General features: G+C 34.9%; 1 protein-coding gene across 1 annotated transcript; it reads right to left on the bottom strand.

Moving 5' to 3' along the window:
* Positions 1 to 18,571: 18,571 nt before the first annotated feature.
* Arhgap5 (Rho GTPase activating protein 5) lies at positions 18,572 to 67,872 on the bottom strand. The gene is made up of 6 exons (XM_028757477.1): positions 63,984 to 67,872; positions 44,651 to 44,798; positions 32,683 to 32,760; positions 30,240 to 30,371; positions 28,151 to 28,256; positions 18,572 to 21,232 (listed from the first exon to the last, which is right to left on the bottom strand). Exons 1-6 carry the CDS (start codon positions 67,701 to 67,703, stop codon positions 20,905 to 20,907), a joined length of 4,512 nt encoding a protein of 1,503 aa, XP_028613310.1. The 5' UTR covers positions 67,704 to 67,872; the 3' UTR covers positions 18,572 to 20,904.
* Positions 67,873 to 72,089: the final 4,217 nt, after the last annotated feature.

The raw sequence follows: 72,089 nt of genomic DNA, 5'->3' as shown, positions 1-72,089 counted from the left end.
CTTATTTTTCTTCCCAGACCCATTATCTGAGATACTGCCCGGGTTAGAGCTACTGTGAGGCCCTCTTCCCCTGAGTTTTGTGGGGTTGGGTACAGCGCTGCTGCCTGGGATCTGCTCTGTGTGGATCCTTTTCCATTCACATAAACGCTTCATATTTTACTGTATACTTCATTCACGTTTTCAGTAACCTCTCTACTCGTTTTCCTGGTTGGAAGTCTGAAGTTAGAAGCTGAGTACTATCTGTCCTTTAGTTCCCTGAAAATCTTCACATACAGTAGGCACTTAATAAATACTACATTGAAATGAAAAAATATAGAGTATATTAAAAAGCTTTATAAGAAATTTTAAAAAGACATATTATCAAACAATTACTTCTGACTCACCTTTTCCTACCAACCTTACTCTCTTTGCCATGTGTTTATGATAAATGTGAATATTTATGGAGGTATGTATTAAAAAACTGTGAGGAGTCCCCTCCTGATGCTCTAGAAAACAACTCTTTTTAATATGAGTATGGTTTATCTGTGTAAAGAAGCCAAAGGCAGCAGCAAGGTAATATTTTATTATTAACATACAAAATAGGCATCCAGCTGCCCTACTGAGGAACAGAGAGTCTGTACCTTGGATTAAGTATTCGCTTGCCTTCAATCACATACATGCTTCTGTCCACCCAATTCCTGGGGACATCTGCTCTAGGCTCTTTGTTCAGTAAGGGTAGGAGTACACTGGGCCCACCTGTCTCTCTCTTGCAGACCTGTGGCTGTCTATCATCTGCTAGCTTGGATTTGCAGGAAGTCAGATAAGGAAGAATAGCTTTGGTGACCACATGCCACGGATAAGATTAGAAGCTTCTGCAGACAAGAATACACGAGTTTGCTCTTAAAACTAACAACGTTAGCCAACCGACCAAATTGGGTTTTGTTAAGCATTTTACTGATGACAGCGTTTTTTTTGTGACTGTCAGCCCTCAAGGTGCTCCTCCTCCACAGGAATCTGGATCAGAGGCTTTTCTCTGACCTTTCACATAACCCCAGGCAAACCCTTTCTTTCATAGCTTCACAAGACCGATCTGAAACCGTCTCTTCAATGTGCTGCCTCTTAAATTCTGAAGACCTTGAGAACCTGGTCTTCATTTAAAAAAAAAAATTCTAACACATTACCCAGAATAAAGTTAACACTGAAATAAAATTATGTATTTGAATAAAGAAATTAATTATAGACTCTGCCCATCATATTCCTAATTAAACAAGGCTCTGTATCTGGAGGTGAACTATGAATACACAAATCTAAATTTGTGGTGAAAGTCTAACTGTACAATTAAATTGGGCATCTCGGAAGCAAAAGACTCAATTTTGTTTTTAGTAATATGAGAATAAGATGCCCCAAGAAATTCTATCGGTGCAAAGAACTGAGAATGGGAGAGAAGGGCAGGGAGACGGAGAGAGAGAAAGGGAGAACACTATTCTAAAATCTCTGTAAATAAACATCTGGAAGATGGCAAGAAAATCACTTCCACAGAGATAATGCGCACTGGGTATGATGGTAGCGTGTGACAGTCTTTGGAAATATAGACCCGTTGGCTTTAACTGACAAGCATATAAGAATTAGGAGGGAAAACCTGGACTTGTGTAAGATGGGAAATCCAAGTGATATAACACGTTAGCATAAGTTGGGATTCTAAAGGTACTAATCTTAGGGGCAACTCCTACCACACACAGTAGCATGCTGGTCTCAGTCTTTGTTTGTTTGTTTGTTTGTTTGTTTGTTTGTTTTGTTTTTTGAGACAGGGTTTCTCTGGGTAGCCCTGGCTATCCTGGAACTCACTCTGTAGACCAGGCTGGCCTCAAACTCAGAAATCCACCTGCCTCTGCCTCCCAAGTGCTGGGACTAAAGGCGTGCGCCACCACTGCCCAACCAGTCTCAGTCTTATTTAGAATGAAGTTGGGAAATTTTTCTCACAAGATGGTGTGTACAGAAAATGTCCACCATAGCATTCTTCCCTCTGGATATTTATAGCCTGAAGACTTCTCTCCTACAGAGACTGCTTCTATCAAGATTAGCTAAGCCTGCCTCCGTGATCCAGCTTGTATACAATAAACTGTATGTTCAGCTGTATGTAACAACCCCAACTTTTTGTTCAACTCTGTATAGTAAGTACACAGAGCTTCCCGGGTGCTACTGAAGTTTCTTCATCAGAGACGCTGGTCTACCTGACCTTAACTCTTCTGTCTTTTCCTCAGTCCCTTGCTGCCCTAGCCAGGTCCAATCCTTGGAGCTGAGCAAGAATTCAACATGACTGCTTAAAAAATCAAGAAAAAAAAAAAAACAAACAAACCAAGGACATACTCAAGGAGTGAAGGAGACAGTAGAAAATAATGACCAAAAAATTAGAATCAGCGCTAATATAGAAACAAAAAAATGTAACTAAAATTAAAAATCCAAAGACCAAACTAAGTATCAGATCAGGCTTAAAAAAAGACTTGCTAAAATGAAAAGTAAAATAATAGAAAACACATATTACAGCACAAAGTTACTAAAACCTAGATGGACACAGCAAGACAGAACAAGTGAAGACGTCCACAATGTACTTTTCCAAAATGTAGATATGTTTCTCTGCTAAGATTGTCACAACAAAACACCAAAGGCTTTGTGTCTTTTCACAGAAATTTATTTTTCTTTGTTCTGCAAATTAGACATAGCCAAGATTAAGGTTCTGCCTAAGACTGGTTCCAGATGAAGTGTCTCCTCCTGGATTGTAGACAGCGGTCTTCTGTCTGTGTCTTCAGACAGCCTTTCCTCTCTGCATGTGTAGAGTGGTAGGTGCAGAGACAGTACTCTGGTCTCTTGTGAGGACACCAGTTGTACTGAATGATGTCCCATATGTCCTCATTTGACCTTAATTAACTACCAAAGGTCTCCATCACCAAATATAGTTACACTGGGATTAGGGCTTTAACACACGAATGTGGGAGGGACACAATTCTGTTCATAACAATAGGCAAGACTAACCAAGTAAGACAGAATATTTAAGGACATAGCAAAAGAGAACACATTTTTGATTAACTTTAAAATCCAAGGTAATATAAATGAAAAGAAATACAAGCTTAACTCGAGGTCGGATAAAGGGACAGATTCTTGACAAAAGAACCACTATTAGACTGATAGCCAACTTCACAGACTTAAGTAAAAGACAATGAAATTCTTTCTTAAGTCAACTTAAATCTTAAATCAATAAAAGTATTAAAGAATTGAAGCCTCAAAAAAAAAATAATTGAAGCCTCAAGACATACTAATAGTACTGTAATGAATATTACCAAACACAGGATGCAGGACTCAGAAACCTTACATTCCTTCTGAATTCTGATGGCAATATACCTGGCAATATATGAGTTCTCTAGTAACTGGATCACAGCACATTTTAGAGGAGTGATGCCAGAGAATATGATCTCTAAAACTTTAACTAAATTACTAAGCATATAAAAATAAAAACTTTTCTGTGCCAAAATATATTAGAACATTTCTTACAAGACATAAAAACTAATATTTCAAAATGATTTAAAGCACTATCAAATTTTATGAAATACTGTAACATGTTACAGAAAGACATCATTTGGTGTGTTTTTTTTTCCTTTTGCTTTTTTGTTTTGATTTGTTTGTTTGCTTGTTTTTGTTTTAGACAGTTTCTCACTGTTGTCCAGCCTAGCTTTGAATGGGGTTCAAAAACAATGTTTCTGTCTCAGTCTTCAGAGAAGCTGGAATTAAATCTGCCTCCCGACCCAGCAGGAAATTCACCACTGTAAATGAGAGACAGGTGGGTATGGGAATAATATCCTGAAATCCCAGCAATATGACTCAGAAGGGTTCAGGGTATAGCTACGTAGGAAAACTTAGTCTCAAAGGGAGAGAAGAAGAAAAAAGTCAACAAAATTGGTCAACACCCTGAAAAACAAACAGCAAAAAGAAATCATTATTTAGAATATAAAGAACGGTATCACAGAGTCACAATTAAAAGGATGATAAAAGCATTGAAAAACTTTGTCAATAAACATAAAAACGTAGAAATAAAAGGAACAATCTCATAGGAAAATATTAGCAATTGTAGCAGATTAATGTGTTGCTAGTATGGGGTAAACTGGAAATTCATTAAGAATTTTCAGCCACACCAAAGATTACGGTATCTCCTTCTTTACCTCAGAAATGTGTTTGAATCACTTCCTGATCAGTCCCAAGTTTCACACTGAGTCTGTAAGGGTGTGGTAGAACATAGAATACCAGCTGAGGCTAAGCGTGACGGAAAGAACTATTGGCCCCTGCCTGGTGGAAGGCTGTACACACCATGGAGTTATATTGGAGCCTTGGGAGAGCACTTCCACTGCTCATTTTATTTGTGCAACCCCAGAAGCTCAGAATTGCAGCCTTGACTCTGGAGCTGGACATGTTCCAGCTTGATCAGAACTGGGGGAGCGTCAGCTTGCAGGCTTACTGCTGCTTGCCCAGTGCAGTAGGAATTCATAATATTATGAGCCTTTTCGCAGGACTCACAGTTCTCATTACCTCTTTGCAATCGACACGTCAAATAACAGAAGTAGAAGAGATGGTGGAGGGACATGGAACTTGAAGTCAGAGAAACAAAGATCCCATCCTGTGGGTGGGTAAGATAAGATTGCTCATAGATGTAGTAAGCTCAGCTCAAAAAGTCATTGTCCTATATAATAAAAACTAAGTTCCCATCTCTGTCCCTTTTCCTTGATGGTGGAGACATGTGGTCAAGTGAATTCAACTCATTCATTATAAAAGTGATTCTCGTAGGATCTGATTTAGGAAGTTCCAAGCATCATATGCTTAATAATTTTTTTTTAAACCAAAATTGTTCATTTTTAAGGCATTTGGTGGTGGCTGTCTTATCTGAGGAGCTTTAAGAACACTGTCGTTAGTGTTAGTATAAAAGAGAACATCCTGCTTTTTAACCGGGTATGGGGAAGATGAAGATGGAAGACATTGTGGGCATCAGCAGAGTGACTGGCCAGGTCCCAAGTAGCTGTCCTACTAGCAGTGTCATATTCCTGTAGACACACGTCCTATTCCTGTATACACATGTCCTATTCATGTATACACATACATGCACACTCTTATGAACTGACTGGCTTTATACCTACTTAGTGGGGGAAATGTAGTTTAAGCAACTACCTATGTCTCTGTTAGTGTGTGTGTGGCATTCGAGAACTGAGTCGCAATAATAGAGAACTTCTTAGTCTTGATCATATAAAGATGAAAGCTGCTGCTTTATGTGACTTGGTGTGAGAGTCCCTTCAGTTGTTCTATAACTTGGATGCCTGTACTACACACCTTCACGTACATCACCCCATATAGTAAAGGCTTATCAGTCAGTGGTCCAGTTTGTAAGCTGCTTTTGAAGGACTCAGAAGATGCTATGTAAGAAAAAAATACTTACCAAAGCGACACATGACAGCCTCCTTATCCTCTGATGCACTTCCCAACATTCTACAAACCCTGAGTAATGATGCTCCATGGGAACACTGCGATCATTTTCAATTTACAAGGTGAGAGATTCGATAATCTGGTGACGTCATTGGTTAAAATAGTCAAACCTCTGGAATTAGGTCAAACAGAGAGGATTTATACAATTTCTTCTCTCTCCATAATATGATCCCCACACTTCTCTTTTCTGTGTAGCCTTGGTCCTCACAATGGGACAATGGGGATTTCTTTGCTCTATTATTTTATTCTTAGCCTTAATACTCTGAGGGTACTTGAGCCATGCTCATGAACCTCAGCCCCACAGCTGCCCTTTGTTGAGGTTTATATCCTCCTCTGTCAGCACACAAGTCACAACGCTCTCCAAGTACGCATCACAAGGGGTTTTTCTGTGTTTACTGTGGGCATTAGTATTTGCCCAACTCATCTCAGGTTCCACAGCTGAGAACTACCCTTCTCTTATCTAGGTTGGATGTTTATCCACTAGAATGACCCGCTATTCTAATTTTCCATGGACTGAAAAGCTTCTTGGGTTACAAAACTTTCAATGCTAAAATCAAAAGCCCAGAATAAATCAAGAAAAGGTTGCTGTATTTTCCTTTAGGTTTCTACATGAATTTGTGTTATCGTTTCAGAACTTCTTGTGCCTCGTTCTGATGTAAAAGGCAATAGAAAATATTAATGACCTACTTTATTACCTAAATATGTGTATAGGAAATCATATTTTCTGGGAAAAAAAACCCTCAGGTTCAGATATACAAAATTTGGTCTTAATGGAAGACTGGAAATTCAGAGTAAGAAAATAAGCCTGACTCCATCGACTAACCTTTTTAAGTGAAAGTCACACTATATTAACTTGTATATAGCTTCCATCTCTGCCTCAGTAACCACTGTGCTCACAACTTCATCATGCCTCTTGGATGACTGGTAAGTTGGACAGTGACAACTACATCACACACCCTGTCTATTTGCCTTATGTTGATGCTTTATGTGGATATTACTAAATAACAATAAAAATTATACTGTAGATTCATTCTCATATGGTCATCTCTATGCTTCCAACTAGACCTCCTGATGCTCTAGTCTATTTCCTTGAGGTCCCTGGCTAGCTAGCCAGGCTATTTACTACTTCACTTAAGTTGGTGGATATTGTCACCTCCAGCTCCACAAGTGTTAACCGAGAGTTACATTTCTATGAGCATTCTCCCTTACCACCTAAAATTTTTTTATTAATTCTTTAAGAATTTCATACAATTTTTTTTATCATATTTACCTCCCCCTCCCCAAACGACCCTTTTCAGCCTCACCTCCCTACCTACCCAATTTAGAGTTTTCTTCTTCCCCATTCTCCATGAAGTCCAGTTTTCATTGCCCAGCTAGTCTTCGGAGGTGGGTATACCTTGCAGTGTGGTCAACCTACCAGGGAACACATCATTAAAGAAAACAGATTCCTCCTCTCTTAGCAGATATCAGATAGCTCCTCAGCAAGTGGTGGGACTCCATGCCCACATTCCACCTCCATGCTAGTGTTCCTCTGTCTTGAACTTATTCAGGTCTTGTGAATGTTTTTTCATGCAGCCTTAAAAATCTATGAGTTGGGGAAGGATATAATAGCTATGTTCCATTTAGGGCTAAGCACTCCAGAATTTCTTATTCTGTACATGTTGACCAGTTGATGATGGTCTCTGCTAACTACTATCTACTGCAAGAGAAGATTCTGTAATGAAGGTTTAAAGATGGACTGATCTCTGGGTAGAGCAATAAGTGAATACAAATAGTTTTAAATAGATATTTAACAGATTAATAGTAGTATGCTCTTCCCTAGGTCCTATGACCTATCTAGCTACCGGTTATTGGTCCTGTTAACGTTGCCACATACGGGTTTCATCTCATGGAGCAGGCCTTTGATCCAGTCAGAAAGTGGTTGATTACTCTCATAACATTCATACCATTATTGAACTATTTGTTACTGTATTTTTTTAAGATTATGATACAATTATAATAAAATCTTCTTTCCCTTTCCTACTCAAACTCTCCCATATACCTCTTCTTGCTCTTTCAATTTTATGGCCTGCTTTTCTTTGATCATTGTTGCATACATATATGTATGTGTATATATATATATAATATTTAATAATTCCTAAATATAACCTGTTCAATTCATATAATATTACTTGTATGTTTTCAGGGTTGGCTATTTGCTATTGGATAACCAGTTGGAGTGCTCTTTCCTGGGGAAGACTATTTCTCCTGCTCTCAGCATTCCTTAGCTGCCTGTAGGTTTTTTTTTTAATATTTATTTATTTATTTATTTATTCATTCATGAATAGGGTTGAGGATTCATGGGTTTTCTCCCACTCACTTTGGCATGTCTATTGGTGTTGTCCTTGTTCAGCTCATATTTAGGCTGTCATGTTGGTGAGACTTTATGGATGTAGTTTCTGATATTACTAGGAGACACAACCTCACAGCAAACTCCGTGATCCTTTGGATCTTACAATCTTTCTACTCGCTCTTCTGCAATATTCCTGGAGTCTTAGGTGTGGGAGCTGCTTTGTAAGTGTATCCATTGGGGTTCCACAACTCTGCATTTTAATTGGTTGTGATCTCCTGTAACAGTCTTCATGTTACAAAAAGCAGTTTCCTGATGAGGGAAGAGGACTACGTCCATCTGTGGGTGTAGCTATTCCTCAGGCAGGAGGTCAGTTAGAGCTCAGGGGCCTGTGGGCCCAACACCTGAAATGTATTGTGTCTTTAGTACCTTCCACCTCTAGGAAGAAATGTAAATAGTTAACAGTATGATTCCTTATGACTTTTTTTCAGACATCTTTATTGTTATTTTACCCTCTTCCCTCCTTCTTATCTCCAATCCTCCTCAGTTAGACCCTCCTCTTTCCTATTCCCCAGTCAGCTAATTTGTACCCCGCCATTCCCATCTCTATTGTTTCCCACCCCCTATTCTGGCAATGGTCCCTTTTTACTTTCCTGGTTTCTGCCATTACTCCAAGAAATGTCCTTACACCTGAAGATTTGGAGCTAGGATCTGCTAATGAGGAAAACCATGGGACCTTTTGTCATTCTGGGTCTGATTAACTTCACTCTAGTTCCATATACTTAGCTGTTAACTTCTGATTTCATTTTTCTTTACAGATGAATAGTATTCCATACTGTATATGTACAACACTTTCATTCTCCGTTTGTCAGTTGAAGGACATTGAGGCCTTTTCCAATCCCTAGCTATTGTGACTAGAGCAGCAATGAACACAGCTGAATAAGTATCTCTAAGAATGCTGAGTCCTTCGGCATGTGCCAAGGAGTAGTATAGTTGAGTCATATGGTAGCTTTATTTTTAGTTTTTTAAAAAATTACACACACTTATTACCATAGTGGCTGTACCAGTTTGTCATCCTACCAGCAGTGAAGAAGGATTCCTTTTCTCCCACATACCATCCAGTATTTGTTTTTAGTTGTTCTGCTGATCTTTGCCATTCTGATTTGGGTAAGATGAAACTTCAGAATCGTTTTGGTTTATAGTTCCCTAATTGGTATGAACAAATGAACATTCTTTTGAGATATCTCTTAGCCATTTTTCTTTTCTTCTCTCGAGAACTCTATGTTCAGGTCCTAAACCCATTTTTCAAAAGGGTCACTTTTTTTTTTTAAGCTTAACTTTTTGAGTTCTTTATATATTATGGAAATTAATCTTCTGCCACATGTATAGCTGTCAAAGATTCTCTCCCATTCTTTGGGCTTCCTCTTGACTCAGCTGTTTCTTTAGCTGTACAGAAACTTTTTAGTTTTATGAAGCCCCACTTGTCTATTGTCCTTAATTCCTGAGTAAATGAACCCTTTTTCTGGAAGTTCTTTCCTACACCTCTATCACGTAGAGTTCTGCCTACCTTTTTTCTGGCAGTTTCAGGTTTCACATTCAAGTCTGTAATCCTTTTGTGCAAGGTGATAGACATGGGTCCAATTCCACTTTATGTGTTTTGGCATCTTTGTTAAATATTAAATGGCTGAAGTTACATGTACTCATGTTTGGTCTTTGATTTGTTCCATTGGTCTATCTGTCTGTTTTTGTGCCAATATCATATTGTTTTTATTACTATGGTTTTGTAAAATACCTTTAGAACTTCCTCTTAAAAATATCTTAGATGTCCTTCTTGTACTGTACCTTTTGATCAGAACTGTTTGGGCATTCTGGGGTCTTTTGTGATTTCTTATGAATTTTAGTGTAGTTTTTTCCCTATTTCTGTGAAGAATAAGATGGGAATTTTGATTGGGATTGCATTGAATCTGTAAATAGCTTTTGATTAAGTGGTAACTTTCACATATTACCACAATATCAATCTATGAGCATGAGATACATTTCCATTTTCTAATGTCTTTGTATATCACTTTCTTCAGAGGTTTAAAAGTTTCATTGTAGAGGTCCCTCACATCCTTGGTTAGGCTTATTCCTGTAGATATTTTATTTCCTTTGATGCTATTATGAATGGGAATATGTTTATGCTCTCCTTTATATGTTTGCTGTTGCTTTATAGATAAGCTATTGATTTCTGCAAGTTCATTCTGTATCCTGCTACATTACAGAATTTATTGTGTCTAGTTTTCTGGTAGAATTTTGGAGAACTCTAATGTGTAGTAGTCATCTACATATAGGGATATTTGACTTCTTTTCCTACTTGTATCCCTCCATTTCCTTCTCTTGCCTTATTGCTCTAGCTAGTACTTCAAGCACAATATTGAAAAGGAGTGGCCAGAGAGAACATTCCTGTTCTGTTTCTGACTTCAGTGAGATTGCTTCAAGCTTTTCACTACTTCAGATTATGTTAATTGTGGGTTTCTCATACATACCTTTCATTATATTGACGTATGTTCCTTCTTTCCTTACATCTTTCTAGGACTTTTATCATGAAGATGTGTTGGATTTTGTTAAAGGCGTTTTGGGCATCTATTGAGATGATATGATTTTTGCCTTTAAGCCCATTTATGTGGCTTATTACATATATTACCTTGTATATGTTGAACCATCCCTGAAATCTAAGGATGAAGTCAACTTAGTCATGGTGGATAATCTTTTTTATATACATCTGTATGTGATTTGAAAAAATTTTATTGAGCATTTTTAAGTCTATGTTCATCAGGGATATTGGCTGGTAGGGTTTTTGTTGTTGTTATATCTTTACCTAGTTTTGGTATTAGAAAGATTCTGGCTTTGTAGAAGAAGTTTGGAAGGTTATCTTTTTCTTTCTCTTTCCTCTTTCTTCTTGAGGATTGTCTGTGTATCTTCCTTGGAAGTCTGGTAGAATTCCATTGAGTCCATCCAGTCTTGAAATTTTCTTAGCATTGTTATTACTATTATTATTATTACTATAATTACTATTACTATTGCAATCTCATTTGTTATGGGTCTGTTTAGAATTTTTACTTCTCAGTTTAACTTTGGTAAGAGGAATTTAGAAATTCATCCAATTTCTTATTGTTTCCTCAGTTTAATGGAGTACAGATTTTTTAAAAAAATTCTCTTATGATATTCTGAATTTCTTTGGTGTGTGTTGTAGTTTCCCTGCTCATTATGATTCTGTGTATTTTGGGTACCCTCTTTCTTTTGGTTAGTTGAGCCAAAGATCTCTTGAATTTGTTTATCTTCTCAAAGAACCAGCTCTTAGATGTGTTGATTCTTTGTATTGCTTCTATTTCATTATTTTCTGCTCTGAGTATGTCTTGCCTTTGATTAAACTTGGATTTGGATTGTTCTTGTTTTTCTAAAGTTTTGAATTGCATCATTAAGTTATTTGTGCTCTTTTTGGTTTTTTAATGTAGGCTCACAGAGCTATAAATTTTTCTACTGTGACTGCTTTCCATGTGTCCCAGCATTTTTATTTTATTTTCATCTAATTCTAAGACTTTTTTTATTTCTTGATTTCTTCTTTGAAACATACATTATTCAGTAATGAGTTGTTTAATCTCTAGACATTTGTTTGCTTTCAATTTTACTGCATCGTGGTTAGATAGGATGCATGGAGTAGATTTCTACCTTTCTGAATCTGTAAAAAAAAACTGTGTCACAGTATGTGGTATATTTTAGAAAAGTGTTTGTGTGTTGCTGTATTCTTTGGTGTTTGGATGAAATATTCAGGAGATACATTTATTCGATTTGACATAGTATGTCAATTCTGATGTTTCTGTTCAGATGACCTATTGGGAAAAGCAGGGTAATGAAAGCACTATTAATGTCTTTAAATCTAGATTTTTAAAAATAAAATTGAGCACCCGAGTTTTGAGCACATTTGATGAGGATAATAAAATTTGCTTGGGTAACTGTTCCCTTGATTAGATAAATGTCCCTCCTTTAGTTTTTGTCCAATATTGAGATAATGCTTGCTTGCTCTCTGGTTCCATTTATTGGAGTAATTTTGTCTATCCTTTTACTCTAAGATGGTACCTATCTTTAAACCTATGTTTTTCTTATAGACAACAGATAAGTGTTTCTTGATCCATTCAGGCAACCTGTGTTTTGGTTAGTGATGAAGCCATTAATATCTATTGTTGAAATGTGTGTTGATAGGTGGACAGTGTTGTTGATTTCTGGTGTTGTGTTTAGTGATACGTTAATAATTATGGTTTCTTCTTTCCAGTGTTTCTGCTATACTCATTCCTCTCTTAAGCTTGAAATATTGCTTACTGTATTTTCCTTAAGTTTAGTTTGTTGGATATGTTTAGGTTCTTTATATCATACAGTTTTTCTTTCTCCTTCAATTATGGGAGACAGGTCCCATCAAGAAATGTCATTCTGATGTTTTCCTTTGTGACATTTTTCTCTTGTAGCTTTCAATACACTTTCTTTGTTATCTGTATTTAACATTTTGACTATCCTGTGCTGTGGAGATTTCTTTTCTTTTTGAATTGTCTAGTTGATGTTTCATGTGCTTCTTGTATCTGTTTTGGGCATCTTTCTTTAATTTGAAGGAAGTTTTCGATTTCCTCAATAAAGGTCTGGTCTTTGCCACTGACTTAGGATTCTTCTTCCTAGACTCTAGAGGAGGTAGATCTGGTTGTGAGAGGTTGGATGCAGTGTAGAAGGGACATGTGTAGTGGTAGGTAGGGCAGATCATGACAGAAGCCCAGAGGCTGGCTTGGGATCTAGGACAACCCAGTCTGGGCAGGGACACTCTGAGTGTGAGATCAGAGCTAGAATCTGGCAAGTTGAGAAGCTTTTAAAGACCATCTTTTTGTTTGTCTGTTCTTTATAAGATCACTCAGGTGCAACTACAAGAGAAATGACAGACACTCAGGAAGACAAAGTTCACAGTACTGACAGATCTTATGGACAAGAGACACAGCCGCACAGGGAAAAACATCAGGATGGCCAAGAGGCAAAAAACAGGAGCGAGGGGAAAGCATTAGGCTAATGCTTTTATTGGTGTTTAAGGAAACACAAGACAAAGTACAGTTTAGGATTAGCTACTTTGTGCAGTTTTGGAGGTCTCTAAGCTACTTTTCTGGTAACCGGGACCTGGAGTGATCATGGCATAGATATACTGTCTATTAGACTGATATATTCAAACAGAGGCAATATGCTTCCAGATTAGTTTGGATATTAAAGACATGCTTCTAGTTTATAAATCACTTTTTAAAATTTCCATTTGATTATACAGGACCTTTCACACAACCATAGGTATAAAGTTGAGGGATGTAAAATGTACGACCAGGGCAGGTAAACAACACAAGTGATATGTGTGTGATGCTGAATTCTGCTCAGGTGCAAACCCAGATGGATTGTCCTTATTTTACAATGGATTGCTGATAGGCCTGGCTATCTGCACTGAAGTCTACAAAACTCATCTTATTGGCAGTTTGACATGCATGGTTGTCGGGTATTCCCATGTCTAGAAACATGTAGCTTTATTTCAGAAGCTAAAAGCATGTTCCTAAGGGACATTTCATAAATTCATTACATCTTCCCTGCTACTTCTCTCTACTATGGTCACCTAAATAGTACAACTCAAGAGGTGTTTGAACATGCACTTATGACTTCTTAAGAGTTTTCCATGACTGTTTTGGGTCTGGCAGTCTCCTCTTTGTGAAAGTAGGTTATATCAGAATTCAAAGTAGATGTAGACTAGCTTCAAACCATGGTTAATTTTGTTCTGTAAAGAGCACTAGAAGTCTAAAGCAATTTTGGATCTCTGCTCATGGTGTAGATAAGAGTGCTAATGGCATTAACTCTGGTAAAGGCCAGGGATGTTGTTAGAGAGCTTACAATACACAAGATAGTTCTCCATACAAATAACCATCTGGTCCAAATGCCAACAATGCCAAAGCTGAGAGGCCCTTGTCTACAATGTTTGGTAGACACAAAACATTCAATTCAAGCACATTTCAAAAGACCTGTTCTTCCTTAGGTCACTGTAATTTATAACTGCATTATTCTGCTGAATTGAACCTTGTAAGATTGAATGTCCTGCATAACCTGTGACGTTTTTGGGGTTTTTTCTCTTTCTTCCTTTTCCATTTGCCTGAAAACAGTATGGCAACACCAACTGATATTTTTATACCTATATAAAATTTTAAAAAATACTTTTTACATCTACTGACACAATCACATACTTTCCCTTTATTCTGCATTGTAGTTTTTTTCCAAAATTAACTCTTAATTATAAATTTCATTACATACAAATGGTTATTTGCATTTAAATTCGTGAGCAAGATTGCCTACACCTATATTCTTGTTGAATTTTGTTGGCAAGTTTATGTGGGCCTGATCAATCTAGTAAAGGCTTTATTCTTTAAAGATTTAGTAAAACTCACCTGCAAAGCCATATGGATACATGTAAACTTGGAATTTCAAGTACAATTTAATGTGGCTCCTTTTTTCCCAATTAAAAGTTCTTTTATTTATTTCAGGTCAGGTAAAACAGTAGTCTGAACCTCTTAAAAATACATTCTGATACAGAAAACCTATTTAATCCACAAGGGATGTGAATTGTATGTATGTGGGTGTGTGTATGATGGCATGTAGATGGAGGCCAGATGATACTTATGGTAGTTTTCTCCTTGTACAAAATGAGTTCTATGGTCCAACTCGTTATTAGACTTGGCAACAAGCTACTTTATTAGCAGAGCCTACTCATTGACCAAAAGATGGTTGTATTTGAAGCACCACTTCTGTTGGACATTAAATTCTAAATAATTTTGCTGTTATGTTTTAGTCCTCGGATTTTGAGCAACCAAACATGTTTATCTAGTTCTAGTTTAGTTTCCAGTCAACTGGTGCTTTATGTTCACAGAAGATGCTTGCAATCACATAGAATAAAAAGACTTAGAACAAAAATGTAGAGCCATACACAATGTGAATTCCAAGAACCATGATCACTGAAGATTACTTTGGAGACTGGTTTTAAGAGGTTTGATTTATAGTTACCATCATTTTCCTTCAGTATCTAACAGTTTTTCAACATGGAGTTCTGGGTAAATGCTTTCTCATGGTCAATTCATTCATTTTGCAAGAGTGAATTCTCTGATCTGCCATCAAGTTTATTTTGTTATGACCAGAGAATAAAGTTGTGAAGAAGATATATCCTCTTCTGGCAACTTTCCCTCTATATGCAATATAATTTCTCTACTGATTGGAAATACCAAAGCACAACTTGTTTTCTATGAGTACACTTATAGTCTTCTCCATTCTGAACTCTGCAAAGTCCAGTAAAATTCCAAATGGTTATTTGCATTTAAATTCTGAATGTTCTGCTGGATTGTCTCTTCCATGTAATTTCTCAAGAATCTAAGTACTGTCTGTCTAGTGAGTGAGGCACACATGCTGGAGACAACTCATTAATTGCCACATATCTTTGCAATCTAATGATTCTCAAAAAATCTGCTAAAGTGTAATATTTACTGTTTTAATGATTAGCAAATATTATATAATGACCATCTTTAAGTCACCCATCAGAATATAAATAAGAACCTTCAAATATAGTTCTTGTTTATTTCCTACAACTGAAAAAGACAATTTCCATTGGAAAAAAATGGTTAAGTATCACTGTCACTAGGAAAATTTTACTTCACTCTGTATTATGAATAATCAGTTATTACATACAGATACAGAAATAGACTGGAGGCTTTAATTTTACTAACAATCTATGCTAGTGACCAGTCAACTAACTTCTACTGGCCTAAGAATTTAGTTAGAATACTCAAATTCATTTCTATTTTGTTAATGGCTACTTACAAACTAGAGGAGTAAAAATAAGTAGTGCCACAGTGATCAATTGGCCTGGAAACTTTAATATATTTATTATCTGACTTCCTAAAGGAGAAAAATTGTTAATTCCTGATCTATACCATAAAAATAGTAATTTTAATGTAACCCAACAGTTATTTTGTAACTGAAGTACTAGATAAAACAATTTGCATTTTAAACTACACTCCTAGAAAGCCTCACAATGTTCTAACCAAAAAAAAAAAAAAAAAAAAAAAAATTCTGTAGGCATGTATACTGCCAACAAATGGCAAATCTAGAAGAGAAATTTTAAGACATAACATGGGAAAATACAGCTAGCTTTCTGTTTTTCTGTTGTTTTATATCTGGACAAAATGAAATAACAAGAATCAGGAGAAAAAGAGCTTCAAACATAAAACTGACAAAATATTTTAGATTTAGACAATACTGACCAAAGCATTCACAAATCAAGTACACAAGAAAATGATCTAGTGAGGTACAGATAATTAAAAAGACTTGGTGAATCAGTTGGTAAATCTGTATTGCTTATATGGAAATAAAACAATATAAATTTGAAAACATGATACTACTATGATACTACCATTACTAAGTTACTCACAGCGACTTCACTATTTCAAGAAAACTGAACATAAAATCTGCACTATGATGATTGACAACTTTCGTTTTTCAACCACAAATTCTTTGACAGCTACTTATAGATGTATCTATGAAATATATGTGTGTGTGTGAGTATGTGTGTGCATACACACACATACTCACACACACACTTGCAAACCCTAACACTTCTAACAACTGGTAAGAACTGTCCATGTTGTAACTCTAAATATAAAAAATGTTAATGTTTACTGTTATTCACTGGCTTCCTAAAATCAATCTGGCTACTTCTAAAATTTCCATAAAAACTAATTTTACACCATTCAACTAAGATGCGAATATGAAATCCTGTGGTTCCTCCTTTCTCCATCCTTCAGGAAAAGGTAATAATTGTGTCTATGATATAATCATGTATATAGGATGATGATGAGAGTTAACTAAATAGTTAAGATTTCTCCAAGTTCATTAAAATTAGATTTTTAACAGTTTTATAAAAACTAGGGTTCCTGTATCACAGCAAATCACTGAATGTAAGAATGTGTGTTCAAACCAGACAGATGCTATAATTAAAAATGTTTTGGTGTACTTTGAAGAATTAAAATATTATTTTCAGGTATTTGGTAACTGGAAAAGCCTAAGAATTCAAATAGAAGATACACATAAATATTTCACTAAAAGAAAACTCACCAGACCCACAGATGACAGCATATAGTCAAAAAGTGGGCTTATCTTATTTTCAAGCCATGAAGAAAAAGCAGAAACATTATTTTCCAATACTAATTTAGCTCTGCTGTAACTAGGTTTTAAAACATTTCCAGTAGTTTGAAAGAATCTCTCTCAAAATCCAAATTCATGTACACTTGTTTAATTTGAACATTTTATTTTGTTATTCTAACTACTTTTAAAACCTTTTTAAAAGGTAGGTTCTAATGTGTTGCAGACTGTAGTTACTATGTAGTCAAGGATGATTCTGAACTTTTGATTTTTCTGCCTCTATCTCCTATGTGCTAGGATTATAGATAGGTGCCACCAGGCTTGGTTTATGTAGTACTGAGTGAGGGCTGAATCCAGGGCTTCATGCAAGCTAGGCAAACACTCTACCAATTGAGCTACACACCTTCAGTAGCCTCCTATTTTTAAAAGCTTATATTCACATATACTCATAATGAGGTTTTCATTTCCTTTCATTGTATAAGAAAAGTTCAATAATAAAACCATCCAGTAAAATCTTATATTAATATAAAACTTTTAAAGTGTTCCTATTTTACCTAAAATTAGCTAATTTTTACAAGCAAAATGGTGAATATAGGCAACTTTAATTTAAAATTGCACTGCTTCTTAATGTTTTATGCAAAGCATTCAGTATATCAGGAGCTTTACTGATACTTAATGGCAGCAGCATCTGGATAAAGCATAAAATTATATTAACTATTAAAAGAAACAAACTACTTACTTTTGACATTTTAAAATCACGGACAAACAGCAGCATATTATTACTCTATAATAAACTAAAAATAATCATGGAAGCTAAAGCCTAAGATTTCATTTCAAATGTTTATAGAAAGTTGATTTTAGTACCTCAAAAACAAAAAACAAACAAAAAACACCAAACTAAACCAAACCAAACCAAACCAAACCAAACCAACCGACCGACCAAAAATTTTTTAATATTTACATATGGTATAGAAAAAAAAGGTCTGCTTTTGTGGGTAAGATTGCCGTTACATTACACTGTGAATGTTAAGGGGCTTGGGAAGTACTACTAAATATATCACTTTAAACACATATATTGTGCCTGGAATTTTGTTCGTAAGATATCTGTATACCTTGACAAGTGCCTAACAAATAGAATTTGACTCCTAAAATCATCTACTAAAAGCCCAAAACAGAGACCCCTCTATACTTCTTTATATTATCTGAACACTGTTGAGCCTGATAATGGAATAAGCACTGAACTTTAAATGAAACAATGGCAACGTGTATAGATGGAATTTTTTAATATTGTGAATGTCAGTGCTGACCCATTATTTTAAGACTATCTACTATTCTTTAAACCCATTCAGTCTCATGTACGACATGTGTATATGTGTGTGTTCCTAAACAGTGCAATGTTCCAGTAACTTACAAGCAACAAATGATTTAATTATGTTATTCTCTTCTTAGAATTACTGTTCTAGTATTTAAAAACATACCTATACCCTTGGCCAAAAACAAACACAAGTCAGTGTAACAGACTGAGCTTTAAACCATACTTTAATTTTTAATATCTGTAACCTAGTAGTAAAATGAACCAGATGTAGAATATTTAGGTGATTCACTATGTAGTGTGTCAAATCAATGATAGAATGCATAGAAAAGTAAGATCAGTTTTGGAAGAGGTGTAAGGTGGTTAATGTGGAAACTTATAAATGCTAATTTTAATAACAAAAATAGTTTTAAATGTAAATGAATGTTAAATTAACACATTATAAAAGATAATAGCTTAAATAAACTGGGACTCACATATTACAATAGTAAAGTTAGGACAGAATGAACCAAAGATATGAACAGTTCTGAAAATTTTCTTGTAAGCCTACTTTCAATAGAAATAGTCAGGCTTTTATCCTGTACATAGTTGATGCTTTGTCTATACCATTTATAGTAGAAAAATAAATTCTTTAGCAACCTAGAAACAGTTTATAAAACTCTTAAAGTTTAATTTTCTTTGCCAGACATGCCAATGTTAAACTGACAGCTATAAATTAAAGCTATATAGACAATAGGTATAAGTAATATAGAACAAGTTAAGAATACTACATTTACCGGATATTTTTTTTAAAAATTACTGTACTTTCTTAAATTCCTGTGTGCTTTGCAATAGGAATAATAGGGACTTTGTTCTCTTAGAAAAGATAATAACACAAGATAATTTATAATATACATGTACTTCAATAGTAGCCTGGTTCATGTTGACATCTTGGTTGAAACTGGAAGTACAATACCTAAGATATAACAATTGCGAAAGAATATTTTAAGACAAAATGGAGCAAATCAAACTCTTAGGAGCCTTGAATCTCAAAATCATCAATTTACTATAATACAAATAAGGAAACCTTAAAATTGAAATATAAAGATTACAACATTGACCAAAGAATTTCTTTACTACACAAAATATGACCCAGCAGTAAAAAGCAAACCACTTTTCCTTATCCAGTAAAACAAATGGTATGGTTTTGATAATAAAATAATTTTGAATATAGCCCAACTAAATTTATCTCTCACTCGGCCAGAAAGTTTTATCATAATTTAGTGTTCTGGTTGTATCTTCACTAACAAAATATTTAACCCCTAAAGCAGCAGTCATTTATAGCAACTCTGGTACCAACAGCAAAGGGGAGGGGGGTGGGAAACTGGTTTAAAAAAATGGTGCAAAAGCCATTCTGGATTGTAGAACAACACATCACAAAAAGAATATGAGTCCAAGTTTTTGATTTTATATATACATACTCCAAGGAGTCTGTCAGTACCCAAAGTATTTTTATTGCTGTATTAGCAATGGAATTTTTTGGGATATATTCTCAAGGGCCACATAAAAATAGATTCAAGGAACAGATTAAATTGAAATCCTAGATTAAATGTTTGGTTTAAAGAACTTTCTACAACAAACTTCATGTTTATGTATGAAAAGTTATATAACCTTATATGAAAATGTCATGAAGCATTTTTCTACACTATACTAAATGTATTCCCCAAGAGGGAAAAATTAAAATATCTAAAATATATTAGATTAAGATTACAAGACCATCAAGATCTTTTGAACATGCATCTGTTTACAGAATTAACCGTGTATACAAAATGTATTTTTCATCATAGATCATAAAGAAATGAGTTGGTGACGACGATTCTTTTCTTTACATCACGTTATCAACTCACTTGAACCACAAGTGTGCCCTTGGTATGTGAGTAAAAGAAACAGGTTCATTCACTCCTCATCAAATCATCCACAGATTTACTTAGAAGATGAAGAAGGTGCAGAAATGTGAAATATGTTACATGTATTTTTTTTTCTTTCTTTCAAACATCCCAAGCGTGGCATATTAACCTGAAATTAAAAAATACTTAACTGGGCTTTAGTTATCTATACAGACTGCTGGAATCAGGTCCCCAAATTAGCAATCAAATAACAAAACCAGCCATAAAGCAGGCTGAAAGCATTAAACATTTCATATATGAGTTTTTAAATCATTTAATTTCTATAGAAAAATTGTATTCACAATATAATGTGACAGAAATTGCCACAGGAATGATATACTGATTGCAATAAGGTTGCATGCAGCAGCAGCTTTGCATTTTTATAACTATTTTTTTTTTTTGTTTATAAAAATTAAACCTCTCCAGTCATGCTTACCACATGTTTTTAGATTCATAATGTAACTGAATAGGGAATACCATATAGTTCAAAGAGAAAATGTCTCATCATTTTGATGTGGATTATCTGTATGAAACATGAAATATACTACTAACCCCTGAAACATGCATGTCTAGATTTGTTTTTGTCCAATTTCAGGCCATCTGCAATCACATTCTATCTATATAATACCAAGAGGATCTGTCTGCAATTGTGGTTGAATTAGCTGAGGTTGCAATGGTGGTGGCAGCTGAAGTGGTACCATTGATTCCACCAACTGTCCTGGATTTGAAGTTGGTGGAGGAGCCACAGTGTTCGCAGTTTCTACAATTTCTCCATTGTAAAAGAAAAACTGGCACTGTTGAATAAATGTTTCAACGACAGATTGATGGATTTTAGTGGTAGACAGAAACTCCCGATTTTCAAAATCAGGTCTCATCAAAGTTGGCCAAAAACAGATGGATAAGTTGTCTGCTGTCATTAGGTTGATTTTATTTTGTTGACTAACCCTGAAATTATAAAACGGAGAAAAAAAGAAAAAAAAATCAGAAATCATTGCAATTACAGATTCTCAAAGCTAGTTTTCCTTTCATGCTAATTTTATCTTCCAATTAAATTTTTTCTTAGCATTCTATATTCAACTATATTCTAAAACAAGAGAGCAATCAATACATATTTCTTGTGAGAATGCTAGACAGTTGCTTGCACCCCAAGTCTTAAAGCTTTACAAATAGAGGTCTTTTCAATTAAAAAAAATCCTTTCCCTCTAGGTTCAGAAGGCCAAGTGGCACATATCATGTGCATCTAAGTTGTTAGATACCGTGGGAGATGAAGACATCAATCAGGGTATGTCATCTCTTTTAAACCAACTTTGGAAAACCTATCCAGTCAAGAATATTTTTAACTTTCAAGAAAGTTAGCTCCTAGCAGACTAAGAACAATCTTTTAAAACAGTAACCATTTTGTACACTATTAAAATTAATATTTTTTCTGTAAGACAATACTCAATAAATTCTACTTTAAAATTTCTCATGATTCAATATCAATTGACAAACCTTCATAGAGTTTAAATGATTTTTACCCAGTCCTTTAAATATGTGAGCAAGCACTATCACTGTCTTGAGTAAGCAAGACACATGAGAAGCTAACCTTAAGATGTAAACTATGGCTGGGCAGTGGTGGCGCACGCCTTTAATCCCAGCCCTTGGGAGGCAGAGACAGGAGGATTTCTGAGTTTGAGGCCAGCCTGGTCTACAGAGTGAGTTCCAGGACAGCCAGAACTACACAGAAAAACCCTGTCTTGAAAAACCAAAAAAAAAAAAAAAAAAAAAAGATGTAAACTATGAATTACTGCATTCAGATAAATAGGAAAGAAATAGTTCAAACTGGGCCTAGTAGTATACATCTGTAATCCAAAGGTATCAGGAGGCTGAAGCAATAGAATAGTGGATTCCAGGCCTGACTGAGGTACAAAAGAAAAGGCAGAAAAAAACTGTCCAGATAGCATAGCAGGAAAATCTTTAAGACTAAAGCAAAGCAAAACAAAACAAAACAAAAAACAAAAACAAAAAACACAAGCCATAGGAAACTCCTAGACACAGGAATCACTTATCTAAAGTAAAATGTAGCAGCCAAACATTGTGTTCTAATTAAAAGAGATTCAACTGAAACAGAATAAAGTCAACCATTTCTTAATAAGTAGCAGGCAGTTAGTATGTACAGTGTGGTATTTCTATGTAGCAGTCAAGTGCTAGGCTCTGGGATTACCTACAAAGTTATGGATACAGTATGCTAACTGAAGATACTGTATCAGAAATTTGGTTAACTAGGGAAAGCTTCATGGACAAGGTAAAAGTTTAAAGTTAAGTCAAAGGAAGAATGTGGGAAGAATGGTAGTAAGGTAGGGAAAGGGAGTTAGAACAGTGGCTATAGCATTTATTAGAACCTTCTGGAGAGCTTGTTAAATATAAACTGCTGGTGACTATCTGATGTTTGTGATTTATTATGTCTGTGCTAAGGCTGAATAACATAGATTCCACATAAATTCTTAGATGGCCATAGTTTTGGGTACCATACTCTCAAAGTACTGGCAGCATGTTAAGATGTGCCATAAACGGAGACTCCTGGATCCCTGCTATTATTAATAGTTGCTAATAACTGCTGTTATGAGAAAAGGGAAGGAAGTGTAACCACTTAGTACAACTAGTGTTAATCATTTTAGAGTCTATTCTACAGAGATAAAGGACTATTTTTAAATACTGAAAAATCTTTGGGGCTAGAGAGATGGCTCAGCAGTTAAAAATACTTGTTGCTCTTATAGAGAACCCAAGTTCAGATCCCATCACCCACACTGTGATCAGTAACTATCTGAAACTCTAGATCTAGGGCAACTGATGCCCACGTATGACCAGAAACACAGGTGGTGCACAGATGTATAGGCAAAACATACAAAATAAAAACATCTAAAAATCTTTATGCAAAAATGTTTTAGAAAGATCATCTTGGCATCAGAATCAAGGGAGGGTAAAAATAAAAGTTGGCAACAATTGTTAACACTAATAGTTCCTGAATGAGAAATAGTAAATAAAGTTGTAGTAAGGGAAAGACAATGGAAACATAATTAGGAAAAAATGGACTTGACACTCACTGGATATGAAAAGTGGAAGAATATGATCAAAGAATCATTCCACATTATAAGTACAATCTTGTCAATCTGTCAGAAACGTATTTCTTTCTCCTAGAAATCTAGCCTCATGAAGGCTTTGACTATTTTGTTCACTGTTTATATGTCCTCAGTACTTGTGAGACTATGCGGCACTTAAAAAAAAAAAAAAGGCTTTACCAAGTTACAGTCTAGCTCCTAGCTAACTCCAGCTGTCAAAGTGACTTCAGGATACTGTCTCCAACAGATCAGCCTGTGGGCATGTCTGTGTGCTAGTTTCTTCCCTAAAGATTCATGTGCAAGGCAAAGAGTGCTGGGCTGTATAAAAACCATTAGCTGAGCAGGAGTTAGAGAGCCAGCCAGCAACAGCATTCCTCTGCAGTCTGCTTCAGCGCCTGGCTTGCATTTATCTTCAATGATGTGGGAAACATAAGCCAAAAACCCCTTTCTTTCACTAAGTTGCATTTGGCTATGGTATTTATCACAATAATTCAAAAGAAAACTAGAACTGTACAGTAAAGTTTCCTTTAAAACTGAAGTTTAAATAGCTTATGCTCTATTTTCCAATAAAGGCTGCAAATCACATAGTGCATTTTTATTAAAGAATGGCCTCCTAGCAAAAAAAAAAAAAGTATGTATAGTGAAAAAAGATTTGTATATTCTGAAACAAACTTTTGTATGATTATACAGACTAAAGCTACTCAATGAGTCATAATGAGACCAGTACTATCTAGTATAACCTGGCATTGTTCCTCCATCTTTTTACTTTTCCCATTCTTATTTTTTCCAGTTCAAATAAGCCTCCTCTTTGTATTCTTCATGCATCAAATATGCTTTTGGCTGTGCTGTTTATTTTTGAACATAGCCAAAGAGAGTTCCAGAATACAATACCTAAGATAACTTTGAAGGGGGCCAGTATTATGACTCTTTGTATATACTCTGCTCTGTCATCTTTTCATAATCCTTTAAATCAAGTCCTTTTTTTTTTGGTTTTTCGAGACAAGGTTTCTCTGTGCATCTCTGGCTGTCCTGGAACTCACTCTGTAGACCAGGCTGGCCTCGAACTCAGAAATCCGCCTGCCTCTGCCTCCCAAGTTCTGGGATTAAAGGTGTGCACCACCACTGCCTGGCTTCAAGTCCAATTTTTAATTCAGCCTGATATATTCACAAAATATCACTGGTCTCTATATTAAGGTTTAAAGCTTTTATATACCGTGTTAACAAAATACCAACCATTACTATATTATTATTAAGTTGACTTTTTTTAAAAAGGGGACTTAGAAGAAGGGTTATGAAGATAGCATAATTTTATATATCACCACTGATAGCAATAATAAAGCTTTAAAAGAGCAGATTAAAATGAACTTCACTTGGGTCTTACGATTATTGCAGTCTATTTTCGTGTGGTAGGGATCATACTCAGGGCTTCCCAGAATTTAGGCAAATGCTATCCCACTGAGCCACATAACTCTGCAGAATTCTTTAAGTTGCCACTATAAAATCAACTCAAACAAATCAGTAGCCTTCCTCTACATGAAAGATAAACAGACTGAAAAAGAAATTAGGGAAATGACACCCTTCACAATAGTTGCAAATAACATAAAATACCTTGGTGTGAATCTAACCAAGCAAGTGAAAGACCTGTATGACAAGAACTTCAAGTCTCTGAAGAAAGAAATTGAAGAAGATCTCAGAAGATGGAAAGATCTCCCATGCTCATGGATTGGCAGGATTAATATAATAAAAATGGCCATCTTGCCAAAAGCAATCTACAGATTCAATGCAATCCCCATTAAAATCCCAACTCAATTCTTCACAGAGTTAGAAAAGGAAATTCTCAAATTCATATGGAATAACAAAAAACCCAGGATAGCGAAAACTATTCTCAACAATAAAAGAACTTCTGGAGGAATTACCATCCCTGACCTCAAGCTGTACTACAGAGCAATAGTGATAAAAACTACCTGGTATTGGTACAGAGACAGGCAGGAAGATCAATGGAATAGAATTGAAGACCCAGAAATGAACCCACACTCCTATGGTCACTTGATCTTTGACAAAGGAGCTAAAACTGTCCAGTGGAAAAAGGACAGCATTTTCAACAAATGGTGCTGGTTCAACTGGAAGACAACATGTAGAAGAATGAAAATTGATCCATTCTTATCCCCTTGTACAAAGCTCAAGTCTAAGTGGATAAAGGACCTCCACATAAAACCAGATACACTGAAACTAATAGAAGAGAAGGTGGGGAAAAGCCTCGAATACTTGGGCACAGGGGAAAAGTTCCTGAACAGAACTCCAATGGCATATGCTCTAAGATCGAGAATTGACAAATGGGACTTCATAAAATTGCAAAGTTTCTGTAAGGCAAAGGACACTGTCAATAGGACAAAACGACAACCAACAAATTGGGAAAAGATCTTTACCAATCCTTCATCTGATAGAGGGCTAATATCCAATATATACAAAGAACTCAAGAAAGTAGACTCCAGACAACCAAATTACCCTATTAAAAAATGGGGTATAGAGCTTAACAAAGAATTTTCAACGGAAGAAACTCGAATGGCCGAGAAGCATCTAAAGAAATGTTCAGCATCCTTAGTCGTCAGGGAAATGCAAATCAAAACAACCCTGAGATTCCATCTCACACCAGTCAGAATGGCTAAGATTAAAAACTCAGGTGATAGTAGATGCTGGCGAGGGTGTGGAGAAAGAGGAACACTCCTCCATTGTTGGTGGGACTGCAAGATGGTGCAACCACTTTGGAAATCAGTCTGGCGGTTCCTCAAAATTGGACATAACATTACCCGAGGATCCAGCTATACCACTCCTAGGCATATACCCAGAAGATGCTCGAACATATAACAAGGACATATGCTCAACTATGTTCATAGCAGCCTTATTTATAATAGCCAGGAGCTGGAAAGAACCCAGATGTCCTTCAACTGAGGAATGGATTCAAAAAATGTGGTATATTTACACAATGGAGTATTACTCAGCTATTAAAAACAATGAATTCGAGAGGTTCCTAGGTAAATGGATAGAACTAGAAATTATCATCCTGAGTGAGGTAAGCCAATCACAAAAGAACACACATGGTATTCACTCACTGATTATTGGATATTAGCCTAGAACCTTGAAATGCCCAAGATGCAACTCACAGGCCACATGAAGCCCATAAAGAAGGAAGACCAAGTGAGGGTGATTCGGTCCTTCTTAGAAGGAGCAACAAAATACTCAAGGGAGCAAATATGGAGACAAAGTGAGGGACAGAAACTGAAGGAGGGGCCGTCTCAAGACCACTCCACCTGAGTATCTATCCCATGTGCAATCACCAAAGGTAGATGCTGATGTGGAAGACAGGAAGTGCATGCTGATAAGAGCCTGATATGGATATCTCCTCAGAGGCCTTCAAGAGTCAGACATATTCAGAGGCAGATGCTCACAACTAGCCATTGAACTGATCATGGGGTTCTCAATAGAGGAGTTAGAGTGAAGACTGAAGGAGCTGAAAGGGTTTGTGGCACCATGAGGAGAGCAACAATACCAACCAACCACAGCTCCCAGGGTCTAAACCACCAGCCTGGGAGCACTTAGGGGGGGATCCAGGGCTTCAGCTGAATATGTAAAAGTGGAGGGCCCTGCTGGGCATAGGTGGAAGAAGAGAACCTTGACCTCATGAAGGCTGGATGCCCCAGGGGGTGGGAATTTTGAGGGTGGGGAGGTGGGAGTGTGGGGGGGGGTAGATAGAGGTTACATCCACAGAGAAGAAGGAGGAGGGGCGAGGGGATTGGGGGTTCCGAGGGGGTGGTGGGGGATGGGGTAAGGGGACAACATAGGAAATGTAAATAAATCATCCAATAAAAAAAAAAAAAAAGAAAAAAAAAAGAAAATGTAAAAAAAAAAAAAGTTGCCACTATAGATATTTTTTGAATAAACGTTTTGTAAAAGTTTATTTTTACTTATATTTGTGCAAATAAAAATATAAACAAATAATAATTTAAAACCCCACCCAAAACAAAACCAAAAACACCTATCCAGTCTTCAGAACAACTTGATGAAGTACTATCTTTCTCGTTTTTATAACTCAGCAATGGGTAATTTGTTTAAGGTTATGATTATAACAACATTGCAAATACTTATTTGACTACATTGTCTGAGCTAGTCTTAGTTAATATACTACAGTGCCTTTCAATATAAATTCCAACTGTAATACATTTATAGAGTTATGAATACAGGAATTAGTATCCTGTTTTGGATAATAGGACAGTTTGTGATAAAATTTCCCCATATGAAATACACAAAATATATAACACAGTATAGTAGACAAGGTGAAGTGAACCACGTAAGAGTTTTATTCTATTTACAATTTCCCTCTTTTAACCCCAATTTCTCTCCAAATAGGTTGATTTAAGTTTATTTGGCTACTGTCGTTTTCCAGCTAAAATTCTAAGACTCTACACAAGAGAAGTTCTAAAGAAAAATTGTGAAAAAAAATTACATTGTTGGGTTGAGTATATAGGACAGTGATAGAGTTCTTGCCTAGCATATGGTACGCCCTGGGTTTAATACTTAGTACAATAACTAAACAAGCACAGAAACAAACACTGATCCTATGTGCAAAATAGTAACCATATAGATATGAATTAGATCATGTAGACAGCCATTACAAAGAACCCAAACAGAACCTTGTGCTGAGTCTGTATTCCCTTATAAAAGTTACAGGTTTGAAACACAAAGTCTTATTTATTTTATTTGCAAGTACCTGTTTAGATGTGTTATCACATATCTGAATACATCATAGTTTACAGGATGAAATTTCTTAACAATTTCTTTCAAGGCATGAAGGCGTTCTGTTTTATCTGGGATTTCTGTAAGAGAAGTTTTTGGGTAAAATTAATGAACTTAACAAATATCTGATACTAATATTCAATTAATATATACTACAAAAATTAAGACTGTTATATATATATATATATACATGAATGAATTTATTTAAAGTTACCTATTTACTTATAAGGATGTTAATCTCTTTAATATTCCTGCTACAGATGGTAAGAATTTCAGGCTTTATGGGTACAACTACTGAGTCCTACAGTTGAACAACAAAAGTAGTCAGTTACAGACAACATGTAATAAATGAATAATGGGCACCTTCAAAGAAATTGTGAAACATAAATTGTTTTTATTTTAATATGTCATCAAGTTTTAAGACTTCCAAAGCCAGTGACAGGCACAATATAGCCTTGAAGCCATAGTTATCCAGTTTACTTACTTGTAATCTCCTCTACCAAAATATTTCCTTACATACACATTTAATATAGTTATTTTTCAAGTTTATGCAATTATAAAACAGGACAACTAGAATACAGTCCTGCAACAAATGGGAGATAAGAGATTTATTTTCTGTTCTCTCACCTTCACATTGTGGTAGAATTATCGAGTAGTAAAAATTCTCATTTGTCACATTTTACTTCTAAGCTAAGCCTTTCCAAGGCTAGTGTTTATGACCAAGAAGTAACATCTGGGAATATGAATATTGTAACAATATATTGCAAATTTTAAAAAATTGTTGCTTTCTAAAAAGAGATTTTATTTTTAAGATTTTTATTTTCTATAATTTTTGTGTATGTCTTTGTAGGGAGGGGTATGTTACTCAAGTGCAGGTCCCCTAGAAGTAAAGAAGGTGTTGGACCACCTGGAGCCAGTTGGTAGTGAGCTACCTTGAATAGGAGCTGGAAAACAAACTCAGGTCTTCACAAGAGCAGGAAGTGCTGCTCTCAACTGCTGAGCCATCTCTCTATCCCTCTTTTAAAATTTATTTTTCCTTTCTACACTTCACTAGTTTATGTGTGTAGAAGTGGAAAAGGGGAAAGGCATGTCCACCATGCATGTAATAAAGGTCACAAGACAACCTGATGAAGTTATTTCTCTCCTTTCACCATGTGTCTTTGGGGCTTGAACTCAGGACTGTCAGGCTTGGTGGCAAGCACCTTTACCTACAAAGACACCTTGCTGGCTCAGAACTATATTTTAATTAAAAACCAAACAACTGAGAACTTCTAAAATAAAAGTAATCTCATTTAAAAGAATTTGAAGACCTCTTAAAAGGAAAAAACCTAGAAATTGCATTAATTTTAGCCTCCAATGCAAATTAAGCACTAGGTTTCTTGATGCCCAAATGGACTTAGATTCCATTTTCCAGATAAATAATATGTGCATTTTGGAAATATTGAGTGACTGATGTTAAACTAGGAATATACTTTGAATCAAGTACGTCATCTTTGTGACATACCTGCCCAACCCTAAATTACTTAGCAAGTTAAAAAATTCTCATCTTTTAGGGACATTTAAATTATCTAGCAAGCACGCATGAAGACCTACGTTCAGATTCTACCACCCATGTAAAAAGCTGGGTCATGAATAGCTTCTTGTAACCCAAGGACTGTGAGGGTAAGAGGAAGAGACTGCAGGATCCTGGCGCTTACTGGCTGCAAATCTAGCTTCACCGCGGGAGTGGGAGTAGGAGGGAGAGGGAGAACAGACCTGTCTTGGAACAAGGTGGACAGTAATAAAACAGGAAACCCAACAGCCTCTTCTGATCTCAGTGCACACTTCCCCTGCCCCTCATTATCTGTGAGAGTAGCTAAAACCAAAATCCCTACGGTCATTTATGGGGACCCTGATTCTATCTAAATTTGGTGGATACCTTTAGACATAGTTTCTAATAAAGTGAATTTTTAACTATAAATTCTAGTGCATAGATGATTCTGGCAAACAATATTCAAAAACCACCATCATCACTCTTCCTCACTCCTGCACCCTACTCCTGGCAAAAAAAAGTTTATGCTTACTTGCTGCTTCCAATAGCTCTGGGTGGAGTGAGTATGGAATCAAAGGATCGGGCAGATCAGCAAAGAAAGCTTTGAGAGCTCCAGCTACAGCATTTACTGTCACTTCCATTGATGCTAGATTGATATTATGATCTGTAAGAAAAATCAAAACTTAGTTGAGAGAATGAAATTTTAACTTACTACTGGTTAATGGTAAACTGAATGGGTACTTTTCTGCCAAAAGACATTTCTCATTAATTATCTTTCCTCACAAGCCAGCAATCTACACAGATCAGGAAGAGACAACCCTATGTTCTAGAAAGCATTTTTATCAACAAACTGTATTTTACATACCAGCATATAGTGCATTAAAGAATTTTAATATACTGCTTTTCTAATTTCCTGCTTATACACAGACTATTTAAAAGACCATAAAAAATAGACAAACAATACAAATTATGTATCTCAATTCTATTTGGATGTTTAAACTCTACATTGTAATGTTTTAAATAAACAGGTTAAATAATTACCTTATCAGTAAAGGGTTGATTTAAAGAACAAGAAAGGAACATACTAAAGGTGTATCATAAGGTTTATTTGATATTAACAAGTCACTTAAGTATAAAAATATAGATCAGAAAAAATTATTCCCATGCATGCTTCATTTGAGCTTTGTTTATGATCACTTAAAGAAAACATGACCGATTTACACATCTTACTGGTCAATCATTATCTAATTAGCCTCCTACTTATTCTTTCATCTCCACTGTGTGATGAAAAAAGAATGAGATCTAGAAAGATTAACCTGCCTGAGGCAGACAGTAAGTGGCAAGATTAAATTGAACTCAAGAGCCCCAACTATTAGAGGACTTGTACCAACTGGACATTATAAAATACAGTTTCTCTAATACTTCTTAAAAAATAGAGAATATTTTTGGCAACATAGCATACTTTTTATACACATGTATACACCACTCAGTGAGTGACGTTTTGTCATTTTAACAAACATAATTGTTCTACCTCATCACAATATTCAACATTTATAGACACATGGGTGGTTCCCCTCCCTTTAAAATTATAAATAGTGCAACAAATGCCTTTAACAGGCTCATGCAAAGGCTTTTGGAATGCAAATGCAAATTCCTTGAAGTACAATTTCCAAAACAAAGGAATCTGAATTTTAACATAAAAAAATACCACTCAAAACGTACCCACAACAGGAATACAAAATGTGTTTGCCTACATTAACAACAATCTTTGTCACTGATAATAAATACAATCTTAAAATAAAAATTTGTCAATGTTAGGATCTTAGTATATTTTCAAATATATACTAATAGTTTAATCTGTTTGGTTAAGTCCATACTTTCTTGAAGATTTTGTTTTTATATTCTCACTAAGAATTTTTACATTTTTAGGCAGCCTTGATTGATATTCATTTATGCTTCCAAGGTTTCTTACCAAATTTAGGTCTTTTCCAGTCAAAGACTATAAAAATATTCACTTACTTTCCCCTAGTAATTTTTATTTTTTATCTTTATCTTTGATCACACATGGAGTTCCTTACTAGTCAGGAACTCACTTATGAATTTGCTCCTAAAGATTAGTTGTCTGTTACATTAAAAAAGGACTTTTATATAGTACTTTTTTTTTTTAATACAATAGTTACTAATCCACCATATGTAAATTTATTGCCTTCCTAATTCTGGCACTGGCTTTATAGATTCTGTTATTGTTTTAAGACAGCTTACTGGATTAAAAATATAAAGTGGGGTAAGAAACAGTACATAGACCATATTATATCATAGTTTACCTCAAAATATTTGCTTTACCTAAATCCCTGTAGTCTTAGCATAATGAAAAAAAGATTCTTATTATTTCTAAATAAGACCTATAAATTTTATTGCCTACAACAGACGGTTTCAATTCTGAGTATCCTCTTTTCAATAAATTCTTTGTCTTCTAGCCTTCACACATGAAAATATAGCTAATACTGTACTTTCTTTACTCAACTGTTTCAAATATTTTATTCTAAATGTATTTTAAGTTTGATATTTCCACTTTCTCTTATAATTGCCTAATATCAACCTTCCTAAGACGACTAAAAGAGTCAACATTTTATTTTTCCCCCTCTCCCTCCCTTTTTTAAATACAATATTTCACTATGCAGCCTTAGCTGTCATGTAACTCAGAGATCCTCCTGCCTCTGCCTCCTCAGTGCTGGGAATAAAGTTATGCACCAACCATGGTAGGCTCAGTATTTTCTTGTTAGTGCTACGACAGACTTTTCCCAGTTCTTCTATACTTTTTACTGTGGCAATTACTATGCATTTATTATTTCTAATCACACTTTAAATGCTTTCCTCTCCATATCCATTTCTATAAGTTTTAAATAAAAACAGCAAATTTCCTACTGTAAAATTCTAACATGGAAAACAGTAAGACAATTTTATTTTGCAATTACCTTGATCAAACTGCTTTTGAATGTTGTCTTGATCAGTTTTATTTCCACTAACACGGTATAGTCCTTCGGTACATAATCCTAAGAAATTCAAACATATTCTATAAACACGTATATCTATGTACAAAGAATATGCTTACTTCTAAATCTTTAGCAACCAGTCAAAATATAGTTTAGAGAAATATTAGAAAATTAATGTCTAGTATCATTCCTGGGGTAGTATGTCAGAGCCTTTGCACAGAACAGCATACTATTTTTTTTTTTATTTGTCTGGTTAAAAGTATTTCATGCTTTACAAAGTATTCTACTGGGGAAATTTTCAACTCTCGGAAATCTGTGAAGATAAAATGAACAAAAATTTACTGTCAGAAAAATTATGAGAACAAGGTCATCGTCATAAAAACTATGAGTTATAACTGACACAACCAACATGAATTAGTCTCATAAATACTCAGGTTTTGTGAAAGAAATCAGATTATGTTTGATGTGGTGGTATATGCTTATAATCATAGCCCTTTGGAAACTGAGGCAGAAAGATCATGGGGTTAAGGCCAATCTGGGTTCAATAGCAAAAGCCTGTCTCGAAAAATAAACAAGTAAAAATAAATAAATGAACAAAAGAAGCCAAAAACAAGAGAATATACGTTTAACTTATATGACATCCTAAGGCAATTGTCAAAAGCAATTGCTTCTGTTGGCTAGAAAATCAGGAAAGGACAAAAAAAGTGAAGATGATTCTTGACAGGTGTATGCATTTGTCAAAAATGCATATACAGATGTACTTGTAAAATCAGTGTACTCTTTTCTATGTAACTCATGTCCTTAAAATCTAAAAGAACTGTAAGCAAATACTTAACACTCTACAATCAGAGGCTGGGGAGATGGCTCAGTGGATAAAGTGCTTGCCATGCAACACTGAGGACCACAGTTCCAATCCCCAGAACCAGGTGGGTATGGCAGCCACCTATAAGCTACCATTCTGGAGATAGAACTGAGATTTCTAGTGCATGCTGGCTAGATAGGTTAGATAGAATTGGCAAGGTCTAGGTTCAGTGAAAGACTCTACTTCATTAAGAACAGAGTGATTAAGGATGACACTAGATATTAACTTTGGGCCCCTACATCCACATCAGAAACACACAGGTGAGCTATAGAACATATGAATGAGAACACACACACACACACACACACACACTCCCAAACGTATCCACTTGGGTAGAGATAGTTGAACATAAGAGAGCTAGTTTCCCTAATGAAATATCACATGTGGATGTAGTGTTAGTGCTTGCCACCATTTTCTATTCTGCAATTCTCGACTGCATGCCTTCTGACACTGAACCAGTCTCATATAGCAGCTAAACTAATGCCTTATAAAAAAAACTTTATAGAACCAAAACAAAAACTCTTATATTAACCTCCTACTGATAGAAATATGAAACAGGTTAAGTTAGAAAAGAAAAAAAAAACCAGGCCTAATCTCTTTCCCTTCAGATTCAAGCATGTTAATACTATAAACAATAGTATCTCTAAAGAACAGATTGCCACTTAATGCTAAGGATTTAATAGCTAATTCTTTTTTGAGAGCTACTGCCAGTAGTATTTTTTCCAACTCCTTTTATTTGCATTACAAACACAAACACTTACCAAATGAATATCACACTGTTTCTCTAGATCATTACACCAATAAAAACACCACTTCCTCATTGACACTTTCTTTGCTATTTCCACTTAGAATCTACTTCTTCAGAATTCCCATAGCACTTTAAAACTGTAACTATCACCACTAAGTATTTTCTTTATACATTATAGTACAGCAGAACACACTCTTGTACTCCACTGTAAATGTTAACAGTATTAGCAATGTCCTGTCACCCTCAAGGTGCTTCATAGCATGCAGTGTTTTGTTTTGTTTTGTTTTTTTCTGGGGAGACACTGCATTTCAGGGACTACTTGGAAATGCCTAAAAATATTTTTCGATGTGCTAACTGGAGAAAGGAGTATATTAATTCTTTTATCATTGCTATGACAAAATACCCACTAGAAACACCTTGAGGAAAAATGATTTTTATTTATGGTTCACTGTTTGAGGGTAAGGTCCATCAAGATAAGTAAGTCACATGAGCAGGACTAGAAGGCAGCTGACTACATGTCAGGAAGTGGGAGGTGGGGGATGGGGACAGAAGCTAATGCAAAGCTTATCTTCTTTTTACAAGGTCTGGAATCCTCTCTAGACCAGGGAATGGCTTCCATCCAATTTAGGGTGGGTCTTTTTTTACCTCTATTAATGTAATTCAGAAATTTCCTCAGATATACTCATCTCCTAGGTATAGTATAGACTAAATCAAGTTGAGATGTTAACTATCCAGGGGACCTACTGAAGTAGTAACAATAACAAAACATAAAACAACAACAAAGATACATAGTTAAGAGCATAAGCCATAAGTGTTGCAGCTCTGATTTATAGAGCTGTTTCAACTCATGACCTTAAAAATCTAAAAGAACTGTAAGCAAATACTTAACACTCTACAATCAGAGACTGGGGAGATGGCTCAGTGGATAAAGTTTGTGCCATGCAACACTGAGGACCACAGTTCCAATCCCCAGAACCAGGTGGGTATGGCAGCCACCTATAAGCTACCATTCTGGAGGTAGAACTTTTTCTTTTTGTTATGGTTATTATACCACAAATACATCAATTTGTCATATTTATATTAACAGACACACAATTTGCAAAGATATAATTTGTGGCAAAAATAGTAAATGGGTTTTATTTATTTTTGAAACAGTTAAACTGAATTAAAACATGACCATTAAAAAGTTTAAAATATGCTGCTGGGTATAGTGGTGTATACTTTTAATCCCAGTACTTGGGAGGTAGAGACAGGTGGCCTGCATAGTGAATTCTAGGACAGTCAGAGCTACATGGTGAGATTCTATCTCTAAAAACACCAAGAAAGTTAAGATGATAGTTATAATCCCCTAGTAACAACTAAAAAGCTAACTTAAAAATCCCCTAGTAACAACTAAAAAGCTAACTTAAAAATCCCCTAGTAACAACTAAAAAGCTAACTTAAAACTCTCCTTTTCTCTTAACAGATTGATTTAAAAACAAACAAAAAAAAATGCAGCCTATAAGATACTATCACAGGATCAATAGCACAAATATTTGAATGTAAAGAGATGGAAGGTTCATCAAGACACTAGTACCTGTGGTATCAGCTACTTAGAAGGCTGAGGAAGGAAGAACAGTTGAACTCAGGATATTATGATTATACATCAAGACCAATCAGGATTTATCCAAGGATAAAAAATTCAACCCACAAAAATCAAATCCACCCGTGTCTTAATTCATGTAGAAAAGCACCCGACTGAATTCAGTACCTTCTATGATAAAGTATCAATAAAAGAAAAATGACTAACATCTAAGAAATTTACAATATAATCAACAGACCAAGACCAAGACTTCTGCGGTATAAAGCTTAAACACGACATAGACAGTCTACTTAAGTGAAATTATAACAAATTCCCCAAATCTGGAGAAATAAATTAATATCCAAAAAGAAGAGGCACTTGGAATCCTGAACAATCAGAACCTTGCTCTAACTCTAGTCAATCGCAAATACTAAGCAAAAAAAAAAAATGATAAAGCAAAAACATCAATTCAAAGAGTCAAACACATCAGAAATTAGCAGCCCTAAAAGTCAAGAAATTCTGAAATAATTTATTTCTAGTCCTGAAGTAACAGCTAACAAAGATGACTATATTCAGCAAAGCTATCTTTTAAAGTTGATAAATAAGGACATTTGAAAAAAATATATAAACTAAGGGTTCAATATCTCGAACACCAAGCCAGCACTGTACAGATTTAAATATTATAGTCATAGAAGGAAGTCTTGATCATAAGCACGTAAGAAGCATAAATTTCACAACAGGAATTCATCATATTCAATACTGAGCAAGAAAACCTTTCGGGAGAAATCAATGACCAATCAATAATCCAACCATACAGAAAAGTGATTCTACCCTTCAAAATCACAAAAATTAGTAAACATCTCTCAAAATAGTAGCCTTATATGTAAATAGCCTCAATTACCAATAAAGACAGAGACAGTCTGACAAGATCAAAAAACTAAATCTAACCACTGTCTTCATGATATATGATTCACTAGGATCAAACAAATGAGAATTGAAAAGTAGCTGGTGTATTTATTTTGTATCTGATAATGTAGACTTTAAACTAAAATTATTCAGAAGAGATAAGAGAGATCAATTAATCAAGAAATATAATTATAAGTATATATGCAATAAATGGAGTTCCCAATTTTATAATTCAAAGAAATATTAATGACAGACATAAAAGGTCACATAGGTCCTTATACAATAATGGGTAATTTCAATACCTCCATTTCCCCTAAATACGCCATTCAAATTAAAAGTCAAAGAAACTCAGTGGTAAAACCATATACACAGAAAATTCCATTTAGCGGGTACAGACTATATAGTCTTTTTAGTAGTCCAGAGAACCTTCTTTAAATGAGACCACATCCTAGAGCACAAATCAAGGCCTACTAAATACAAAACAACTAAAATCTTCTATCTTATCCAAACGTAAGGCAAGAGAATTAGTAATCAACAGCAAGAAAAATTTCAGAAACTACATAAATAAAGAGACTGAACAATAACACCTTAACCATCCGTGCCCCCCCCCCCCCGGCCGCCCCCCCCGCCCCCCGGTTTAAAAATGTCCTAAACAAATTAAAATGGAAAGCATAGCTTAACCAGAACACTGGAGATATAGCTAAGGAAGACCTGAGAAGAATGTTTAAAGCTAGGAGTACTTAAACATCTTGTGGTAATTTGAGTGAAAAATGTTCCTTCTAGTCTTAGACATCTGAACCCTTGGCCCAGGGTTGGTGGCACTGGTGCATTTAGGTAGTACAATCGAGCAGAAGTGCATCACTAGAAGCCAGATTTCAGATCTAAAGCTTTGCACCACCACTTGCAATTCACTCTCCGCCACCCCCTTGGGGCCTGTGTCTGAAGATTTGTGCTCTTGGCTTCCTATGTGAGCAGATTTCCTGCTGCTTACTGCCATGCCTCCCCAATAAGATGGAACTTTGGGAACATTAAGCCAAAATAAACTCTTCTATAAGTCATTTTAGGTCACGTTTGTATTGGATAATTTTATTTCAACTTCATAAAAGCTAGAGTTGTTTGAGAAGATGAAACTCCAACTGAGAAAATGCTCTCACCAGACTGGCCTGTGGTGCATTTTCTTAATTAGTGATTGATGCTGGAGGTTCCAAGGTAACTGGATCACAGCGCTACCCCTGAGTAGGTAGTCCTGAGGTGTATAAGCACCCTCAGGAGCAAATCAATAAGGGGCATTCCTCCATAGCCTCTTTCTGTTCCTGCCCCCAAGTTCCTGCTTTGAGTTCCTGTCTTGAGTTCCCTCAGTGTGTGACCCAAAAGTTGGAAGATGAAATAAACTTTTTTCTCCCAAAATGGCTTTTTGGTAGTGGTAGTTTAACACAGCAATAGACATTCTAAGACAGTTTTATCACAGCTGCAGCGAACTAATACTGATTTTAATTAGATAACCTAATAATGAATGCCAAGATCTTAAAAAAACAAAAGAAAATAAAACCTTCAAAACACAGACAATTCAAATTCAGAGCCAGTAGATGACAAAGAAGTCACAAAGCATCACAGTATCTGATTTCAAATTATGCTACAGACTCAGAGTACTAAAATCAACACAGTACTGGCGCAAAAATAAACTCAAAGTTACAAAGACCTAATTTTTCATAAAGTTCTCAGGAAAAAATATGCAGAGGAGGGTAACCACACACCTCTTACAAACCAAAAAAATTCTTTGCTAACTACATACACACAAAGGAGTAATACTATTATAGAACAGAAAATTATGGTATCAAGTTGGGGAGATGACAGGTAATGGTGGATGGATATGATCAAAATACACTGTATAAAAACAAGTGAAATTTCTAAAGAATTTAAATAGTTTTAAAAATAATAAGATATAACTAAGAAAGTAAAATAAATTTTTTAGTTACATGACGACCAAGCTAAAATCATTAGTTTGTCCTATTCAATGGATAACAGATATCCTCTTGAAATGTCTTCAAATGATGCAGATGAATGGTTTCTTCTCTCTACAAGGTTCCTATCATTGAGGCCCAGATAGCAATTTTATATACATTTGACATAAAAGGACAACTACCAAAAATACTGAGCATTTAAAGACTAACACTCGGGGCTGGAGAGATGGCTCAGCGGTTAAGAGCACTGACTGCTCTTCCAGAGGTCCTGAGTTCAAATCCCAGCAACCACATGGTGGCTCACAACCATCCGTAATGAGATTGGATGCCCTCTTCTGGTGTGTCTGAAGACAGCTACAGTGTACTCATAAATAAAATAAATAAATCTTTAAAAAAAAATAAAGACTAACACTCAGAATTAGGAGGTTACTAAAACTAAAATTATCATTATATTAGAATGTGATAGGATAAACCATAAAAAGCAACTCGAAAGATCAATGTCATGTCACATTAAAAACTGCTTAGGTATGACAAATACTACAGAACAGTAAATTTACTTTTCCTTTTTGGAAAAGTTATGTATGTTTACATGTACATTATATAGCAGAAAACACACAGAAAACTTATCTGTTATGAAATCACAGGTGATTTTTAGCCTATTCTTCATGGATTAATTGGTATTTTCTATTGCTATTTCGAGTGCTCTTGACTGATGAGCCATCATCCTTTTAGCCCCAGCACCTCACTGTTAAATTCATGTGACAGTAACTACAACTTTTGTCTGACAATTATCCAATAGTGAGTTGGGGTTATTTAAAGAATAGAATTTTAAAAGCAACTGAAATAGTTCTTTAATAACTGTCACTATGTGATATGTTTTGTGATATGTTAAAAATATTTCAGCACTACAAAAAAATGCCAGTAAAAATAGAATTTCATCACAAATTAGATAAATTTAGAAACATTCTACAGACAAAACAAAAACCAAAACAAATGCAAAATAAGACAAACAAAAGCATGAAACATAAACATAGGTAAAAAGCGATTTTAAAGAAGCATACCAAAACCAATAATGGAAGATCTATGAATGGATCCTGGTAATTCTTGTTATGTTTTTCAGAGTTCCAAAATGAAAGAAAAGACATAAAAGCTACCTTGCTACCACGTCATGCCATCTCTGCCATGAGGAATCTATCCCTTTGTAAACATAAAGTAAAAATCTGTGTTCCTGAAGGTTTTTTTTTTTTTTGGGGGGGGGGGTAGGGGGGGGGGGGGGTGGGGGGGGTGGGGGAATGGGAATGACAACAATAGAAAAGTAATATAAGGCTACCCCATAAACCTCAAAAGATAACTCTGATTATTGCATATAATCAATCAAGATTAGGTCATATTGGCTGAAGTTGGGTGACCCTTTAATAACTCAACTTGACTGATACCAACATAAAACAGACAAAATGGAGCAGTGAGATGGTTCAGTGGCTAATGATGCTTCAGGTCAAGCCTGCGTTCCGTCGTTGGAGAGGACCGACTTCCCAACTCACCTTCTGACTTTCTTATGGGCATATGCCCACACACATACGCACACAAAATAAATAAAAACAATTACTTTTAAAATAAATAAAAAGAGAAAACAAACATCCAGTGAGAATGCCAAAGACAAAGACTGAAGTGACACACCTGGAACAAGAGGAATCATGACCAAAGTCAAGAGCAAAGGAGAATTCTACCTAGATTTTTCAGACAGAGCATTAATCCTGCTGATGCTGTAATTTTAGAATCCTAGCCATCAGATTTGACAAAATAACTGCTGTTTTATTTTAGGCAGTTTCTAAAAGTCTTATGGCAGAAAACTAACACAGGAGAATAGTTTCCTCAATAGGGTAAGTAGTATTTATGTGAAAAACCCCAGTGGCAACCCAATGATGACAAAAACTGTCTATCCCTCAGGTAAGAAATACAACAATGGTACTGTTTTCACACTCAGATTCACCAGCGCATTAGAAATTCAATAAAAAGAAACAAGGCCATATAAAATATAAAGAAGTAAAACTGTACCTACTAGAATACATACAAAAAACTAACAGCTAATAAAAAAATTCAGCCAAATTACGGGATCAAAATTTAAAACACTGTATATGGCAGTATTTCAATAAAAAAATCCAGAAGTAGTTAAATAAATGAAAAAATTTAGTTAAAAAACCAAAAAACAAAACCAAGCATTAGTGAATTGAAGAAAAACAATACCGTTTATGGCAATACTATCAAAATAATAGGTAAAATGTAATCCATATTAAAAGAAAAATAGTAGTGACAATTAAGACAGAAAAGCATACAGAACAGAAGTGTTAGTTAGCAATGATGTAAACAGTGTTGACCTTTAATACATTGTTAGTAAGATGCAGAAAAATATCCACTATGGAAAATAGTCTGACAGTACCGTAAAAATATTAGTTACTAAATGACACAGCAATTCCATTCTTCTAGGAACATGCTGAAATAATAGAAAACACTTGAACAAATCCTTCTATACTACAGTATAGAACCTGAATGTATCTAGCAAATAATAAAGGAGACAAAATCTGGCAATCTCACTGATACATGCTACAACACAGTTGAATCAAAAAAAAAAAAGTTAAGTTAAAGAAATTTGATAAAATCTTCATATATTATATGCCTAAACTTAAATAATATATCCAGGATAAATAAATGAATCCATTGGGACAGAAAGCAGATTGGTAAGCTGGAGAAAGTAGGGTACTCTTATAAGCATAAGGTTTTCTTTAGCATTACAAAAGTGTTCTGAAACAAGATGAGGAATGGCCTACAATACTTAATGCAATACGCATTACTGCATTACTGGGTTGTATATTTTAATATGTTTTTTTTTTGTTTTTTTTTTTTTGTTTTTGGTTTTTGGAGACAGGGTTTCTCTGTGTAGCCCTGGCTGTCCTGGAACTCACTCTGTAGACTAGGCTGGCCTCGAACTCTCGAACTCAGAAATCTGCCTGCCTCTGCTTCCCAAGTGCTGGGATTAAAGGCGTGCGCCACCACCGCCCGGCATATGGTTAGTTTTAAACTCATGAATTTTACCTTAATATACTGTAAAAAAAAAAGTTATTTGATGTTGATAAGTATGATTCCGTATTTTCATCTCTAGTTTTAGAGCCTTTCTTTTGCATTGTATGTCAACATTTTGAACTTTTCTTCTCACTCTAAATGTTGATCCTGAATCCTACTAACATAAAGTTTACATTAATATTTATATACTGACAATCACCAAGATAGCATCTAAAAACCAAAACACTTTCCTAAGCTCTATAGTCACGTATCCAACAGAAACTTGTCTTTTACCTGGACATTCCACAGGCACATAGTTGCAGCAAACAAACCACTTTGAAACCATTTAACATGTTTTACTGTGATTCTATTTGCATTAATATGGATATTACCATATGGATTAACTGCATGAAAATTAACCTCCCACAGCAAACAATTAAAAAGTGGGGTTAAAAAAAAACCTCAACATTTTAAAAGTACTAAATCCCCAGCTCAAAACTGTTTACCCATAGGGAAAAGTAAGTGAGATAAACTATCTGAATGCCCCAATTTACTGCCTGGATAGTCTTCAGACGACAGGGAAAGGAGGTGGAAACCTAAGAGCTGTGACAGTCCAGCAGACATAGATAAGAGGTCAGAAAGACTGATGTCTACTCTGTGGGGCACAGCACCAGAAATGGAGAGCCACAGTCAAGAGCCTCACACATGTATGGAAAATTCTCTTCAAACTAGAAGAATATTCCACATGTATGACAAGTTCCTATAGCCAGAAACTGCAAGTTATTCTGAAAATATCTTTTAATAAACAGTGAGCTGAGTGAAATCTCCTGCTACAGTAAATAATTCCTACTATGTATCAGACTAAACAGTAATCTGAATCTTTAATATTTTAGCAAATTTAATCCAGCAATATATAAAAAGTATAAAACATTAAGAACCAGTGGTATCTACCTCAGAAAGTCAAGATTAGCTTACTTGAAAACCAAACAACCAATACTTGAAACTGAGTAAAAAAAAAAAAAAAAAAAGTTATAATCATTTCTAAAGATGTATAAAAACTTTGTCATAAAATTAACATTCAGCCAGACTGAAGGCTTTTTATCAAAACTGAACTCTGCAGATATGTTATCTCCTTCATATAGAATATCCTCATTTACACGGCCCTAATGCAAGTTCCTCCATTTATCTTAAAGAAATTAAACAGCATATGAAAACTTGGGAGTCTCATGTGGATGTAGGATACGAAGAATCTAGTTATAGTTTCTCCTACTTTCTAGTGAACTGACCCAAAGTAACTACAAGTACGTGTATTAACAGTTCAAGGTCAGAGTAGGATACACAGAATTCCTTCCCTAAACAAAACAACAAACAAATGTCATATTCACAAGGCCTAAATATATTACTACAGAAAATGAGAAATCATTAACTCCAAAGCAGAGAGCTAATATTAGAAAAATCTTTGCATTTGTTTTTCCTGTCTTAAAGCCAAATAAGAAAATTGTCTAAAACTCACTTAAGTGCTTAGTGAAGGAAAAATTAAATGCAGACCAAATGTAGACTCTGTCTTAATTATACATACATACATACATATATATATATATATATATATATATATATATATATATATATAACTATATATAGCTATATATATGTCTCTCTCTCTGTCTCTGTCTCTCTATCTATCTATCTATCTAAATAAATTATGCTGGCAAATAACAGTATTTTTCCATATTGTAACCCTTACTAAATCCATAAGTCATTCCTCATCAAATAGATGAAGCAGTATGTACAGAAGTAAGCTAAGAACAGGTCTAAAGGATAAGGCATTCATGAGTAAAACTGAGCATGATTATTTAGATAAGACATGGCTATAGTAGTTTTTCAAAGACAAAAAACAAAACAAAACAAAACAAAACAAAAACCAAAAAGGAACAAAACAACCACAAAACCCAATGCTTATACATATCCAAAAGTGTTACAATAAGGCTAAAACTGATGGAACTTATGTTTTTAAACTTTTTATAACTATAGTTCATCTAATCACTCAGGCTCATGGTTAACTTGAGTTCATTTAAAATATGCTCAATAGCCAGGTATGTTGGCAAATGCCTTTAATCCCAGAACTCAGGAGGTAGGTAGACACAGGAGGATCTCTGTGAATTTAAGGATAGACTGGTTTATAAAGAAAGTTCCGTAACTATAAAGTGAGACTCTGTCTCAAAAACAATAAATAAAATAAAATACACTCAAGTATAGCTTTTCAAATCTATTCTCCAGCTCTTACTAGCTCCACTCTCAGTTTTTATGTTTATTATATTGCAACAAAACAAACACAAACTTGTTTTTAAAACTGTGAGGTATGTATACATTCCTTATAAACATAATTTGTACCATATAAAATATCAAGTGATAAGTGCTGAATAAATAATAACACCACACAGAATGAACTGCCATTTATAAATGTATAATTATGGCTTTAACTTTTAAAGAAAATTATCCATGTGAGGAGTAAGTAACATAAATAGTATCAAGTTTAAAATATTAAAGATATTTTAATTAGTGACTCAAATCACAGTAGCACTCTCTTAATATGATGAAGTTATTATAAATTCCAGAATTAGGTAAGTTTAACACCTTAGCTTTCAACGCAGCTATTTATTATGTTCGAGAAAAGATTTTCACTACCGAGTAACAAAAGTTCAAGTATGAGATAGCTACCTTCAGAGTGACTAAGAGGACACTAATGAGAATGCTAAGGTTCAAATACAGTTTTAACATATCATATTTAACAAACTATTATTGTAGCAAAAATGAAAATATAAATCAAATCTCATGTATTGATTCTTCTAGCCTACCTGTGTCTTCAATAAATTCCACACATTTTTCAACAAATAGTGGTATAGGCTTCTCAGCTGTAACCAGATCCTGGAGGGGCATCCCAAAGTAATTACTTTCCCAATTTCTACGTGTTGGTGGGTTGAAGGTCTTAGTTTTCTTTTTCTGCTACAAGAAAACATATTCAAATTAAAACTATTAATGTTTATCTTCTCCAGATTATTACCAAACAATGTAAATAAGTACTTTGGATCAAAAGAAGCTTAGCATGTATTTAAAAGCTACATCCAACCCAAATGCCTCGTAATATCCCTAATAAATTCTGCTAGATAAAAACTGAACAATGGAAACAAAAATGAACAGGGGTTGGGGGGAGCTGACTATAAGAATATGGTGGTCTCTTTGGAAAGAAAGTCTAGAAGTTAGAAAAATTAAATAGCAAGAGATTGGGAAAAAAGTAATTTCTCAGTGTTAACACAAAAGACTAAAAGAGATACCAAATGTCCTTCCTCATTTTATATGTGGTCTATCAATTTTATTTAGCCTTTGAGGTAGATTGTGGTTTTGTCTAACTTTTATTTGTAAGAACAAATTATTCTTGATTGATTATAAATGAGGCTATCTGACTCCATAAACTTTTAATTGTCACCACCAGCCTTCTTTCCCATTCTTTGCTATCTCTATCACCTTTACATTTTAACATCTAGACATTTGTCTAAAGAAACATACAAAACATCTCCAGAAAAGGAAAATAATTAAACAAGAATTTCAAAATCTATTATCAGAAAGAAAATGGGTTCTTCAGTAGGAAGTGAACATATCAAAAACATACCGAACACTGTCTAAAATCCAACTATTCAGGGGATTCTAACTCAACCTTTCTGGATTAGTTATTATCTCGGTAGATGATTCTGTTGCAAACACCCAGCTGGGGATCTCTGAAGAATAAAGAATGAAGTTTTCAAACATAAAAGTTAGAGCACTTGACACCCCAGATTCTTTCGGTCTAATTTTATCTACAATTTTTTTATTCTCCCTGAAAAAGCAAACCAAACAACCAGACAAAAACTAATAACCACAGCCTCTCCTTCATTCACAAACCTATTCATTTAATCCATTAGTACTGTTGCTGACTTACAAAGAGGAGAAAAGTGGAAGGAGTAGCAGGAGAGGAAGTACAGATACCATCATCAGACCTTATGCCCCCAAATAGCTCTCATTTTCCCCATTCTTTCTACAGGGAACTTGTTTTAGTCTCTAGACTAGATATCTTGACTACTCTAGTCCTTTCCATTTCAGGTTCTTTCACCCAGCAAACTGCCAGAGTTCATAAAAATCGAACTTTCAAATCCTCAGTCACTAACACTTTCTGGTAAGAAAGAATATGCACCTCTTGTTAAGTACAGACTATTTACAACAGGTCATTAGACTGTTCTAGTACAAAATCTAACTTGCCTATAATTTTATTCTCCCAATGACCATCACCAAAACAGCTATGTGCATGGAAGTAGAAGAGACTGTAACTTAAAAGGTAGATAGAGGTAAAAGTGGCAATGCTCTTTTTTTCTGGAAGAAGTGAGGTGCTTTTCAAGCTACAAACCAATAACTGTATTAGAATTTGAATGGAAAATAAAATCTTTAGCAAAACTGATTTTGTCTGTTTATAGAAATAATGCATACTGCCAAAAAAAAAAAAACCCAACCCTGTAACTTAATCAACATCAATGCCTAGAATCTAGTAGCATGAACAGAAAAGAAGAAATGAAGAATTCTAAGTCTGCAAAACCAAAAAGTTATTATTTAAGAGTAAGGCATCTGGAATTGGACAGATGGCTCAGTGGTTAAGAGTATACTGCTCCTACAGGACTCCAGTTTGGTTCCCAGCACCTATGCTGGATTGCTCTACAAGGACCTGATAGTTCTCGCATTCACGGATACCTGTACTCATATGCACATACCTATATGCATGAATAGACATGGGACACACACACATACATATAATTAAAAATAATTTTTAAAGTCAACTAACTAGTTATGACTTAATTGTTCCAATTCACTCTTAAGAAATACTATTTTTATTATTGACATTTCAAAATCAATTTAAACTCTGAGATGACTGAGATGCCCCTGAGGACAGGAAGAGGGAAAAAAAATAAAGCCTTCACTTTGTCTTAGAATGCCTAAAGATTTCACTAAATTTGGTGGTTAATAAAAGGAAGCAGGCCAGATATGATGGTGTACACCTTTAATACCAGCACTTAGGAGGCATATAGGCAGGTGGATCTCTGTGAGTACAAGACCAGCCTGGTCTACAAAGTGAATCCAGGCTATCCAGGTCTCTGTTACCCAGAGATCCTGTCTTGAAAAACCTTAATTAACCAACAAGCAAATAAGTGGAAGTAAAATAAGGTAGATTACCTACCTCAAACGTATATTTCAGGGCCAAAAGTTAATTTTGAAATTTAAACAGATTTGGTGCTAGTAATCTAATACGATAAACAGGCAATCTTATAGGAAGGACTTTTTAACCAACTCTAAAAGGGACACTTGAATCCAGGTCTGCTCTAATAATCACTATAGGGGAGGAGGTTAACCTATGTGATCAGTAGCTTTCCTAATGATGCCACAAAAAAGTTCACATGCTGAAAAGTCCTTTGGGGAAGGGCATATGGGTATACATCTGTGACTTTAGCACTTGTGAGACTGAGGCAAGACTGATGCTAGTTCAAAGTCAGTCTGGGGCCACAAAATGAACTCAACCTAGGGTATGTAGATAAACTGTTTACAAAAGAAAAGAGAAAAGCTTTAGATCAGCTATATCTTTCGAAGAACTTAAAGCAAGAAAATCTGTAACTCTTACTGTCTTTTAGATAAAGATCAAATAAGGAATAAGGTAATGAAGAAATGTAAAGAAACTTAATTTTTTGGCAGCAGCAAAAAAGAAAAGAAGAAAGAACAAGCAAACCCACTATGACAAAAACATTAGAATAAACTATTAAGGACCATCACTCCTATTACATATACCCAAATACATGGGGCTTGGTACCAATTACTTTAAAAAAAGAATTCACGTATGTGTACTACATTTACATTCCCCCCTCTCACCTTCTCCCTCCAGTTTCCTCTCTAGAAACACGTCCCCTACTCTCAAATTCATGGCCTTTTTTCTTTATTACTGTTATACACCTGTGCATAGATATACAAATTAATATGTAGCTAACAATCTTCTGAGTCTTTTTTCTACCTACCTATCTCTCTATCTCTCTCTCTATCATCTACCTATCTAATCGACTTCAGAGTAAGATATGTGCATTATGTCTATGCCTGTTCTTGGGCAAGTTAGCTGTCATACACTTGCGTTGGTTTCTAATATGCTGTGTGGAGTGTATAAAAGTTTTGCTTACTACATAGGCTTATTGGAAGGTTAACTCACTGTTTATAGTGAAGGCACTCAGCAGCCTGTAGTAGTTCCTTACTACTGCTATGACACATGATCATACCCTTGGTAGCTTTCAGCATACCTCTGTTATCTTAAAGTTATGAAGGTCAGAAATCTAAAATGGGTTTCACGAAAATTCTGGAAATTTTAGAGGAGTAATCCATTTCATCTTCTGAGTCTTTTTTAGTTTTGTTCATGTGTGTAGTCTTAGGGCTGACCACTTGGTATTAGATAACCAATTAGGAGGTCCTTCACTGGGAAAGGCTGATTTCCCCTCTCAGTCATTAACTGCCTGTTGCTCTTTATATAGAAGTAGAGTTGACTCTCATCTTTCTTCTTAAAAAAAAAAAAAAGTTTCTCTTGTTATTAGTTGCTGTTCTAAGATACTGGGTAGACTTTTTTATGCAGACATCATCCATACAAGCTGGGTCCAACTTTCCTTCCACTCACATGCACTCAAATTTGTCCCTATCACCCTTAGCATGCTTCTAAATATCTTATACTAAGTATCAACTACTGCTTTGCAATGGCTAGTTTTCAGTTCTCATCTTCCTTGACTTCTCAACCACTCTAATCTTGCCTCATGGAATTCTTTTCAGTGTGCTCTGTAATAATGGTATGAATGACTGACTCATCCTTTATTACCTTCTCCCTCTTGGTAATTATAAACTCACCCTCTTGGTAATACCATCCACATACTCCAATTCACCTTTCTCCTGAACTTTAAAGTAATATAGAATAACTTTATTCCAAAGTCTAGAGACTTTTTAACATGTCCAAAATTCCTGATGTTTTTCATAAAATAAACTGTATCTATACATGTCATTAGTTGGCAATTCCATCATTTCAAGATGCTTGAGCTAAAAATACTGAAGTCATATGTTGTGGAATTCTGTCCTCTGGGCATGGTTATCTATCTTTGATTACCCACAAAAGACTTCTGTAACACTGAGCCACCTAACATTCTCTTGTAGGAGTAGGCTTATGAAGTGGGCCAAAAGGCAGCCCTACAAAGGACTTATCAACGAAAGCAGCTCATCCCACCTTCAGGATACATAAGTAGCTAACATTTCTGGGATTTAGGGGGGTTCTGATAGTGTAACTGTCTGTGCTTACACAAGTAACCCCTCCATCCCATCTGTGCTCCTGTAAGTAAACCCAATTAAGCTCATTAGCTCACAAAACTGGGATTGGGTGGAAGCATTTCTTTGGGCTACTTTCTGTGCCATAGCTGGGGTTTGTTCATGTCTCTCAAGGAAAAAAATATTCAACATAATCCGTGATCTCTTTCTTTTCCTCCCACATCTTCTAGTTGCTAAGCAAATGTTCAGAAATACATGTGATTTTTAAAAACCATCTTTACAGTTACCTCCTTGAGTTTACAAAGCTACCATCATATCATGTACTTGGATTACTATAATGACTGCTTCGACTGCAATTCTGCAATTCCCTATACAGCTAAGCCATTCTCAAGAGAGCAACCAGAACAATGCTGGATCCCCAACTAATTGCCTGTAAGCCTTGCAATGCCATATATTCCATCCTTATACATACATATATACGTTTTCTCTTGACCTCACTCTTCACTATTTTCATTATTTATTCCTTCCAGCTACACGACTTCTTTGCTATTTTTACATGCCAACAATGCTTTTGCATTAACTCTTCCCTTTGTATCCCCACTCTAAGTCTTCAGAAGATTCACTGATTAAAGACAAAAATGTGATAACTCTCAAAACCACAAGCAGTATAAAAAAGTATCTGGAAAACGCTTTAAGACATCGGTATAGGCAATGGTTTCCCTAGGAAGAACCACAGAAGCACAGAACAAAAAAGTGAAGGATGACAAACAAGATTACATTAATTTTTTAAGCCTTTACATAGAAAAGGAAACAATGAATACAGAGAAGAGACATCCTTTAAAATGGCAAAATATATCTCATAGAGGGTTAATATCTAGTTTAATATCTAGTATAAGGAAGTCAAACTTATTTTTTAAAAAAGACAATCTAACTAAAATAGGCAAGTTATCTCTCAAAAGCCATACAAAGGCCAAAAATATAAGAAAAAAATGTTAGTATCATTGGATATCAGGGAAACGTACATCAAAACCAGTAAAATACCATCTCATACAGCGACGGAGGTGGTTCAGTTGGTAGAGTACCTGGCACACAGCATGAAGGAATACTGCTCCCGTGTACCAAAATGAAAGGCTGAGCATGGTAGTGTAAGCCTATAATGCTAGCACTAACAATCTGAGTTTTATCCCAGGTACCCAATTCTTCTGACCTCCATACATATGCCCATATCCATACAATAAATTATTTAAGGGTCTGGTCTAACTTTTAAAAAAAGTTGGAAGCCTTTTATTAATACGCATGTGTAGGCTTGCTCTTTAAAAGCATCTGTGTATGAGCACCCACATATGTGTATGTTGGATGGGTGCATTCATCCTAAAGCACATGTGTGGGTGTCAAAAGACAATTTGCAGGGGTAGTTTACTTCACCATATACGTTCCAAATACCAAACTTAAGTCATCTAGGATTGGTAGCAAGCCCCATTACCTGCCGAGCCATCTGGCTGTCTGCTGGCTTGGTATTTTTGTTTTCATTGGTTAGTTTTCGGGTTTGTTTGTTTGTTTGTTTTTTGGGGGAGCAACATGTTTTACAAATGAAATAAGAAAAATGTTAATCATAACCATATATGAAGCAATTTGAAAATCATTAAAGGCATACTGAGAATAGACTTAAAATGTTGTTCTACTCAAAAGAGACATCTTTAAGTAAAAAGAATATAAGCCTATCATGCAAAGACAATGCACAAGAATTTAATTTTAGTCAACAGACAAAAAAGAAACAACAATAGTGTGTTCAATCTTTTATTTCTTACTGCTGGAATTTCACTGGATGACAACTGTTGAGAGATGTTAAAGTGACAATTGATTAAGCCTTTGGTACAAATGAATTCCTAGGTTGAAGGTATGTAGACTAGTGGTTTTTATTTCTTTGTCATTTGTGGTAATAGTTTTCTGGGAAATGGTGTCAGTTACCAAGTTGTTGAGAACTAACACTGAGGTATTTGCTAACCTTGAGTTTTTAATCTTGATTTTTTTAAAAAGATTTATTTTATGTATATGAGCACACCATTGCTCTCTTCAGACACACCAGAAGGGGGGATCAGACCCCATTGCAGACTTTGTGAGCCACCATGTGGTTGCTGAGAATTGAACTCAGGACCTCTAGAAGAGCAGTCAGTGCTCTTAACCACTGAGCCATCTCTCCAGCCCTAATCTTGATTTCTTTATTACCTTCTTCAGGCAGTTGTTGGTAAGAACCAAAGAACTATGGCTATGACTCCAATATATTTTTCTGTTTTGTGGCTACCTTTCAGTTTTACACTGTCAGAATTCTCCATCATTCCTCCCTGAAGAGAACTGAGATATTTTTTGTCTTACTCATAGTATCTCTGCATGTAGTATTCAGAACCTTTCTGTGCATTAGACTGCTGTTTGCTAGGTCTGGACTTCTAGAGCATTTGTACCTCCACTCTCCATTCAGATAATTCTGCTAGCAATTATATGGAGGATTCATAGAACATGGATAGCATTTATAATGGTTACACTTTTAATATATACTTAAAGTCCTAGAGCAGTATTTCTCCAGGCTCTATACCATGTCCTCCTCTTTTAACACCCAATTCTAGTTTCTTGGTTTTTTTTTTACACTAAAAAAGATGTGTTCCTAGCCAGTCAGATGTCACAGCTCTTGGTATCATTCTGGTATAAGACCACATCAATTTTTTACACTGAACCACTCTGTTGTTTCCCAAACCTTCGGGCTGATAACCTTCTAGTCTTTGCTGTTGTAGCATTTAACAATGTGCTATTTCTTATCCCTCCCATCTAACTATTGATGACTCTGGCACTGGGCTTGGAAGCAATGGAAGGAGATGATGGGTGGCTACCATTAGACAAGCTATACTTCTCTCAGGGTATGATCGCAATCTAGGAAGCAAAGAGCTCTAAGGACTTTGTGGCGTTAGTTCTCTGCTCCTGATTAGCTCTCCTAATGTCAACTCCTCTACAACTTAACAGCTCGCTGTGGATGATGCATCATATACTGTATGTGTACATGGTAAAGAGTAAGTGAGAACTGTGTACTACCTTTTATTTTGATGTAAAATGAACTAGAGAAAAAAGTGCTTACTCAAGTGGAGAAAGTATCTTCCCAAAAGCAACAGAAAGTGGCTGAGCAATTATTAGACTACTGTTATGAACTATAATTTATGCAACAAAGATTGAATAGTTTTTATATTTGCCTGTATCTTTTTTGACTGTCAATGGTTCCATAATCTGCTTATGTGCATTGTGTTAATACATTTTAGTTTTTCATAAATGTTACATTTTATGGTATTAAATAATAAATAAAACTATTATCTATGTATATTTTATTCATTCAACACATATCTTTTGAACTGTGTTCATATGCAACACCCCCAAAAAATTGTCACCAATCTTCTAAAATACATTCTATTCTCTCAATTCACTTATATATGGCTTCTCTTAACATTCTACTAAAATAATATTACACAAAAAAAACCATTGCATCTTTTTTAAGCTGTCATCAACATTCTTTTTTAAACTTTCACCCTAAGAACTTGTCCTTTGGCTTCCATAAAGGTCACTACTTTTTTCATTCCACTGCTTACAACTATCATTCTACATAACCCTACCTGAGCTCTTTTCTCCTCTAGCTGTTTCATATTCTTAAGTGAATAATCTAATCCCTGTTTAAAGCCTTCTCTCATAGTACCAGAGTTCATAAATCCAGTCTTGACACTGATTATATCCACTTGAATGTTAACAGATATTTCAAACACAACATAAAAAGTAAGAATAAGTATCTACGGAATAAAACCATCCAGTTGCTCAAATCACAATCCCAAGAGTCAATCTTGAGTTTTCCTTTTCCCCTTTAAGTCTTCCTAGTGAAGAAATCAGAAGCATGTTAGTACCGTTTTCAGAATACTATTTAGAATCTAGTAACCATTCTCTCTCTTTTTAGTATATGTATTGGACAATAATCTAACACATAATGAATATTAGGAAACACTAACAGAAAAACCTATAAGCAGCAATCTATAAGATCTTTACTACACAAGGTTTCTGTTAATAAATCTATAACGTACTGTCGGGCTATTCACCAGATATTTGAAATTTTCTTTTTAAGATTTATTTTTATTTTATGTGCATAAGTGTTTTCCCTGAATGTTATGTCCATGCATTATGTCCAGTGTATGTGGAGACCAAAAGAGGGTGTAGATTCTCTGCAACTAGTTACAGTCTGTTGTCACCTGCCATGCTGAGAATCAAACCCAGGTCTTGTCCAACAGTACCAAGTGCTTTTAACTGTTGAGCCTTCTTTCCCATACAATCCCCTGCCAACAATTTTATTTACCTAATTACACATTCTTTGAGTGTTACTAAATGGTTGTTCATAATTTTAAGGATCTCATCTGGATCATATCAAAAAATTGTTACTTGTAAGGTTACAGTCCAACCCTATTATGAATGTATTTGGACACAACAGCATATTTTTTAAAAAATGACAAATTTTCCTGTGTGTAGAGTTCCAAATTACTGTGAAGGACAGAAAATTTCAGGAATTTAATTCCTCAAGAAATATCCAATCTGTCATGGGGAAAAAAAAAAACCCATACTTCACTATCAGTTATTTAACAGTACAAAGTAGTTCATTAAATGTGAAAATGGTAAAAGGCAGAACTTTATATACAAGATAGGAGGTCAGAAACAGTTCAGAAATCTAAGGGTCTAGTTAGTTTCTAAGACTTTTTGCCCCTAAATACCGGACTGCCTATTTGTAAGGATAAGGACAAGAACTTAGAAATTGTGATTTACTGCTTATTGTATATCAGACATTTGTTAAAATGATATACACAATCTTAATCTTCGTAACAGCACTGACACAATTACTATATGTTGCACCTACTGTCATATTCTTATAATTTAAAACTGTATACCAGTGAATGACAAGGGTAGAAAAGCAGAGTTTACCTGCAAACAACTTTAGATATCTAACTGAGGAGTTTGATCTCTATACAAATATGTTGTAGGAAAAGGGAACAGGCGTTTCCATTTTAGCATAATACCTCAGAGTAATAGAGCAGTCTGAACTAATGCTGAACGGAACAGAGAAACTCAGTTAAAGAATAATTACACTGTAAATACTGGTGATGATGTGGAGAAACTGGATAGACCATCGTTGCCAGTGGAAATTTAATACGGTACACCCACTCAGGAAGACAGTAAGGTAGTTTCCTTACAAGATTAAATATGAAATTATCATATGACCTAGCAATTATAGTCCTATTCTAGAAACACCGGCTCATTATTTAAGAAAAAACCCAAACTCAACTGTTCACAGAAACCATCCATATTTAAAAAATAACCAACCTAACTGTAGTGCCCTTCAACAATTTTAAAACTGGATATACTCATACCATAGAACACTACTCAACAATAAGAGAGAATAACTGAAAAATGCAACGATTTAAATAAATACGATGGGAATTATGCTGGATGAAAAAGTTAGTCTTAGAAAGTTACCTACTTTCGATCTCATTCATATATTCTTGAAGTGACAAGTATACAAACAGAAAGCAGGTTAGAAGGCGTAGGCAGGTTAGGAGTGAAGAAAAGGTGAGGAGGAGGAGGAAGAGGAGGAGGAGGAAGAGAAGGAGGAGGAGGAGGAGGAAAAAGAGGAGGAAGAAGAGGGAGAGAGCAAGAGGAGGAGGAGGAAGAGGAGGAGGAAGAAGAGGAGAGTGTGGATATAAAAGAACAATAGAAAGGCCAGTTGGTTATAAAATTGTTTTTGCATCTTTACTGTACAGACCTCTGCATGTGAAAATTTTCACAATTAAATACACACATAAAGAACCCAGAAATTAGAGAATTAAAAAGCAGATATTTAACTAATACCAATGTAGTGGTTGTGATATTGTACTACAATCTGATAAGGTGTTGTTATACTATTGTAACAAACCTGAGATCTCTGTATCATGTCTTAATGACATGAAAATCTACAATTATCACAAAATAAAATATGTGGCATTAATACAAGTAAGAAGTAATAAAAATCTCAACTAAGACTGCAACAATGGAGCAGAAGCATCATATCTGATAGCAGACTAAAGAGCAGCTGAGAATGACGAGTAACAGTAGTATTTAGCTCTGGCCCATAGCAGCATTTGTAGCAGCACTTTCCTAAAAACACAATCTTGCTCAATCATGAGAACAGAGAAGCAAATGCTATGACCTATGAGGAAAAACCTGCCTTTCTTACTGAACAGGTACAAACATGCCACATATACCTGCCGTCTTAGAACTTCACTGGAACTTCCTTAAAGGCTACATTCAGTTGTACCAATGTTTCTCAAACTTCAGCACTGGAGGTGTTTTGGGCTGTATAATCCAGAGTTGTGAGAAATGAATTTTAGTATATCAGTAGCATTCTTGACATATTTATTATATGCTAGGGCAACAACACTCCAACCCAGCAGTGAAAGCCAACCATTGTTACCTGGTCCCTAAAGAGCAGTATTACACTGAGAACCACGGATAGATTGGTGAAATAAAAAGTAAGGCGTCAAGTCTGATAAATGGGTACAGAAAACATTCTTGAGAAGTCTGAGAATTTTAACTTAAAGAAAAAGGTCTTGAAGCCAGGTACCATGGTAATCCCAGCACCCAGGAGGCAAAGGCAGAAGGCAAAGGCAAGATCATTTGAACTCAGTTTGGGCAACACAGGGAGTCCCATTTAAAAAACAAGCAAACAAATAGAGGTCTTGCATGAATCAAGATGAGAAACACTACTGTAGTGCATACAAAAATAAACGATAACCAGAACCACCTTTAAAATGCTTATAGTAGAAAAGAAAAAAAGTATTTAGCCATAATATTTAAAAAAAAAAAAAAACAACTACATGGGAAGGAAATACCTTATAACACATTAGTATAAGTCTTTTGTGGAGTTTGGACTCTATGAAAATTTATTTAACTCTACATTTAAAAATGTATATAAAAGTTCTGGGTACTGGCTGAGAGTCCAAATAGGCTTTGGAAAGCAGAGATGTGTCCCTTCTAAAAGAACTTTTCAAGCTAACCGTAAGTGAAATGAAGAGAAAATAACTGTTTCTGGCCTTAATTTAGAAAAATTCCTTCTATAAAATAGTATTTTCCTAAAAAAAGGATATCAACATCTACAATCTATCTGATATGTTATTTTATTAATGCCATTAACAACTTAAATAATAAAATATAAACTAAGAATGACCTGGACAGGGTACTGTCACAAAATCTTTTTCTATATCAGTAGATTTTTATTTTTCAAATAACATTCAAAAGAAATTAAGTTTTATATTATAGATAGAATTTCATTCTTAAAACCACCGACATTCTTTTTCTCATTACCTATTAAATACTTTTTAATATTTAAATCAACTCCAATGTTTGCCAGTCAATGTGTTAATGAAGACAAAAAATTTTTAAAAGAGAAATAAAGAAAACTTTGAGTGTCTTCTTCCTCTTTCACATTTTGTAATAAGAATTCTTAAGCTGGGATCCACAGGTCTTTAGAATTTAAGTGAAACTATTAAAACTCCAGTTAAATTTTCTGTATGCATTTTTCCAGGAGAAACATCTAAATCGTTCTGCAGAGTTTCAAAGGCTAAAAAATAATTTCTAAAAGTTCAAAATAATTATTTTATACAAAATATGAAAAGTGTTCCTTTTTATAGTTGGATAACACTAAATAGAATCACAAGATCACTTTTTTTATACCCATGTATTTTGTGCTAAGAACTGAGACATGAAAAATGACTTTTAGTTAAAAAAAAATAAAATAAAAAAACTTTCTTTCTACTAAAGTCTGTTTTGTTCTGTTTTGAAACAAGGCCATGCTATGGAGACAAGGCTGACTCAGGCTCCTCCTGCGTCAGCCTCTGGAGTATGGAGATATCATAGGCATACGCCACTACACCCAGCTCTATTTTTCAAAGGCATAAACTAATTTCTGTTTACTTGGGAATCTCCTCATATCAGCTGAGCCATCAAGAAAACATTACAGAGCAGAAATCATAAAAATGTATCTACTGTTTTTCCACGATCAAGCAGGATCGTTTACAATACACTAAGGTTAACAGTATATAAACCAGAAATGCTATAAATTTACTTGTCTTCCAATAGGAACTGTCCATCTATTTATTAGAAAAAAGTATTATAGTTTTAACAATTATAACTAATCTGATGCACAAATAAGCAATTTATTTAGGTCTTAGTAAAATATGAATTAAAAATATACTTTTAAAATTATATATTTCACTCTATGTCTAAGAAGTAATAAATCAAATGTATAATATAGAAAAGAACAAGTCCAAGAAATGACAAATGGCAAAATATAAGGGGAAATAACTACACTATAATCTGAAGGTATAGAGTACCATAAATTGGTGTGACCAACATTGAAATGCTATTAAAAAAACCCAATCATAAGACTGCATGTCACTCATGTTACCCAAGATGTTTTCAAACTACTAGGTTTAGGATATCCTGCCTCAGCCTCCCACATAGCTAAGGCTTACAGGCACATGCATGGCATCATGAATGACAATAAACCAAACTTAATTTTATGCAGAATTATAAACCCCATATACCTAGCTAATGATTCAAAAGGTCATTTTAGCCTATCAGTAAGAAAGTAATAGAAATAATAACCAAAGCCAGTGTTTTCTGGGTAAGACAAAGATAAGGAAAATTCAAAAGTTCTGTTATACCTTGTCCAAAATATTAATTTAAAATCAATTTTATTAGACTTGATTCCTTGAGAAACAGCCAAGGGATTAGTTACACCTGTATTAGCTTCTAACAGTAGTCAGTCATATTGAGTATTCAGTAAAAACCTAATTGAATAAAATAAGTATCCTCTTCCAAAATAAACTATAATTACTAAACGAATTCTTCTGTTTATATATAATTTTTTTTCACTATGACAAAGACAAGGCCATTCATTTATACTGAATTCAGTTGAGCATATTACAATATACTGTTAAGCCAAGGCTATGAATCATAAATATGGCATCAGTTTTTTCCATAGTTGACACTGTGGTTTTTATTCTTTAGAAAATTCAGTGCTCTTGGGATAAAAGCTCAGATACAAGTTCAGTAGGGTATCTCTATTCCTCTGACTAGATTGTTAATTGGTTAAGAGAAATAGAACTCAATTCAAAACAAAGAGACTAAAAACAATGTTAGTTGAAAGACTGATGGAAAAAACCAAAACCACTTCCTCATTTTCCTAAACATATTTTCCATACACAGGTGATTCTTAGAATCTCTTAAGAGTAGAACTCCAAATAATGGTTAAATAATTGATACCTTTTAATCAATTGCTAATTTTAAGCAACAAGCATCCCCCTCTAGGCTAAAAAGTTTTTAAAAAGAAACCTTCAAACAATTTAAATGTTTTGTTAAATAAAGTCCTGCAGTAAATTCAATCCCCAGCCCCATCAAAAATCAAAACAAAAAAAACAAGAAAAGATACATCCTTTAAGACCCTAACTTCTTCAGCTGTTAAGAGGTTAACTGATGTATACTAAAAGGTACCTAAAAAAGGAAATTTACAAATTAAGTGAAAATAAGAGGCTGCTAAAATGAGGAAATTCCAGAAATTAGCATGAAAAGCAAGCAGCAGACCAGTAGAAAGACTGGCAGCTCTTAGTCTACCTGATGTTCAACCAATCATGGGAGCATGCACTGAAAAGCACACATTATAGGAAGATGGGGGGAGCAAGATCATGACCCATAAAAAGTCATCTTGGTCTTTTTTTCCTTTTCGTCCTCTGGGTGTCAGGTCAGGATATGTCATGTCATACTTTCAGGCTTCCCTGAGAACTATATGCTTTCCTTTAACTATCCATGTATCTCTGTAAAGGTCATTATTAAGACTCACAAGAATCTGGAAACTCTAGCTTCTGCCCTTGAGACCAAGATTCATACCAGTAACAATAGTACTTTTTAATTAATTTTTTTTCAGATAGTATATTGTGATGTTTCTCCCTCTCTTATCTCTTCCCACATCCTCTCCACCTCCTTACCTACTCAACTTCCTGTGTTCTTTATTGATAATCAAAACAAACAAACAAATAAACAAACAAACCCACTCAGCAAGACAGACAGAAAGCTCAAGCAAACACACAAGAACCATGGAGTTTGTTTTGTATTAGCTAACTACTTCTGGGCATGGGGCCTGTCCTTGAGTGTGGCTGACATATCTAGTGACACATCTATCAGTTGCAAATAGTTTCTTGGTTAGAAGTAAAATCCTGTCTACTTTACTCTCTCGGTGCTGGGACCCCATCTGGCTTGAACCTGTACAAGTCCAATAGTACTTATTTTAAGAAGACATTTTATTAAAGATTTTTAAGGTTCTAAAGGCATTTATTTCTACACCTAAGACTTAGCTATATTCTAAAGCACATACTTTTCCAAGTTAAAGTTCTCACGTATTCTAAATTAGTAGCCTCTCTATGAATTTTTATTTTAGAATTACTAATTTTATTTCCCCTAACTTTAACTTACAAATGAAATTTTATCAAGCATTTTCTCCTTCTATGTACTTTTACCATAATACTTTTTCTTCTTTAAATTAATCTATGGGGTTAACTACAGATATCAAATTTTTAATATTAAGGCATGTTCTGCATATGTAGTATAAACCCAAATAGGCTAAGGCTTTCATTTTGAATGGTTTTTGCTCACAAACAGGTCTCAGATCTCTCATGTGAAAGCTAGCCAGGCAGAGGGAGACATGTCTTTAACCTCAATACTTTGGGAGGTAGAGGTTAGAGGACCAAGAGTCCAGTAACATACTCCAAATATCTTGAGTATTCCTTATTTAAAATGGTTGGAACCAAGTGTGTTTAATATCTCAGTTCTCTTTCTCATTTTGTAGTATCTGCATAGGTAAAAGTTATCTTGAAGGAGAGACTCAAAGCTAAATATCAAATTCATTTATGTTTCACATACATCTTGTGAACAGTCTGAAGATAATTTTATAGTTCTATGGTACAATGGCTCTGCTTAGCTTCAAAGTAGCGCTACAGTTCAGTAAAAGCCCTTATAAATATAATATTAACATTCAGTACCTAATAATTAGGACAATTTCTATTATCATCTTTCATATTATGGAACCAGTTTTATGCTTTTTGAATAATTGAAAATTTTTCTCCATCTAAATTTTTCCTTAAAATACACCTAAAATAAAACCACTGATATACTTTTCTTTAAGTTTTGTGAATGGTACTCTATGGTGATCCTTCCCCACTACGCTCACTTTAAAAAAAAAAATGTTTATTTGGACTACAGTATTCCTCTCCAACAAACAACATATTCCAGATATTGTCCTAAATCAATCTTCCTTTTTCTCTCATAGCATAGTTTTCCTAGATGAAGATGCAGAGGTTGAATTGAGCATTTGAACTTGGATTCAAAACAGAGAAGCCTAGGTCTATAGAATACCACACTGATAGTACCTGTTCTTATCTAAAGTTGCATAATCTATATTTATCTTTTGAAAACCATAATCTAGAACCACTTATATAACTCCAAACTTTACAAACATAAAAACTTCAATAAAATAATTTCTTAAATGTTTTTAAGACTCCAAATACACAAACCATGGCCCTAATAATTAAAGCAATGTTACATGAAAGTCTAACACATTTCTCAAAAGAACTCTGAAGATGGCTGAGAATGCGGCTTTAATCAAATAGAAGGAGTAAAAGTATAACTTAAAGCTAATTCAACACTAGTGTTGAGTAAAAAAAAAAAATGCTGACATCAAACAGAGTTAATTAGCAAATGACAAAAGTTAAAGGCAAAGTACTCTTATTCTACGCATCTAAGATGCTTAGCGATTATAAACAGAACTATTACCTTATACACAGTTAATTAAAACAAAAGAATGAAAACCCTATACCATTTCAATTATCACATGCTTTCAACTCTTGAACACATTCAGATTTGAGATCTGAACAGAAAAAAAAAAAAAAAAAGAACTTACAATCAAAGAAATAACTGGAGAGTTAAATCACCACATAGGTGAATGAAATTAAGAAGTAACATTGAATCCAAGTAGTTGTATGATTATTCAGTTGGTATAAAAGATCATGTTAAAAATTCCAGAATATTTGGTATATTCTTACCCTGTCCTCAGAAGTGAGAATATTACTAAAAAAACCTGAAGAAATGGCACTGAATCACTAAAATACAGGCCTTTGGAGTCTGGTGATAACAAACATATCCTTAAGAATATGCCTAGAACAAACTTTCATAAGAAAATGACTCATTTATTGTGCTAACAAAAAGGTAGCAAAATGAAAACCATGGAAAACTAACCAGTTTTAATCAATTTGTCAGATGGAAAACAAAAACACTAAAACACTACTGTTATTAGAGATAATTTTGCATAGAGAATACATGATGAAGCACTTAACAGCAAAGATTCCAGTACCTTCAGTTTAACTTCCAAATACATAAACAAGCAAACAAACATAGCCATACTTCATATTCAAGCAAGACCGGATATAAACAACCAGAAAATCTGATTGTTCCTGGAGTACAGGAACTTTTTACTATTCCTGCAACTACTATTTAAGTGGAAATTATACTAGAGGATGGAGAGTTGAACCAGTTGGTAAGCAAAATGCCTATTGCGCAAGCCCAGAGACTTGAACTCTAATCAACACCCACATAAAAGCTGGCCAATATACCAAATATCTATTATCCCAAAAGCTCACTGGCTAACTAGCCTAGTGAATCAGTGAGCTCCATGTTCAGTTGAGAGACTCTATCTCAAAAAAAAAAAAAAAAAAAAAAAAGAGAGTGAGCCATTTCTCTCTACTCCCTTCCTCCCTCCCTCCCTCCCTCCCCGCCAAGATAGCAAAACAATTAAGATTTGTGAACCAAAATAAAAAAATAAACACATCAATAAAGGCAATACTGAATGAAGTAGAAAGACTATAGATAAGGAGTTCTCAATCTGAGGGTTGCAACCCCTTTAGGGGTCCAGATCCTTTCACAGGGTTCGCATAGCAGATACCCTGCATATCAGAATTTACATTACGATTCATAACAGCAAAATTACAGATATGAAGTAGCAACAAAATAATTTTATGGTTGGGGGGGGTCACCAAAACATGAAGAACTATATTAAAGGGTTGTAGCATTAGGAAAGTTGGGAACCACTGTTATAGATGCTTGACATTTATGAAAGTCTGAACAATAAAGTTGAGTATTAATTACTTAAAATGCTTGGATCTGGGAGTTTTTCATATCTCTATTTTTTTTCATTTTGTGATGTCTGCATATATAGAATGAGTTTATCTTGAGGATGAGATTTAAAGCTAAACATCAAACTAATTTATGTTTTACATATATCTTATAAATAGTCTAAAGGTAATTTTGTAAGTATTTCTAGTTTTCATTAATATCTATTAGGTATGGTCAGATATAAAATTATTCCATGGGTAATATCATGATGAGACCCAAAGGTTTCAGGTTTTGGAGCATTTTAGATTTTGATTTTCAAATTAAGGATGTTCAATTGGTCTATGTAAATTAGCAGAAAAGAAGCTTTGACAGTGATAAAAGGTATTAACACATGGCTGGGTGTTAGGGTATGCTCCTGTAATTTCAGGAAGCTGAAACAGCAGCACAAGTTCAAAGGCAGCCTGGAGTACACAGTTCAAGACTAACCTGAGAGACCTTATTTCAAAAACAAAACCCAAACAAACAAACAAACAAACAAAAAACCCACCTTAGAACTGTAGATAGAACTAATGATAAAAAGGTTAATTATGTGTAAGATGCCAGAGATATTTAATGTTAGTATCATATATCATGAGGTCATAAGAGTATATGTTACATGTCTAGGCTAGATTAAAAGACCAGTTTAAATGTTTTGGCTACAGAATTAGGAAAATAAATACCATAACTTAAACTTTTAAAACTTCTATCCAAGTTATAATGGGCAGTTTACTATACACTGAAAATCTAACTAGAGTACAATTACTCAAAATATCGTTATCTTTAATTGGTTCTGATAAATACCAATCAGCTGTAGGAACTTCACAATAATTTCTTAAATGTTTTTAAGACTCTAAATACACAAACCATGGCCCTAATAATCAAAGCAATGTTACATGAAAGACTAACACATTTCTCAAAAGAACTATGAAGATGGCTGAGAATGCGACTTTAATAAAATAGAAGGAGTAAAAGTATAACTTAAAGCTAATTCAACACTAGTTGGAAAAAATAGCCATAAAATTTAACTGACGTTAACATTCAATACACTGGAATGAAAATATACTGAATATTATCTTAATAACCATAAAATCCTTGATGAAGGTTTACGTGAAATCAAGTCAAATAGTTATAGAAGTTTCTAAATACTACTCTGAAAAAAAGATGTAGAAAGCATTAAATACAACTTTAATACAAATCTGATACCATTAGATGAATTAAATTATTGAAAATGTAAAGGACAAAATAAACATCCACTCATAATTTTCATGCTGAATATAAACTCAGCCTTCTATTCCAAGTAAAGCATCAAGAAATAAAATACACTAAAATAACAAAAACCAATCTGTCCCTACCAAATATTTTAGAATTTTAAATCTAGAATTAAAAAAAAATTAAAGAGATAACAAATTTACTTAGTGATCTTTTAAGTTATTAATGTCAAAACTCATTATCTTAAATATATTTTTTCCTTTTAAGGCAAAAGTGAGCACTTTTATAAGTATATATATATATACATATATATAAACTTACCTTTTTATCTTCCTTTACTTTGTGGGTTTTCTTCTTTATCTTCTTATCATCTACCTCCTGGTCAGATGTGATTGCAGGATTATCAATACCACCTTTCCAAGTTTCAACAGGAGAAAGTAGTGGATCTTCTTCACTTCCACGATGCCTTCCTTTTCTTTTTGTTTTAGAAGTAGTGAAAGCCTCATCATCACTTGCATCTGAGTGTGTTCTTCTATAGTATGACTTGGCTTTACTAAACAGAGTTTTAGATTTGTATTTGTATTTTGAAGGCCTACGTTCCCCATGACCTTTTGAGGTTCTATCAGAAAACCCATTTTCTTCATCTCCTTGAGTGTTATTTACAAATGAGTTTCGAATTTTAATAATTCGATTCTGAGTATCATCTGGGACAACATAAATCTCATCAGGATAGCCCTTCTGTTTGAAAATCGTGTCAAGGGGTTCCGCGTAGTTATCTGAAGAATCCGTATCTTCAGAGTGTGGCAAGGGCCCCCGGGAAGTCTGTTTCCTTGGATTCTTACCAATACCAGCTTCAATCGTTTTTAACAGGTTTGGATCCAGTTTTTTCACATTTGTTTTAGGTACAACTGGTTTAGGTTTAATAGGTGGAGGCACTTTATGGTTACGTTCATGATCATGACAATTTGGAGTGCTATGAACAGGATATTCATTTCCTTCCAAATCTAACCTGTATCTGGAACGGTCACTAGGTGTTGGAAGCAACTGTACATCATCTCCAATTGGACTATAAGGGGGTGGTGCTTCTGTGTCATCATCTGAATCAGGGTAGTTATTATAGGGAAAACAGTCTCTTGGAGACGGTAGAAAAACATCCTCACTGTGATGAGTGGATTCCCTTGTATTATCAGACAAATAGGAATTTTCTATCATATTTTTTTTCTCTAGAACATCACTGAAAAACAAAGTAAAAACCTCAGTCTGCCTATGATACTGAGATAAAGAATATAATGCTGTAAATTTAGCAGTTATCTCAGTTGCAATGTGTTCTCCTTCAGTCATTAACTCCTTGATAGCCTCATTTTCAAAAAAATCAGCTTGACTGTCAGTAACTGCCACCAGTTGTACAGGAATAGTATCTTGAACTTCTGATAGAAATGCACGAAGCATTCCCATTGATGCTTTCCTTTTTGCAGAATAAACTAATATATACCCATGAACCAGTTCATCTTTTCTTACTCCAATTGAGGAGTGGTATGATAATATTGTGATCTGTATTCGCCTCCTTTTTTCACCAATAATTTTGTCAAGCATTAATGAATTGTTCTGTCCAGCTTGAGCAGCACTGCAAGAATGAGAGTCAAGGAAAGGGGAAAGAATGAGATCCACACTAAATGGATCGCCACACATGGCACACATGACAATTCTCAAGTCAGCTTCTGACACGTCCTTATTGATAGGAACTGGGCTTACCACATCTAAATTGTGTTTAACTGATTCCAATACTCCTCTTAGGGCTTGCTTTATTTGTGATTCATTAAATTTACGAGGATATGTACCAGAAGGTACGTCTACAAAAGGACACTGTAATTTATTGGCCAACTGCTGACCTTGGTGCCTGAGAATTGGTAGATTTTTACTAATGGAATCCCTCTGATTAGCAAGAATTAATGTAAATGGAAGATTAGCCATATATTTATCTTTTCTGATCTGAGACGCTTCGGTTCTTATTTTTCCAATAAATTCCCCAATAAAATTCAGTGACTCGATGGAATTAAATACACAGAAGCACCCATGTGGTTTAAAGGCTGCAGTCCATAGCTGACTCAAAATGTAAGGCGATTTGGCATCAACAGGCCGAAGATCAAGTTCATAAATTTTTCCATCTAAGGCATACTCATCATCAGTGGATTGAGTCCTTATCTCATTTGCTAGTTCCTGGGCAAGGCCATCTTTCCCTAAAATGAAAAGATTAACTTTGTCTATATTGGCACTATCATGATACAAGCGTAAGCGGCCATGATCCGACTGTAATGGACTATTGGCAAGTAAGTGTTCCACTTTAATGTCTGTACAATATTGGCCACTGAGGCATGTTTCTTTAGTGGGATGATAAACAAATCCTATATGCTTAAGGAGAAGAGATTCTCTATCAGGTGCAAGTTTCTGTAAAGCTTTATATCTAGGTTCTTCACTTAGAACTGTATGAATTTCACTCATTTTATCAGAACTTGGTGTTGCATTAAGATCTAAATCATAAAAAAGTTCAGAATGCTCAAAAAGCATTTCCTGAAACTCTTCTTTGGCTTTTTCTACTATCTCTCGCTGATGTCTACCATATACTTCTTTGCTATCAGCCTCAGTGATGTATTTGAATGCTTCATCCTCCATGACAAAACACATAACTTCCTCCCATGGTTGCCCAGGTGAAATGAACTGAATTTTTTCTAAAGTCTTCTTAAATTTCTCCTTCATTTCTATTCTTCTTTTCTCTGATATCAGATGCTGTACATGGTTTTGATAGACCTTTTCTGCTTCTAAAGTGCTCAGAAGGTCGAATGGGATCCGTCTATCATTAATTTTGTCGATATGGTCAGTTTCATCCCAAGGTGTTTTTTCTAGCACCACAAAACATAACTGGAAATCTGCTCTCTTTTCCATTAACTTCAAAGCTTCCAACCAATTCAAATGTTCAATCTCTTCTAGATCTGGCAAGAGAGTATTAAAAGCCCTTGGTAAGGTACTTATATATTCTTCTCTCCTTTTTCTTATATGTTCCTGTTTGAGTTGTTCTATATGCTTTGAGAATGTATTTCTGGCCTTTCTTGTTCCCTCTAAGTTGATATATTCTTCATAATCAGGATGATTTTTTAATTTATTACTAACAGTTTTCCAAGTTGCATGATAATCTCTCACAGTCTGTACAAGTTTCTCAAACTTGTCTGTTGCTGTGACAACAAGTTGTCTCTGTGTTTTATAAGCATCCAGATAGGGAATAATTTTAGGCTTGCCACGAGTTTTATCCAACATTTGTACCAAAGCAGTGAAACATGTCTCAATGTTGACATTAAATCGAGCTGATGTTTCCACTACTAGAAGGTTCTTTTTGTTTGAAGCAAAGGCTTGAACTTCTCTAAGGTAATGATCCACACATTCATCACATTTAGTTGCTGCTATTATCACAGGCTTTTTGGATTTGGATAGCTGGACAAAAAGGTTATTCACAAATTTAAGTTGATCATCAAACTTCCTATTACATCCTTGACTCACATCAATACACAGTAAAAATCCATCTACATTGAGTTTTCCTTCAGGCATCTGCTTCTGTTCAAAGTCTTGCTCCAAGCCTAGCTGATCGGTGCAAATGTACATTAGTTTTTCTGCTGACTGCAATTTAGAGGCAGCTGCACGTTTTATATATGGTTGCAAATTTGTACTTCGATGAGGCAAGAAAGTCTGGTCATCAATGAACTCTGTTTGTTCAATGACATGAATTTTGCATTCTACTCCATCTTCACCATTTTGTGTTATGTCACCCCAGTATAAAAAGTGATCATTGTTTACTACTCGGCCTCCAAAGTCAATGGTGCTAAGCACAGAAGTATGCTCTGGATAATATTCATCTGCTTTTGAACGTACAAATCTATTGCACAAACAAGATTTTCCAACTCCACAGTTACCTTTGTCTTTTTCAGTCCCAGAGAGTCCAACTACACTGACAGTATAGGATGGGGGTCGAGGCTCTTTGTTTTTTGCCATCATAACTCTTTTCTCATGTCTTTACATTCATAAAGGTAACCATATATACTTTTCATTCTGAAAATAAAACCATCTCAAAATACAGATCCTGAATTTCAGAATTATATTTGGTTCTTTGTAGTTCCCTCATTGCCAAAGAAAGGTCTTCTTCAAGATCATATGGATCATCTTCCTAGAAAGGGGAAAAAAAATAAGAAAAATTTACATGAGTTACTCATGTGGAAATACACAAAGTAAAAATGTCAATAACAAAGTATTATGAAAACTAATAATTCTAATATGTAAAGACATCATATAAACAACTTATAATTTACTTTTATAAATACACATGGCCTCAAATTTTAAGGTAGATCTAACAGTAAATGCTAAATATATAAATCTAATAGCTCAGAAGCATTAAAATGAATTCCCCGCAAGCCTCTAGAAACCAAATGTGAGTTCTGCTTCTAATTACTCCTTCCTACAGATTTGAGAAAATAACTAATCTTTCCTACTCCTTTAATTTTCTTGCCTTCTATAAGACTATGTAAATAAAGAATAACTAAAATGCACTGCTTTATCAACTAAGTTACAGCTTTTACTCAATTTTGTTTTATACTGTGTCAAGGGTAGAATCAAGGGCCCTAGTGCTAGCATGCTCTAAGCAAGGACTCTAAAACAACTCAAATCTCCAGCCACATGACATAAAAACATAAAATAACTGGCTTTAGATAACAGAATTCCTCAAAGTGTATTTCCCCAGGATTGTAATTTTAGGGGGTTTTGTTTGAATGTTTGTTTTTGGTAAGTTTCAACACTCGTGTGAAATTTATTAGATACAATCCTCCCAAAATTGAGAGGGCAGAAGAAAGAAAAGGATGAGAGGTAAAGGGTAGAAAAAAGTTAATACTATTGAAAAATTTCAACTAAACCCTAATCTCCAGCAAATGCTCACATCTTTAGTAATATCTACTATATATATGCTTATCCAGATACAATGTAACTCATAAATCTAACTCTGGATACTATGACTTCCTGAGAGTTTAGATTTGGGCTACAGAATGCAGCTTAGTGGTAGACAATTTGTCTAATATTTTATTAATCAAAGCAATTTTGGTATTTTTTTTTAGGGGCAAAGAACAAAAATCTCTAATAAACTAATGATCGGAGCCCTGCTTTTCTACTATGTACGTATTATTTAAATTCACTTTGAAATTCCTTTTCAATTATGATCAGCACTAACATGTTACTAGGACAATTATGCATATGGCTTCTTTCTTAGGAAATTTCACTTTCATACACAGTAACTTATTCTCATAACATTTAGTCAACTTATTTTACTCATAATGAAAGCAAGAAATAGTAACAATGATAGTAGTGGTAGTGGTAATGGCCTGCATGAAATTACAGAGTTATCAATTTTACATACTCAATCACAAGGCTGCTTTTAATAGCTCACAGTGAGGGCTCTCAGATTCTTTTAAGCTTCTCATCTTCTCATCTTAGAAGCTTAGGGTTTATATCAAGAAAGTTATGTCAAGAGTGCCAATTAACTTTATAGAAATTAATGACAACATAGATATTTGTGTGAAACTTTCCTAGACCTTTTTAAAAATAAAGCCATTTCCTAGAACTAAGTTTTCTAAAAATTTACTAGGCCATTCATACCCTACATTGTCTTTTAAATAAAGTTTAATAACACGAAGTGGCTTTCTACAAATTAAAAGCTACACAAGAAATCTAAAAAAATAAAATCTTAGGAATTCAATTAACCTAAAATATTTTTAGAGACTAGAATGCTATTGACTGGAGCCTGGGTAAAGTGTGAGGGGAATTGAATAATGAAGAGAGGATGGAGAATGGGTACTGAAGTACCGTTGGACAGCAGAAATAACTTCTAGTGTTCTACATCACCACAGACTAATCAGAATTGAAAACAAATATTTTAAAATAACTAGTAGAGAGGTGTAATGGCTAATTTTGGTTGTCTACTTGACACACCTAGAAAGAAGAGTGCCTTACCTATTGTGGGCGGTGCCATCCCCGGGCAGGTGGGCATGGGCAATATAAGGTAGCTAAGCAAGCCAGGGAAAATAAGCCACTATGGCGCTTTCCTTCATGGGTCCAGTGCTGCTTCCCTCAATGATGAACCGTAACTATACACCAAATAAACCTTTTTTTCCTCAAGTTTGTTTTGTCAATGTTTTATTACAGTAACAGAGAACCAAACTTGTACAGAAAGGTGTTGGAATAAACCTGATCATGCTGTTTTGACAGAAGATTGCTCTCATTTGGGAGCTTTTGGTGAAAAAAGGCAGAGTGCTCAGAGTTTACCATACTGTTGTTGAAGCTTGGAAGATATGTGGATAGAAATGCAGGTGAAGGTCTGGCTTATGATGTTTCAGAGGACTAAGTTTCAATACTTCAGTCTCTCAAAGGCTCTATTCCTTTAACATTTTAATTAATCTATGTAACTAAAATCTTTGCTTTAAGTGGGACAACCAATGTTGGTAGGGTGAAGCTGAAAAATTAGTTATGATTAGTGAGAGAGGAGCATCACTGAGGTGGAATCTGGGAAGTAGTTCCTCAGAGTTAGCACATAGCTAGGTGTGAGGGGGTGAAGCCTATATCTGAAGCTGAAAGCAGAACTTGGCAATGTGTTAGATTTCCATATGGTACTGTTTTGAAGGCATGAAGAGGTTACAGAGAGCAGTTGAGTCATGACACTGTATGGCAACATCAAAGATCCCCTTAAGAGAGGCCAGTTGCAGTAGAAACCCTAGTACCGAAAGAATCATATACGGAAGCTGTGGCTTGACAGTGTCTGAGGCCAGGAAAGGTCACTGGTGAAGGTACAGCCTGTTAGTTACAGTGGACAGTCCACCATACTGGAAATGCAAGGACCATAGAATGACTAGAAAAGACATAGGTTCATAGTGGACTCGGCCTGAGACTAGGAGACAAGCTGCATGGGCTGTGAGTGGTAGAACTCAAGTTGTGGAGCTATCCAAGCCCTTTGTAGCCCAGAAGATCATGAGTGAGTTCCAGATATTAAGACTCTGAGCTTTTGTTAGATCTTGTTTTTATTTGATCATAACTGTACCCAAGTTCTTTCCTCTTAAAATAAGAAACTATATCATTTATTTTAGATTTTACAGGAACTGATAGTAAAGAGATATTGAATTTTTAAAGTATTGAAAGTTTTAAAGACTGAGACCTTTTAAAATGTATACCATGTTTTATATTGTGATATTACATTAGCACAAGACCCAGGGAGCAAAGAAAGAGTTGAAGATTTTTCACAATAATGTGTTTGTGTGTCAAACTGACAAGGGGTAAACTTGTGATGTAATCTTGGTAATCAAGGGGTAATCTTGGTTGTTTGCCTGACATGACTAAGAAAGAACCCCGACTGAGGAACTGCCTCCATTAGACTGGCCAATGAGCATGAGCTTTATAAGAAATATAGCTGAGTAAGCCAGGGGAAATAAGCCTCCGAGTTTTCCTTCATGGTTCTTGCCTCTGCTCTCCTTGAATTCCTGCTCTGACTACCTCAATGATGGACTGGGCCTAGGATGTATAGCCGAATAAAGCCCTCTCAAGTTGGTTTTGGTCCATATTTTACTATAGTATCAAAAAGCAAACTAATAGAAAAGATTTTGACCATTCCCAATATGAAAAAATGACTACGGCTTTTTCTTTTACAAGTACTGGAAAGTTTTTAACAGAAGAATGACAAGCTCTGGTTTATATTTTAAGAAGAACCTGGCTGTTCTGATATCAAAAGATATGCTAATTTCTCTGATCCAGTCATTTATCTGTGCTAAAATGCCACATTGTATCCCATATACATAGAACTACTGTCAATTAAGAAACAAATCTATAAACATTAATCTTTAAATAATAAAACTTTTGTCCCCTTTCATAAAACTGTTACATCTATTTATAAAAGTATGATTTTCAAATATTTATGCCTTTCTAGTGGCTTTGTCCTTAACAGCCCTACCCTTAAATATGTGTGCGTGTGCAAAAGTGTGTTATGTGTGTGCACATACACAAAACATACCACTTCCTGCCATCTTTACTACTATAACCCAGATTCTATCCACCATCATGTTTGGTAAATGATTCTAATTTCACTTCCTTGCATAATTCCTGTTCCCTTTCTCTGGTCTTTTGATATCAGAACAGCCAGGTTCATGTTAAACTACAAACCAGAGCTTGCCATTCTTCTGTTAAGAACTTTGCAGTACTTCTAAAAGGAAAAGCCAAGTCCTTAATGTCCTACTACTATAATTCCTGCCTACTACTATGTTCTCATACATTGTATGTTCTGAGCTACTTTCTCAAATTCTCATTCTCTTTCAGTGAGGCACACAATATGCTTAATACATTCCTGTCTTTGTACTT

This window comes from Grammomys surdaster, unplaced genomic scaffold (assembly GCF_004785775.1).
Source record: "Grammomys surdaster isolate TR1022 unplaced genomic scaffold, NIH_TR_1.0 126163, whole genome shotgun sequence".
Taxonomy (NCBI): Eukaryota; Metazoa; Chordata; class Mammalia; order Rodentia; family Muridae; genus Grammomys; species Grammomys surdaster.
This window is presented reverse-complemented; position numbering and strand designations above follow the sequence as displayed.

Excerpts from the sequence above, each read along its gene's own strand:
- Arhgap5 (XM_028757477.1), bottom strand. The coding sequence starts at position 67,703 with ATGATGGCAAAAAACAAAGAGCCTCGACCCCCATCCTATACTGTCAGT. Across the intron at positions 32,761-44,650 it reads GGAATTTATTGAAGACACAG|GATTATGTACCGAAGGACTA; the intron begins GTAGGCTAGAAG and ends TGAATTTCTTAG. Across the intron at positions 28,257-30,239 it reads AGAGCTATTGGAAGCAGCAA|AAATCCCAGATAAAACAGAA; the intron begins GTAAGCATAAAC and ends CTTCTCTTACAG.